The sequence below is a fragment of the Carassius carassius genome, chromosome 9, assembly GCF_963082965.1.
Source record: "Carassius carassius chromosome 9, fCarCar2.1, whole genome shotgun sequence".
NCBI classification, from domain to species: domain Eukaryota; kingdom Metazoa; phylum Chordata; class Actinopteri; order Cypriniformes; family Cyprinidae; genus Carassius; species Carassius carassius.
In genome coordinates, this window is record NC_081763.1 from 29,093,668 (window position 1) to 29,154,615 (window position 60,948).

Here is a 60,948-nt window from a genome sequence, read left to right on the forward strand (position 1 = left end):
CGAAGGAAAGTAAAGGAAATAGAGAGAAGAGCAAACAAATGGCAGTATTTCACATCAATTAACCGCAACCTAATGAGAATCATCAAAGAATCAAAAATCACCTTAAAAAGGGGCTCAGACTTAAACACGCATCTTAATAGTTGTAAATGGTTACTTGCAATCGGCTTCGTTGCTGAACAAGAGTCCTGATGCGGTAGAAAATGGAGGTTCTTGATGTGTTCTTATAGGGCTTTTGCGTCGTGATGTCATTACTTGGCTTTTACTGCTACTCGGACTACTGCGCAGTGTTTAGACATACTCCCTCTCAATATTGAACATTGAAAATAAGACATATAAGACAAAATTAGATCGACAAATAAAGAATTTTACCCAGGCTACTACTATAGTGAAACATACAGACATACATGCATATGCCAGATACATTTGTAACTGATTAATTATAGTCTAAATGAATAAATGTGTATTGTGTATTGTGAGAATATGATTTGGCTGGTCAGCCAGGCCCATTTGGTGTCTGGCATTGAGGGCCATCTAGTTATCTCGGAATGTGTTTGAAGTTGGATGGGGAGACCCAAAATAAGGTCTGTTCAGTCTTTTCCAGATAATGGGGGTAAACCTTGCCATTAAAGAACTCATATAAATGTATACTATGGGGCCAGATTCTGTAATTTATATGCAAATGTCAAAAGGCTAAAAGGAATCCCTACAACATAAAGCCCAAATGATCGTACATGATCCTAAGCAGATGCTACACCAGTGTGTTCATATGTAAGATACATTAAGAATACATTAAAATAATATGGTAAGAAACACGATTTTGCAATATCAAGCAGCAAAACGTTTTGTACCGCTGAAGCTGGAAGTGGATGAAGCGGGAAACCAGACACATTAAATTTAAAAATGGCTGTGCCCATTCTTATGTGAAAAATAAGGTGAAAGGCGAAAGCACCGACCCAACGTTTACAAAGGAAACATGCAAAGAAAGTCAAACACTCTTTACAAAAAAAAAGGTAAAATAAAAATAATAAATAAAAAATAAAATGAGGTGAAAAAAATGAAGTTTTTTGCCTCCCCTTCTGAACCAGAGTAAACAGACGAAGAGCTAACCACACTTGACCTTTCGAATGGGTTTACGGCATACGTGTAGATGAGCATGTGCAAGCAGGGCTAGTAGCCCAAATCCATTAAAAAGTATGCAGACTTGCATTCAACACGATCAGGATGCAGGATTCAGATTTCACTGATCACAGGCTGAGAGGAGAGATTGCTGGCAAAATCATGCTGAAAGATTTGCTGCTCAACAGATCCTTTACCCAGGGCACGTGTGATTGTGAAATCGGCTATATTCTGCATATTGATAGCGGCTTCCAGATGCACCAAAATTATCTGCCATAGAATGTTTCCGAGAGCGGGTGGGACTGGAGCCAAATATTGCGCAAGCGAGCTATAAAGATCAGAAATTCAGCGGAGGTGAGATTAAGAAAACAGTCCTGTGCAGGGCTGTAATACAAAACACACACAATGAATGGGGACTGCAGAAAGCAAAAGCAGAATCCCAGACATTTTGGGCAATTTAGAAATCCCAGCCGGACACATTTTTTAGAAAAGTCAGGGAAAAAGAGGATGCATGGTCACCCAATCTTAAGTAGAGTACTAGTACTTCACATTTAGGCCACGTTCACACAGCAGCAGACTACGGTTGTCAACCCTGCATTTGAGTCCTTAATACAGTTATGTTCACACACAGTATGGTTATTTAGAGTTGTGATAACCGCATTCTGTAACCAAACTCAGACCCATACATTTTTAGGACTCACAACCACATTCTGAGCTGTGTGTAATCTGAATGTTTAGATCTAGTCTCCACTGGAGGCGCTCCCATCAGTTTTGTGTTTTGAGCTCAATTTAAATGCTCCCCACCCAAATTTAAAAGCTGCTGTCAGTTAATGAAGATTTGACATATTAACTTATGGCTCGATTGGACTCTTGTCATTTCAGAAAGTGATACGTCTTTCCATTTTATGGGCTTTGCCATATTTTATATTACTTTGGTCACTGTCACTATGGTAACTAGTAAGGAATACAGGCTTGATTCCCATTGCACATTCATACAGACAGTATCCGAGAAGCTACTGAAGTCAATGTGACATCTCGAGACTGACAACTGTAAGCAAATGTGGTTGTCAGTCCCAAAAACTGACAGTGTGAACATAACAGTGTATCATTATTCTTCTGCTTGTGATTAGACTGTTGACTTTTAAGTTCCCTAAATGTTATTGCCATGACAATAAATATGGATAAATAAATAAAATAAATATGGATAGGCTCATAGATGCAGTCATCCATCAATTCTTCCGAAAATATTTTCTGTTTTCAGAGTATTACAGTCTTTTGTAGGGGTGTGACGAGACACTTATCCCATGAGACAAGACAAGAGTCTGGGTTCAAGAGAATGAGACAAGAGACTGGGTTCACGAGAATGAGACGAGACAAGATTTTTTTACTTTTTAAAAGAAATCCGCAGTGATTAAATATATAGGGAAAAATTGTATTTTATTCAACTGAAAAACACAAAATGCAAAAGAAAAAAATTATAATTTTATTCCATTCTTCTCCTTTATTTTATTTTTATTTTTTATTAAGTAGCCTTATGATTTTTGTTGTGTATTTAAACATTTCAGGTTATAAAGTAAAGGTATAAAACATACATTTTATTTTTTCAATTGTCTTTTAATTACTGAAAATTAAACAAGTTTATTTTTTTGCAAACAGTGGATTTACTATTAATATCCAAACATGGAAGAAATGTTGTGTGATTATTCCTTAAAAATAGCGTTTGTTTCATTTTAGTTGTATTATTAGCAGTAATAGGCTATGGGCCTATAACTGTTTTTCACTAGAATGCACAATGTCCTCAAATCAAACCAGACTTTTTTGTCGGGTTGCCGTGAATAACTTTACAGTTCTGTGTATGAGATATGATGCTAGTTTTACTCAAATCAAATGGTAAAATGCTCATGAAGTGACTTTCAGAGCAGTTCTGGAGATGATCATGTGTTTATGTCCTCATTTAGTGAGACAGCAGATGCTGAAACCACATGTCAGTGCCATTCATTAATAGAGACAGGCAGAACATGCAGAAATCATATTTAAATCGACTTTTATTGCTTTATATTTACAGATACTTGTCCATATTGTGGTTTGATTTAAGTCTAATGACCTACTTTTGATTAATTCATTCAAAATTTGACAAATTCTGAGACATTCCGTGTTATTCCATGTTCTGTATTTTTCTCACTGGATAAAGACTCCGCTGTGTAATTTTTCTTGTTATCATCTGGCCACTTGCATGATGTGAACATAAAATATCTTACATACCACTACTGGTGAATGAGCCAGTGTAATGCTCTCTCTCACTCCAGTTTTTCACAAGTTCATTAAACAACTATGGTAAGAATATTTCATCAAGCACGGTGAGTAATGGCTTCTCCTGCTATTGTTATTTGCACCTCTTGCCACATGTACAGTTTATCTATCTCTGTCACTGATGAAGGGTTCATCAGGGGTGATAAATGCAGGGAAATAGTTAGGCTGACAGAGAAGATTTCAGAATTAGAGACACGCATCCAAACTTTAGGACAGTAAGAATGTTAGGGCTCTAGATACGGCTTTGGATGCGTGTAGCTCAGGGATTCCTGTACATTGTTCGGTTCCGGTAACAGAGCCCCTGCAGCAGGGCAACTGGATGACAGTGAGGCAGCATAGTCGTGGGTCAAAACACCGCTCTTCTGTTCCGATCAAAACATTAAACAGGTTCTCCCCACTCAGTGATACACTCACTGAGAAACCTGATGAATGTGCTCTAGTTATTGGCAATTCTATTGTACGGAACATGAATATAGAGACACCAGCCACCACAGTCAAATGTTTACGTTAAGCTTTGTAAACATGCTAGCCGAACAAGCTACGGATACAATAACTATAGGGACATTCTCAAATCAGAAACCGTGGGTGGACAGATCAATCCATGCAGCAGTAAAAAAACGCACTGCTGCTTACAACTCCGGTCTTCTGTCGGGAAACATGAGCAAGTACAAAGCATCATGCTATGCTCTCCGACGCGCAGTAAGAGCCGCAAAACACACATACATGGAACGCATAGAGTCACATTTCCAGCTAAATGACTCCCGACACATGTGGCAAGGACTAAGCACCATTTGTGCCTTTTGAAATAAATCCTCTGCATAGGTAAGAGCAGATCCATCGCTGGCTGACGAGCTAAACACTTTCTACGCCCGCTTTGAAAACAATCTAAGCAGTGCGAGTCTGCAGCTCAGCGCGTCAGGAAGCAGCAGTCAGATCAGCGATCATCATGCGATCATCGTGTCGGAGGATGAGGTTCGGAGGGCACTAAAGCGAGTGAATGTAAGGAAAGCAGCCGGACCTGATAGGATTTCTGGCCGTGTTCTGCGGTCCTGCGCTGATCAGCTCGCTGGTTTGTTTACATCCATTTTTAATGAGTCTCTTGCTACATCGGTGGTTCCCACCTCATTCAAAAAATCTGTCATAATCCCTGTGCCTAAGAACAATAAACCCTCTTGTCTGAATGACTATCGTCTAGTTGCCCTCACATCAATAGTCATGAAGGTCTTTGAGGGACTGGTTAAAAATATCATCTGCTCCTCCATCCCGGATACTTTGGACCCTCTTCAGTTTGGCTATCGCCCAAACAGAACCACAGATGATGCCATCTCTCACATCCTGTACTCTTCTCTCACACACATTGACAGCAATAACAGGAACTACGTAAGGCTGCTATTTATTGACTGTAGCTCAGCTTTCAATTATATAGTCCCCTTAAAGCTAGCTTCTAAACTCATAGACCTCTGCCTGAATTCTTCACTCTGCAACTGGATTCTTGAGTTCCTCACCGGCAGACCTCAAGTGGTGAAACTAGGCCAGTACATCTCCAGCTCCATCACCCTGAACATAGGAGCCCCGCAGGGCTGTGTCCTGAGTCCCCTGCTCTACTCTCACTACACACATGACTGCGTGTCTTTGCACAGCTCCACATGTATAATCAAATTTGCTGATGATACTGTGGTTCTGGGCCTCATTCACAACAATAATGAGACTGCATACTTGGATGAGGTAGAGAAATTAACATCATGGTGCCAGGACAACTGTCTCTCTCTGAATGTGAGCAAAACCAAAAAAACTGATTGTGGACTTCAGGAAGAGACAGCAGCAGCCCTATACACCTCTTATGATCAGCGGGACCCCTGTGGAGAGGGTGAGCAGCTTCAAGTACCTTGGTGTAAACATCTCCGAGGACCTGACTTGGACTACTCACATTCAAACACAGGTTAATAAAGCCAGGCAAAGACTGTACCATCTGCGACAACTGAGGAAATTCAGGGTCTCACCAGCAATCCTGAAAAATTTCTATACTGGAGCTATAGAAAGTGTATTGACTCAGTGTATCTCAGTGTGGTATGGGAACAGCTCCAGTCAAGACTGCAAAGCCCTGCAGAGAGTTGTGCGCTTAGCTGAGCGCATTTCAGGGTCTGTTCTCCCCTCTCTGCAGGACATCTACCTCAAACACTGCAGAAGTAGAGCTGCTAAAATCATCAAAGACTCCACCCACCCCAGTAACCATCTTTTCCCTTTGCTGCCATCTGGTAAGCACTTCCGTAGCCTGATGGCAAAAACCGAGAGACTCAGGAGGAGTTTCTTCCCCCAGGCCATCAGGCTCCTAAACTCAAAACCAGCCTCTTAACATCCTCATGCCTCCACTTAATGTACACTTTATTAGTAAGATATTCATCATTTACTACCTCACATAGACATACTGACAGTGTCACCCTGTTTGCACATTTGCTTCTTGTACATTCCTGTGTATCTTAATATTTAAGACTACAGTTTACTTTCATGCACATTATTTTGTGTTCTATATTTAATTCTACAATATGCATCTTTTTTACATTTTATTCTTATATTTTTATTGTTTACTTTTAATTTCATTCTTACATGGCTATATTTATGTATATTTTCATCTGTGTTGTTTTCTTTAATATTTGCACTGTCCATGGAGCGGACCTGACTCACATTTCACTGCTGGTTATATATGCTATATATAATTTTGTATGTGACGAATAAAAATTTTGAATCTTGAATCCTGTGATGTTTTGTACTGGCTACTGTATACAGGCCACCAGGGTAGAGCTTAGATTCTCTGAGCCCGGGCCACCGTCCTCGGGCCAGGTCGGGCCCTTGATAAAGCACGTCACGTGTCATGCGCAGCGTCTCGTCCACTCGCAGCCTCGCATGCGTGACGCATCACACCTGCTGTGCGTGCTGTACTATTCAGTAGAATAAGTGCAACATGGAGCTTGAAGAAGCAAAGAAAAAAATTAAAACAGGAGAATTAACTTTGTATGATTACAGGGTCAGTTTGGAGGAAAATCGGAGGTATGGAAACATTTTAAACTAGTCATGGGGAGTGACAACATATGTGTTGGCTTTGTCTCGTGCATTAAATTCGGCACGCATATATATATAACTGCGCAGCTTCCCACATATTAAAAAAGTAACCTATCCTACAGAAAAGCATTAAAAACGGCTAAATCTGATACTTTTCTTCTCTTTTAGAAGAAAACAAACATAAACCCAGGTATTTATTCAATTCAGTGGTTTAATTAACGAAAAATAAAGTCTCATAAGTGTTGACATTTCCCAACATCACAGCAGTAATGACTTTATGAACTACTTCACTTCTAAAATTGATACTATTAGAGATACATTTGTAACCATTCAGCCGTCAGCTACAGTTTTGCTTCAGACAGTGCACTATAGACCCCCTGAGGAACAGTATTACTCATTCTCTCATCACTCATTCCCGTAGCCTAAATGATCTAGCACAGCAGCACCTGCGGTAAAAAAATAAATTAAAAAAATCTGGCGTCGCCTCTGGTTATAACGATTTGTTGGGCCCGATCTAAGCTCTACACCAGGGCACCAGACTTTATTAAAGAGTTTGGTGATTTTACATCCGAGTTAGTTCTGGCTGCAGATAAAGTTTTAATAGTTGGTGATTTTAATATCCATGTTGATAATGAAAAAGATGCATTGAGATCAGCATTTATAGACATTCTGAACTCTATTGGGGTTAGACAACACGTTTCAGGACCTACTCATTGTCGAAATCATACTCTAGATTTAATACGGTCACATGGAGTTGATACTGATAGTGTTGAAATTATGCAGCCAAGTGATGATATCTCAGATCATTTAGTTTTGTGCAAACTTCATATAGCCAAAATTGTAAATTCTACTTCTTTTTAAAAGTATGCTAGAACCATCACTTCTACCACAAAAGACTGCTTTTTAAGTTATCCTTCTAATGTATCCAAATTCCTTAGCATATCCAAAACCTCAGAACAACTTGATGATGTAACAAAACTATGGACTCTCTCTTTTCTAGCATTTTAGTCACTATGGACTCTTTCTTTTCTAGCATTTTAGTTGCTCCTTTACGCTTAAGGAAGGTTAAGGAAACCAGTCTGACACCATGGTATAATGAGCATACTCGCATCCTAAAGAGAGCAGCCCAAAAAATGGAGCGCAGCTGGAGGAAAACAAAACTAGAGGTATTTCACATTGCTTGGCGGGAAAGTAACCTATCCTACAGAAAAGCATTAAAAACTGCTAAATCTGATACTTTTCTTCTCTTTTAGAAGAAAACAAACATAAACCCAGGTATTTATTCAATTCAGTGGTTTAATTAATTTATTAAAAATAAAGTCTCATAAGTGTTGACATTTCCCAACATCACAGCAGTAATGACTTTATGAACTACTTCACTTCTAAAATCGATACTATTAGAGATAGATTTGTAACCATTCAGCCGTCAGCTACAGTTTTGCTTCAGACAATGCACTATAGACCCCCTGAGGAACAGTTCCACTCATTCTCTACTATAGGAGAGTAAGAATTGTATAAACTTGTTAAATCATTTAAACCAACAACATGTCAGACCCTGTACCATCTAAGCTCCTTAAAGAGGTGCTTCAAGAAGTCATAGACCCTATTCTGTTATTATTAATTCTTCATTGTCATTAGGATATGTCCCCAAAACCTTCTGGCTGTTATTAAGCCTCTCATCAAAAAACCACAACTTGACCCCAAAGAACTAGTTAATTACAGACCAATCTCGAATCTCCCTTTTCAGTCCAAGATACTAGAAAAGGTGGTATCCTCACAATTATATTCCTTCTTAGAGAAAAATGGTATCTGTGATGATTTCCAGTCAGGATTTACACTGTATCATAGTACTGACACTGCTCTCCTTAGAGTTACAAATGACCTGCTCTTATCATCTGATCGTGGTTGTATCTCTCTATTAGTTTTATTGGATCTTAGTGCTGCATTTGACACTATTGATCACAACACTCTTTTGCATAGACTAGACCACTTTGTTGGCATTAATGAAAGTGCATTAGCATGGTTTAAATCATACTTATATGACCGCCTTCAATTCGTAGCAGTGAATGAAGAGGTATCATATCGATCACAAGTGCAGTATGGAGTACCTCAAGGTTCAGTACTAAGGCCGCTACTCTTCACGTTACCCTTGGGAGATACCATTAGGAAAAATGGTGTTAGCTTTAACTGTTATATTGATGCTCTATATTTCTTCACGGCCCAGTGAAACACAACAATTTCGAAAAACTAATGGAATGCATTGTCGATATAAAAAACTGGATGACAAGTAATTTCTTACTGCTAAATTCTGAAAAAACAGAGGTGTTAATTATAGGAGCTAAAACTCTGCATGTATTAATATAGAACACTGTCTAAGACTTGATGGCTGCTCTGTCAATTCTTCGTCATCAGTTAGGAACGTAGGTGTGCTATTTGATAGCAATCTTTCCTCACAAAGCCACGTTACTAGCATTTGTAAAACTGCATTTTTCCATCTAAAAAATATATCTAAATTACGGCCTATGCTCTCAATGTCAAATGCAGAAATGTTAATCCATGCATTTATGACCTCAAGGTTAGTTTATTGTAATGCTTTATTGGGTGGTTGTTCAGCACAATTAGCAAACAAACTACAGCTAAACTAAAATGCAGCAGCAAGAGTTCTTACTAGAACCAGGAAGTAAGGCCATATTAGCCCGGTCCTGTCAACACTGCACTGGCTCCCTATCAAACATCGTATAGATTTTAATATATTGCTTATTACTTAAAAAGCCCTGAATGGTTTAGCACCTCAGTATTTGAATGAGCTCCTTTTTACATTATAATCTTCCACGTCCGCTGCGTTCTCAAAACTCAGGCAATTTGATAATACCTAGAATATAAAAATCAACTGCGGTCGGCAGATCCTTTTCCTATTTGGCACCTAAACTCTGGAATAACCTACCTAACATTGTTCTGGAGGCAGACACACTCTTGCAGTTTAAATCTAGATTAAAGAACCATCTCTTTAACCTGGTTTACACATAACGTACTAATATGCTTTTAATATCCAAATCCGTTAAAGGATTTTTAGGTTGCATTAATTAGGTAAACCAGAACAGGGAACACTTCCCATAACAACCGATGTACTTACTACATCATTAGAAGAATGGCATCTACGCTAATATTAGTCTGTTTTTCTCTTATTCCGAGGTCACCGTAGCCGCCAGATCCAGTCTGTATCCAGATCAGAGGGTCACTGCAGTCACCTGGATCCAGTACGTATCCAGACCAGATGGTGGATCGGCACCTGGAAAGGACATCTACAGCCCTGAAAAACAGCAGAGATCAGGACAACTAGAGCCCCAGATACAGATCCCTTGTACAGACCTTGTCTCAGATGACCACCAGGACAAGACCACAGGAAACAGATGATTCTTCTGCACAATCTGACTTTGCTGCATCCTGGATTTGAACTGCTGGTTTTGTCTGGTCAGAGGAGAACTGACCCCCCGATTGAGCCTGGTTTCTCCCAAGTTTTTTTTCTCCATTCTGTCACCGATGGAGTTTTAGTTCCTTGCCGCTTTCGCCTCTGGCTTGCTTAGTTGTGTCACAATGGTCAAGTCGCGAGATCAAAGTGGGAGGTAAAAATGGTTTATTGGTAATTCTGACAGTCAGCAATGAGATTGTAGGAAGACGATGGCAACCCCAGATGAATCACGTCCAGACCACTCAAGCAGCAGTAACTCAAACCCAGCGCAGGAATCCTATGAGGGTGAGGAATAAGGTCCAGATCGCTCAAGCTGCAGTAACTCAAGCCCAGCGCAGAAATCCTAGGCGGGCGAGGAATAAGGTCCAGAGAATCCCAACTGGAGGGACAGGAGCACAACTACACTAGAAAGACAGATGAGAATCAACGAACCAACAACACGAATAGGAAACCAGCCAAACTTAAAGGCAGCGCAAATAGGCTGCAGCTGTTGCTCATTAACGCAGCTGCTGCTAGTAAACAGACGCACAAAATCAGACAGAGATGCAAGATGAGCGCACTGACCCATGAACTGTGACAAGTTGGGGTCACTTCATCTACAATGATATCGTTGATTTGATTGCAAATGAATTCACAGACACTATTTATACTGAACAGAGATGACATCACTGAATTCAATGATGAACTGCCTTGAACTGTCATTTTGCATTATTCACACACTGTTTTCCTAATGAATGTTGTTCAGTTGCTTTGAAGCAATGTATTTTGTTTAAAGCGCTATATAAATAAAGGTGACGACTTGACTAAATGCAAATATATCTGAAAGGTCAGGGCCATGTTCTCGCCAAGAGATCTCGTCACACCCCTAATGTCTGGTATGTGTGCACAAATATAATTAAATTATTCAAAGTAATTAAAATGAATGGGGTCATCAGGTGATACATGTACTTTTTCCAGTAGTTTGAACTGAAACGTGTGTTGGCAGCGTGTGTACACAACCACCCTATGAATTATCAAGTTCAAGTTGAGCTTTATTTGTCATTCCACTACATGTGTGGACATACAGTGGAACGAAATGTCGTGCCTCACAGACCATGGTGCTACATAAATACAGACATAACAAAAAAAGTAAAACCGTATCAACCTATAAACAACAAACCTAATGATATGTTTTGACTATAAATATACTATATTATACTATATACTACTAAATGTTTACCTACGCACAAGCTAAAAAATACAGACTATACGAATGCTTCACATAAACACTGAATCTATACACAACTAAAGTACTGACAGATTTTGAATATGAATAAACAGGCGCATCACAATAAATTAGAATGTTCTGGAAAAGGTCATTTATTTCAGTAATTCAACTCAAATTGTGAAACTTGTCTGTTAAATAAATTGAATGTACACAGACTGAAGTAGTTTAAGTCTTTGGTTCTTTTAATTTTGATGATTTTGGCTCACATTTAACAAAAACCCACCAATTCACGATCTCAACAATTTAGAATATGGTTACATGCAAATCAGGTTTCCTGAGCCTTCAAAAGGGTCTATCAGTTTGGTTCACTATAGCCACGTTTCCACCGCAGGAACTTTACCCAGGAACTAGGGACTTTGGGCTGGTACTCAGTGTGTTTCCACCGCAGGAACCAGGAACTAAATAAAGTTCCGGGTAAAAAAAAAAATGTCCCTCAGAAAGTCCCTGCCAGCGAGGTAGTACTTTTGAAAAGTTCTGGAACTTTCAGGGTTGGGACTTGGGCGCTAAACATGCTGATTGGTTGAGTTCAAGCGGCATTATGATTTCAACCACAATTTATTCGGATCATTTTCGAAATATTACCGTTATTGTGTAATGGAATGTAATTTTAAAAGTATTTCAGGCAAGAATGTAGAAGACCTATGACGTGACATGGAGCTAAGTATGGTGACCCATACTCAGAATTCGTTCTCTGCATTTAACCCATCCAAAGTGCACATACACAGCAGTGAACGCACACACACACCATGAACAAACACCCGGAGCAGTGGGCAGCCATTTATGCTACGGCGCCAGGGGAACAGTTGGGGGTTCGGTGCCTTGCTCAAGGGCACTTCAGTCGTGGTAGGGCTGTGCAAAAAATCTAATGCAATTTTCATGCACATCTCATCAGTCAAGACGCTCCTGTAATTAGAAGTATATCCCCAGCATGTGCGGTCAGATCTGAGTTGCCAGGTTTTCAAAACAAATCCTGCCCAGTTGCTTCTCCAAACTAGTACAAAACTAGCCCAATCGCGCTTTCAGAAGGTTCCCCGACAAAACATTGCTTCCCGGGGTAAAATATACGTTTTTTAGCAGGCTTGCCTTGGTAAAATTCGCATTATAGGGGCTAAATATCATGTTATTTGTATTGGGGTCGCTTTGACCCGCTGACATGAAAAACAACCACAGACTTGGCAACACTGGTTGGCATTTACTACACCGAGCCGTAATTCACTGACAATCTACACAAACTCGATGTTAAAATCGCAGGTGATTCTTTGTCGATTTTGAAAACGATTTTGTGTTAGTTGTCGTAAGACTATGGCTCTGTGTAGTAACTGCCGCTCCACCTGAACCAGTGTTGCCAAGGCTGCGGTTGTTTTTCATGTCCGCGGTTTGAAGCAACCCCAATACCAATAATGTGATATTTAGCCCCTAAAATGCGAATTTTACCAGGGCAACCCTTACAAAAAATTTATATTTTAACCCCGGGAAGGGGTTCAATTTTTATCGGGAACCTCCCGGAAACGCGATTGGGCTAGTTTTGGACTAGTTTTAAGAAGCAACTGGGCAGTATTTGTTGTGAAAACCTGGCAACCCTGATCTAAATGCACGTGCTGGAGATATACTTCTAATTACAGGAGCATCTTTACTGATGAGATGTGCATGAAAATCGCATTCGATTTTTTGCACAGCCCTAAGTCGTGGTATTGCTGGCCCGAGACTTTATAGTCTAGGTGGGTAAGAGCCGGGTGGAGGGTGGAGGAAATTGCATTGTCAGAGTGGATTTGGATGGTATGCAAACTGGAGCGGATCGAGTGTGTTCGGGAGGCTGGTTTTGATGTGGTTTTGGTTTTGATGCATGACTAACCTCTCAAAGCACTGATTTGAGAAAAGATTTTTTTTTTTATCTACTAAAATCTTTACCCTTTTCTCAAATCGAGCCGATCTCAGAAGCCTGTCTGTGTAACTTCACAAAGAAAGGCCCTTCAAATGATACTTTGATTGACAGTAGCGTTTCAGTACAGACTGGAGCTGTCATTAGTCCGCCATTGTTTCACCGCTGGAGCAGATGTAGACAAGAATGTCTCTTTATTATATATACTTCAAGCAGTTACCAAACATGTCAGACTGGGTCAGGTTCTGGAAGTCCCAAGCACTAATGTTAAGCAATCTGGGCGAACAACACCACCATGGAACATGCTACACAGAGAACCACAATAACTAAACCATAAAAAAACTAGCGCACTGACGAGTCAGCTGCCTCCTCCCTGATTGTCACTGGCACCCCGTCCTAAATCGCCACTCTTCACCAGGCTCCCGACTGGAGTGGGTGTGTGAGAGGAGGGGCGCTGGATGAGTCAGGGCTGGCGGCGTGTGATGGGGCACACCTGAAGGAAATGGAGCCTCATCACCGCCGCTGTTTAAAAGCCCAACACGCCTCTCCTCGGGTGACCAGTGTCTTCCCCGTGCATTGAGGGACTCCCAAGCCAGCAGAGACGTGAGCTGCCGGACCTGCGATCCGGATGGGAACCGCACCAGTTTACACGGCTGATGGGCCAGGATGCCGGGCCGTCCATTCCCTGCCAGCGCCGAGGCCAACGAGAGTGATTCGGCCACTAGAGGAAGCCGCCGCCCCTCGCGCCCCGGACCGAAGAGGGGAGCGCCTGCGGCCGCCGGATTCCGCCCCTTACCTGGACCCTTCCTCCATGAACACTGCCCGACCTACACAAACTTTTCCCCTTTGGCCACCTTTATCCCCTGTTTTATTTGATTTTCTGTTAATAAAAGCCTCTCCGAGGCCTGACGCCACGCCCTCTGTGTCTGTCATGTACTCCTACCGTCACAGCACATACAATAAATAGGCAAAAGCCATGAAACACATATCACCCCCGCAGGACATTGCACACGTACACACAGCACGTGACCTTAACACCCAAGACGCCATCAGACTGCCACAAAGAGTTCAGTTCATCATAACCCTCCCACCCCATCATGAAATGGCTATCCTGCTAGATTTAAAATTGCACACACACACACACACAACAAAAAGTTAAAAACTTAACTCTGCCGGGATGCGTGACCCTCCCCCGGGGTCTAAGCTTTGGCGCTGGTTGGTAGTGTCATGTGGAGGGTTGGGATGAACTCAATCGCATACAGGATGCACAATACACAGGGTTTAATGAGGACAAAAGGGGAAAACAAAACCCACGAGGGGGAAAACAATGACTAGGGCAAAGACAAGATGATTTAACAATACTAGAAACATACAGTAAACAAAAGACTCTTAACACAGGGACTCTGACTACAGGTAAACACTCATGGGAAATACAACTACTCTTCAAGGTGAGACAATGTGTAGCAATGAAACAATGAACAGCACAAGACAGTGAACATAAGGGGATATAAATAGGGAGACTAATAATGACATAACAGGTGGCACAGGTAAATCAATAATGACAAAACTAGGGTAACAAGGGGGCGGGGCAAGGAAACGAGACAACACAAGCACATGGCCCAAAGACAAGGCCATGTGCTTGTACACTAAACACGGGCCTGTCATGATCCTGCCTCAAGACTAGAGAAAAATCAGGACATGAAGGCAGAATCATGACAGGTAGAGGGGAGAAAGCAGACACCAGTCCAGCGCTTGCGAGGCTTCCGACTATAGCGGAAAAGGAGCACCCCTTTTCTGAGAAGCCACACCGCCCAACGCACTCCTATACCTGGCCTTACAGGTAAGCCCGCTAAGCTATCTTCGCTGCCGGCAGCCCTAAACAGCATGCTAGCGGCACCCACCCCCCAACCTTGAATGCAGCTCGGCGTTTAGCAAACACACTGCTTCCCAGAGCCCCGCTCGCTTCGCTGTGCCTCTCTTTTTATCGTGATCTCTCCTTCTCTCATGCTCATCAATGGTCAGGTGCAACAATTATTTAACTCAACCCCCTCTTCCCTCAACCCCCCCCCCCCCACACACAGCAGTCATGACCATGCATTTTTCCCATGTCACTTCATTACAGTTTTCTTTTTTGTATAAAAACCTATTTATTTAAAAATATGACTATTAAAGAATGTTATTACCCAGACTGCATAGGTAAATATTTAAGAAGTCTGAGCACTTGATCCTGGGAAGTATCCGCTGTGAAAAAACATTTGATAAATGTTTTAGAAAAAGCAGATTTACATACATTCTAAATCATAAACATCTTAGAGACATTTTCTAAACATCAATTTAACATCTGTATGAAATGTCTAAGAGACCTATTGCAGATGAGCAAACAATAAATGTGCAAAATAAAAATACATCTTGCAGATGTAAAAGTATACAAATTAAATCAGGGTATATGTGCTTTCATGGTAGTCAACTATCCAGAACACAAACCATCATAAACAAATCATACTCAAAATGGTGTGCCATAATACAGATAAAAACTAAATTACATTGTGCAAACAGAGGCAACCAACACAGTTGTTTCATTATATATATTAACTCTCTCACATTTTGCAGGTATGTTGAATCTGTTGTGTTTGTGTGAGCAAGAATCATCACATACACATCAAAGCAACATAAGCAAAGTCCCTTTGACATACGTCAGTACATGAAATATGCGTGGCTAACAAGCAGTGTGGCAAAAATCATCCCATTATTTTGAGTTGTAATAAGAAAGTTAATAATAATAATAATAATTGACAAATCACATTGTAATGAGCTTTTTTGTGTGTGTGTTTTTAGTGCTGATTTCAAACATTCACTTTGGAAACACTGAGGGTGAGTGAATTTAACTATCTATCTATCTATCTATCTATCTATCTATCTATCTATCTATCTATCTATCTATCTATCTATCTATCTATCTATCTATATATATATATATACTGTATGTGATTCTACACTGTTACAATATAATAGGCTATTAGTAATCATAATAAGACTTGTTTTGCTTAAAAGAAACAAAAAAACATCTTTGTTCAAATGATTTATATATTGGCAAGCACTGTCAAATTGCATGGTCATGACGTATCTCAGCAATGCTTTTTCCTGTTAAAATAAACTCTGTTTGTTGACTGCATTCCCTTCTGGTCAGAAATCATACCACTTTATCCAGTGAGAACCTCTTCATCATTTTGAATTTTATTGTAAACTGCTGTAAACTTTGGTGAATGTTGTGTCTTTTTGACTGCTGATATAGATGTAGGTGTTGTGACACAGTACATTAAGCTCTAAACCAGTGCTTCCCAAACCTGTCCTGGAGGCCCCCCTGCCCTGCAACTTTTGTATGTCTCACTTATTTAACACACCACTGATTCCACTCATCAGCTCATTAGTAGAGACTGCAAGAATTAAATTGGATGAGTCTGATTAACGAGACATATGAAAAGTGCAGGGCTGCAGGTCCTCCAGGAGAGGTTTGGGAAGCACTGCTCTAGACTATTAACCCAGTAACACTGAAGTTAATTAAAGCTGTGTATTTTATTATTTTTACTTCTGAATTAGCACATTCTTTTCATTGTTGTGATTGTACAGAGACACCAAATGCCAAAGTGAGCATTAAACCTGCTCAACGTGTACTCAGAGGAGATACAGTCACTCTCAGATGTGATATTGATGGTGAAGGAGTCACTAGCTGGCTGTACAGCTGGTATAAAGACGGTGCATTCTACAGCTCCAGTGAACTACAGGAACACACATTCAGTCCTGTTACTGAGTCCGATGCAGGTAAATACTCCTGTTATGGAGCAGAGAGAGGAGGATCACGCTCCTCATTAATGAGTGATGGAGTTACACTGACAGTATCAGGTGAGTTTGTACATTGCTTCATACACACACACATTTAAAGGTATAATCCACCGTGTTTTCATATTAAACTATGTTTTTCCCTTACCTAAGACGAGTTGATACATACCTCTCTCGTCTCAGTGCGTGCATAGATATTACTGCGCCAAGACGAAGAGCTTACAAGCACTTGCCATGGTATTCCGCCATACAATATAGTTATCCATTTTACACGCTTAGAAAAGCGCAAAGTTTTGTTTTGTGTTACCGTCCTAGGTCGAGTTACACTATGCGAGTAACTGTATTTAAATAGGGAAAACGTGGAGGTGATTGGTAGCTTCTCTGCTTGGCCCATATTGAATGAATGGGCTAAGCTAAGTGCTTTCAAAGTGTCACCGCGCGCCAAAGCGATTGAGTGCACGCACTGAGACGAGAGAGGTATGTATTAACTCGTCTTAGTTAAGGGAAAAACATAGTTTAATATAAAAACACGGTGGAGTATCCCTTTAACATGCTTCTTTAATGTGTTGTAGGCCTCCTAGGCCAATTTATTTGAGCATACTGTAGATACCGGTTTAGTCACAGCACCACCTACTGGTCAAAAATGTAACCAATTCATTCGACACTGTCTTCCATTTTAAAAGTGTAATCTGTTGTACCTGCGCAAAATTGAATTGGTATGCAAACTGGAGTGGATCGAGTGTGTTGGGGAGGCTGGTTTTGATGTTATGCATGACTAACCTCTCAAAGCACTGATAACAATCCACCTAGTGTTTTTTTTTTTTAATCTACTAAAATCTTTACCCTTTTCTCAAATTGAGCCGATCTCAAATGACTGTCTGTGTGACATCAAAAAACATCTGATATTTTTTTTTAGAAAAAGCAGATTTACATACGTTCTAAATCCTAAACATCTTCAAGACATTTTATAAACATCAATGTAACCTCTGTATGAAATGTCTAATAGACATTTGCAGTCTAGGCAATAATACAGAAGTTGTAAGCAGCCATGCATTATAATTTTTTTCCTTCTTATTTTCTTGTTATAACGACTTAATTTTCTCATAATCTCGACATAACGAAAGTCGTTTTCTCGTTATAATGACTTAATTTTCTCGTTATCTCGACATAACGAAAGTTACTTTTCTCGTTATAAGGACATGTCAATTATACTGTTGCTATAGTAACAAACTCAACTTTGACAGGCATCTGATGGACAACCATGCAGGCGTTCATACTGTAGCATATATTTCAGCAAATTTTGCTTCGTCTATAGGTAATAACGTCTACAATACATAAATAAAGGCTGATCAATCACTGTTGATTTTTCCAGAGACAGTACACCAGACGTTTTTTTTTTTAATTAACATGTTTAAATGGAAACACCGCAAACACAGACGGAGTGCCTTCAGAAGGATGCAGAACTTTTCTAAGACCTTTTAGAGCTGCTTGATTAAACTCACTTTTAATTTTCCCTTTATTTGAAATAAAATTATATATAATTTGTGTAATTTTTAGTAGTCATTATGTGCTGTGGCAGATATTATGTGCATTACAAGCTTCTGTTTGAAAAGAGCCTTCATGTGCAGTGTATGTGTGTGTGCAGAAAAAAAAAATTACAACATTATAGAACAAAACTGATTTAAATTAGCCTATGCCCTTATATATACATCACACTTATCATCAATATGTTTAACAATATGGTTATATATATATATATATATATATATATATATATATATATATATATATATTAGCCTATGCCCTTATATATACATCACACTTATCATCAATATGTTTAACAATATGGTTATATATATATATATATATACACACATATATGATTCTACACTGTTACAATATAATAGCCTATTAGTAATCATGATAAGACTCATTTTGCTAAGAAAAAAAAACAATAACAAAAAAACATCTTGGTCAAATGAATTATATATTGGCAAGCACTGTCTAAATTGCATGGTAATGAATGCATAGTCATGACGTATCTCAGCAATGCTTTTTCCTGTTAAAATAAACTCTGTTTGGTGACTGCCTTACCTTCTGGCCAGAAATCATACCACTTTATCCAGTGAGAACCTCTTCATCATTTTGAATTTTATTGTAAACTGCTGTAAACTTTGGGGAATGTTGTGTCTCTTTCACTGCTGATATAGATGTAGGTGTTGTGACACAGTACATTAAGCTCTAAACCAGTGCTTCCCAAACCTATCCTGGAGGCCCCCCTGCCCTGCAACTTTTGTATGTCTCCCTTATTTAACACACCACTGGTTACACTCATCAGCTCATTAGTAGAGACTGCAAGAATTAAATTGGATGAGTCTGATTAACGAGACATATGAAAAGTGCAGGGCTGTAGGTCCTCCAGGAGAGGTTTGGGAAGCACTGCTCTAGACTATAAACCCAGTACCACTGAAGTTAATTAAAGCTGCGTATTTTATTATTTTTACTTCTGAATTAGCACATTCTTTTCATTGTGACTTGTTGTCATTGTACAGAGACACCAAATGCCAAAGTGAGCATTAAACCTGCTCAACGTGTATTCAGAGGAGATACAGTCATTCTCAGATGTGACATTGATGGTGAAGGAGTCACTAGCTGGCTGTACAGCTGGTATAAAGACGGAGCATTCTACAGCTCCAGTGAACTACAGGAACACAAATTCAGTCCTGTTACTGAGTCTGATGCAGCTAAATACTCCTGTTATGGAGCAGAGAGAGGAGGCTCACGCACCTCATTCATGAGTGATGGAGTTACACTGACAGTATCAGGTGAGTTTGAGCATTGCTTCACACACACACACACACATTTAACATGCTTCTTTAATGTGTTGTAGGCCTCCTAGGCCAATTTATTTGAGCATACTGTAGATACCGGGTTTAGTCACAGCACCACCTACTGGTCAAAAAAGAAACCAATTCATTCGACACTATCTTCCATTTTAAAAGTGTAATCTGATATACCTGCGCAAAATATAATTGGTATGCAAACTGCAGTGAATCGAGTGTGTCGGGGAGGCTGGTTTTGATGTTATGCATGACTAACCTCTCAAAGCACTGATAACAATCCACCTAGTGTTTTTATTTTATTTATTTTATTTTTTTATTTTAATCTAATAAAATCTTTAGCCTTTTCTCAAATTGAGCCGATCTCAAATGACTGTCTGTGTTACGTCAAAAAACATCTGATAATTTTTTTTAGAAAAAGCAGATTTACATACGTTCTAAATCCTAAACATCTTCAAGACATTTTATAAACATCAATTTAACCTCTGTATGAAATGTCTAATAGACATATGCAGTCTGGGTAATAATACGGAAGTTGTAAGCGGCCATGCATTATAATTTTTTTCCTTCTTATTTTCTCGTTAAAACGACTTAATTTTCTCATAATCTCGACATAACGAAAGTCTTTTTCTCGTTATAACGACTTACTTTTCTCGTTATCTCGACATAACGAAAGTTTGTTTTCTCGTTATAAGGACATGGCAGTTTTACTGTTGCTATAGTAACAAACTCAACTTTGACAGGCATCTGATGGACAACCATGCAGGCGTTCATACTGTAGCCTATATTTCAGCAAATTTTGCTTCGCCTATAGGTAATAACGTCTACAATACATAAATAAAGGCTGATCAATCACTGTTGATTTTTCAAGAGACAGTACACCAGACGTTTTGTTTTTGTAATTAACATGTTTAAATGGAAACACCGCAAACACAGACGGAGCGCCTTCAGAAGGATGCAGAACTGTTCTAAGACCTTTTAGAGCTACTTGGATTAAACTCACTTTTAATTTTCCCTTTATTTGAAATAAAATTATATATAATTTTTGTAATTTTTAGTAGTCATTATATGCTGTGGCAGATATTATGTGTGTTACAAGCTTCTGTTTGAAAAGAGCCTTCATGTGCAGTGTATGTGTTTGTGCAGAAAAAAACGATTACAACATTATAGAACGAATTAAATTAGCCTATGCACTTTACATATACATCACATTTATCATCAAACCAGCAAACATGCCCCTTTGGGCCCATTGCGGTCAAAAAATGTGTGTGCACAGTGGGGAGATTGTGGGTACAGTGTGGGCTGGGTGTGGGTACAGTGGGCAGAGTGTGGGTACAGTGTGGGCTGGGTGTGGGCACCGTGGGGAGAGTGTGTGTACAGTGTGGGCTGGGTGTGGGCACAGTGGGGAGAGTGTGGGTACAGTGTGGGCTGTATGTGTGCACAGTGGGGAGCCATAGCAAAGAAGCCGAGCACCGAGCACTAAACCGCCTCATGACAACACCTTTCACCACCCTTTCTTCAAATAAAATCCACCCTTCGGGGAACTTACCTTAATCCTCGAGTCGTGTCCTACTTCACCCCCCCACACTGGTGGAGAATGCGGGCAGGACAGTGAAGAGGACACCGACGACCCCTTCCCACGCGGCATTCTACAATTGGACTAGTTTATTTTTTTTAAGCTCCAGGCCTCACGTATTCTCTCTGGTTCCCCAGGTGGCGCTCCTCCCCCAACGATGGAAGAGCTGTTGGAGCACCTCACCTAGATGAGCATCCGCCAGCAGCAAATCATGGAGCATATGGCCTCCCAGCAGGGGGAAACCAAACGTGAGTTGGCTGCTCTCCGTCTCGCCACAGCCCTGCGAACTCCGCTACCTGACCCCCGTGTCCAGGCAACCGAGCTACTGCCCAGGATGACAGCACACAATGACGTGACGATGTATCTCCAGATGTTTGAGACCCAAGGAGGAATGTGCATGCATCGTTGCCCCACTGCTCACGGGAGAGGCTCAGCGAGCGTACTTCACGCTTCCCCCGGAACAAAGCACTTCCTGCGAGGAATTAACCCACTAGCCTCTCCCGTCTGGCCCAACACTGGTTGCTGGCCGGGGGTCCCACTGTACACCAGATAGCGGAGCGCGTTGTGTTCGACCGCCACCTACCTGCCCTTTCCCGCCTGCTACATCAGGCCTCCGGTATGCGGAACCCGGCCAACATGGATGAACTCGTCAAGGCCATAGAGCTGGCAGAGGTAGGGGAGAGAGCGCCGCCATTTCCCCGAAGGGTGGTCCAGGAGCGGCGCACACTGTAGGGCACCCCGCGACCGGTGAGCAGGCCGGCGGTTCCCGGCCCACAGGATGAGCCCATGCCCACGGAAGCACCCCTCTCCCCAGGATGACCTTGGCTGGCATCCTGCGCAGTGCACACCAAAAACGCGCCGCAGGCAGAAATGTTATGGGGGAGGAAAAGCCCGATGACATCCTGTGCTGCCGGCCTCCGACAGCTACATGAATGGTGAGTCACCCCGTCCTTCTCCTAAACTCTACTTTGATACTCTACCAGGGTACCCCCTTCATGTCCCAGATAATGACGGACGTCTGCAAACTGCTAAAGGTCCAACAGCTCCGCACCACGATGTACCACCCCCAGACCGACGCGCTAGTTGAGCGCTTTAATCAGACCCTCAAGCAGATGTTGCGCTGAATGGCGGCCGAAGATAAACGGGACTGGGACCAGATGCTCCCCTATGTGCTCTTCGGCGTTAGAGAAATCCCTCTGGCCTCCACCGGTTTTACACCGTTCGAACTGCGCTTCGGCTGACAGCTCTGCGGTCTGCTCGACATTGCACGAGAGGCCTGGGAACAACCGCCGGCGGTACACCGAACTACCATCGAGCATGTGCGTGAGATGAGGGAGCGGATCGACCGAGCGATGCCCATCGTCCGGAAGCACCTCGTCAAGGCGCAGCAGGCGCAGCAACGGCATTACAACCGGGCGGCCCAACCACGGGAGTTCCAGCGAGGAGACCATGTCCTGGTGCTGGTGCCCACAGCCGCCTGCAAGTCCTTGGCCACCTGGCAAGGTCCCTATACAGTCACAGAAAAGGTCGGCCCCGTTACGTACCGTGTGCGACAACCAGGTAGAAGCAGGTATCCTCACAATTATATTCCTTCTTAGAGAAAAATGGTATATGTGAGGATTTCCAGTCAGGATTTAGACCGTATCATAGTACTGAGACTGCTCTCCTTAGAGTTACAAATGATCTGCTCTTATCATCTGATCGTGGGTGTATCTCTCTATTAGTTTTATTGGATCTTAGTGCTGCGTTTGACACAATTGACCACAACATTCTTTTGCATAGACTTGAACACTTTGTTGGCATCAGTGGAAGTGCATTAGAATGGTTTAAATCGTACTTATATGACCGCCATCAGTTCGTAGCAGTGAATGAAGATGTATCCTATCGATCACAAGTGCAGTATGGAGTACCTCAAGGCTCAGTACTAGGGCCGCTACTCTTCACGCTTTATATGTTACCCTTGGGAGATATCATCAGGAAACAAGGTGTTAGCTTTCACTGTTATGCTGATGATACTCAACTCTATATTTCTTCGCAGCCCGGTGAAACACACCAATTTGAAAAACTAATGGATTGCATAGTCGATATAAAAAACTGGATGACAAGTAATTTCTTACTGCTAAATTCTGAAAAAACAGAGGTGTTAATTATAGGACCTAAAAACTCCGCTTGTAATAACCTAGAACACTGTCTAAGACTTGATGGTTGCTCTGTCAATTCTTCGCCATCCGTTAGGAACCTAGGTTTGCTATTTGATCGCAATCTTTCCTTAGAAAGCCACGTCTCTAACTGCATTTTTCCATCTCAAAAATATATCTAAATTACGGCCTATGCTCTCAATGTCAAATGCAGAAATGTTAATCCATGCTTTTATGACCTCAAGGTTAGATTATTGTAATGCTTTATTGGGTGGTTGTTCTGCACGCTTAGTAAACAAACTACAGCTAGTCCAAAATGCAGCAGCAATAGTTCTTACTAGAACCAGGAAGTATGACCATATTAGCCCGGTCCTGTCAACACTGCACTGGCTCCCTATCAAGCATCGTATAGATTTTAAAATATTGATTATTACCTATAAAGCCCTGAATGGTTTAGCACCTCAGTATTTGAATGAGCTCCTTTTACATTATAATCCTCTACGTCCGCTACGTTCTCAAAACTCAGCCAATTTGATAATACCTAGAATATCAAAATCAACTGCGGGCGGCAGATCCTTTTCCTATTTGGCGCCTAAACTCTGGAATAACCTACCTAACATTGTTCGGGAGGCAGTCACACTCTTGCAGTTTAAATCTAGATTAAAGACCCATCTCTTTAACCTGGCATACACATAACAAACCGGAACCGGAAACACTTCCCATAACACCCTATGTACTTGCTACATCATTAGAAGAATGGCATCTACGCTAATATTTGTCTGTTTCTCTCTTGTTCCGAGGTCACCGTGGCCACCAGATCCAGTCTGTATCCAGATCAGAGGGTCACTGCAGTCACCCGGATCCAGTACGTATCCAGACCAGATGCTGGATCAGCACCTAGAAAGGACCTCTACATCCCTGAAAGACATCGGAGACCAGGACAACTAGAGCCCCAGATACAGATCCCCTGTAAAGACCTTGTCTCAGAGGAGCACCAGGACAAGACCACAGGAAACAGATGATTCTTCTGCACAATCTGACTTTGCTGCAGCCTGGAATTGAACTACTGGTTTCGTCTGGTCAGAGGAGAACTGGCCCCCCAACTGAGCCTGGTTTCTCCCAAGGTTTTTTTCTCCATTCTGTCACCGATGGAGTTTCGGTTCCTTGCCGCTGTCGCCTCTGGCTTGCTTAGTTGGGGACACTTCATCTACAGCGATATCGTTGACTTAATTGCAAATAAATGCACAGACACTATTTAATTGAACAGAGATGACATAACTGAATTCAATGATGAACTGCCCTTAACTATCATTTTTGCATTATTGACACTGTTTTCCTAATGAATGTTGTTCAGTTGCTTTGACGCAATGTATTTTGTTAAAAATGCTATATAAATAAAGGTGACTTTGACTTTGACTATCGTCCGGCAGCGGTCCTACCATGTCCTGGAGGCTCGGCGACACTCCATTGAAGACGAGGTACAGGAGATGCTGAGGTTAGGGGTAATTGAACCATCGCGCAGCCCATGGTCCTTCCCTTCGGCCTACACAGGGGCCCCGGCCACCTTCCAACGGCTAATGGACGTCCTCCTCCGGCCGCATCAGGCCGACGCGGCGGCCTACCTCGACGACGTCATTATCCACTTGGAGACCTGGGAGGACCATCTGGAGCGGCTGCGGAGGGTGCTAACAGAACTCCGCTGGGCTGGCTTGACCGCCAACCCCCGGAAGTGTCATCTGGCCATCGCCGAAGCTAAGTACTTGGGATATCAGGTGGGTCGCGGCCTTATTAAACCTCAAGAGAAGAAGGTGGCAGCTATCCTCTCCATGCCGCGGCCCACCTCCAAGACACAGGTACGGGCCTTTTTGGGGCTGGCGGGGTACTACCACTGCTTTATCCCTAACTTCTCCTCCTTAGCTTCTCCCCTGACAGACCTGACCAGGAAGGGGCAGCCGGAGAAGGTCCCATGGACTCCCGAGACGGAAGCAGCGTACCACAAGATAAAAGCAGCCCTCACAACGGAACAGGTCCTCCGAGCCCCCGAATTCTACCGCCAGGTTGGGAGCCATCCTATCGCAGGGCCACGATGGTGAGGAACACCCGGTGATGTTCATAAGCCGAAAGTTGACCCCTGCGGAACAACGGTAGGCCATGGTGGAGAGGGAAGCATTGGCCATCAAGTGGGCAGTCCTGGAGCTCAGGTATTACCTCCTCGGCCGCCACTTCACCATGGTAATGGACCATGCTCCCCTGCAGTGGATGGCCCGTGCTTAGGAGACCAATGCCAGGGAGACACGGTGGTTCCTAACATTCCAGGACTTCAAATGGTTATGGTCAGCTTTCGCAGGTCTGTCAGGCTCCACTCCCCACCCTCCCCCGATCTCCCCGCTTCTCCAAAGGAACAGGACGATGCTTAGGGAGGGGTGTGTGACACGTGTCCTGAGCTCTCATCAGCATCGCCCTGGAAACGGAGCAGGCGCACTATATAAACCTAAAAAGTCAAAGTTTCCTCCTCTGGAAGTCTCCCAGGGCACTTATAGTTTTTTTGTGGAACTTTTTTTTATGTTAATAATAAATAAATGTATGCTTTACTGATAGCAGAGATACACAGAGAGTGACAGAGTGTGAATGACTAAATGAGACAATGAGAAAGCAGTGGTTGATTGAGATTGAGAGTGAGATTAAGGGAAAACTGAATGAAAGACAAATAATTAATTTACAACATTTTCATATTTCAGTTCTAAACACGTTGACTCACATTCATATCCTTATCCAATATGCGTGTGATGTGTTATCTTGGCGACAGGGATTTAAAACTTTAACAAGACTCAAATTGACACAGACAGAGTAAAAGACTGGATTTCTTTCACTCAGGTAGGGTACAAGTGATTTTAAAACATTTCAGCCCGTTAAATATATAGTATATATATTATTTATCTCGTATAAGATGCATTTGATTGAGTCGCGCTGCAGTAAAGCGATTCATGGTACGGTGAATGCAAAAATGCAGAACATTAAATAACAATAAAACATGCAGAACACTAATAACTACTGTCATATACATAACGTTATAATGAGAGCACCATTATAAAAAAAAATTGATTTCTAGTATCGACTATCGGCAAGATTAGAAAATTGCAAGACATAGGTCTGCGCGCGTTTCTCAATACGAAGTATGCGGATTTTGGACGTGCATCCTCGATAGTTCAGACTTTGCGCATTCGACTCAGGGGGTCTGATGTCCACGATGACGCAAATCCGGTAATTCTGCAAACAGCAGCGTACTTGATAACATCAGTCAGACCATGGCTACTGCAATTTTCCTCTCTGTATATTTACAATAAAATGAAATAGGATATCAAATACCACTGCCTCCTTTCGTTTTCATTTAAACACAATAACAGCTGCAGAAATGTACTTAGTTCAGGGATATGTGCGTATATATACAGCCATTACAATGACGAAAATTTATATACATTTGCCTTTTTTATTTTCATTTTAACATATAGATAAATTGAATGCAGACCAAAGATAACCTGTTAGATTTACCCAAAACAAATTATATTTTATGTTTAACCACTAAAGAGACATCAAAGCCAGCGGCGCATATCAGAAGGTCTAGCCAAGGTGAGGCTGCTTCTCGGCGGATAGATGATCACTGAGCTCTCGCCAAGCCCCGTCCCCGAAAGTTCAGGAACTTTGAAAAAGTACTACCTTGCCAACAGGGACTTTCTGAGGGGCATTTTTTTACCCGGAACTTTATTTAGTTCCTGGTTCCTGCAGTGGAAACACACCGAGTACCAGGCCAAAGTCCCTAGTTCCTGGGTAAAGTTCCTGCAGTGGAAACGCGGCATAACGTTACGTTGTTCGCTGGGTTTGAGACTTTATCCCAAGAGGATGTCTGAGTCACAGATAAAAATAGCTTATTATTGTAATACAGTAAGTAATACAGGTATAAGTAAATGACAGACCTTTCATTTTTGGAAAAAAATAGCGCTTTAAAAATTAACTAATGACTTTACCTTGATGCATGAATATGCATCTTTAAATAAATTAAAGTGTACTTACATGACAAATGATAAGGTGACCTGTTCCTAGTGACTCTGTATCTGCATCTGACACAAACTAAATGGAGAAAAAGAGGAAACATCAATGAATATCAGTGAAACAATGCATATATCAATACAATTTAAAATGTATTTTTATTTTGACACCATTGAGAAGAGACGCAGGATGACTGCTAGGTTGATCACTTACAACAGTGATGTCCTGGAGGACCAGCATCCTGCAGAGTTTATCTCCAGTCTGTCCACACACCTGTCTGAAATGTGTGGTGATCCTGAAGACCTCGATCAGCTGCTTCAGCAGTATAGGATTGAGACTGGAGCTTAACTCTGCAATCAGGACTAGATGACAATCAATACTCAAAATAGAGAAAGCAAACATTATGTTAATGGATTAAAACTAAAGTAAAAAAATAAAAAATAATAATTTATGGTATATTGTTTAAAATGTGAGAATGGAAAAGGGAGAAAAAAAATTATCACTTAAATATTACATAGGTTTGTATGAATGAATGTACATACAAATTAACTATAATGTCAAGAGAAAACATAATTACACGAATAAGTTACCTTAATATTTTCTAAGCTATATTGTTACATTCACTATAAATTTTCACAATTGATTGCTAAACTATTGATGTCTGATTACATCTGACAGTGTCATCATCTTTATGGATACATAGAGTAGGCTACGCTACGCTACTCTCTCTCTCTCTCTCTCTCTCTCTCTCTCTCTCTCTCTCGGTGCTCACGCCAGCTTGTGTGTGAGACGCGCAACTCTTCCTAAATATATTTATAATCTATTATTTTTAAGTAACATTAACATGACAGAACACTGAGTGTATCTTTGTAATAATCTTTAAGCGAATGTATATTGTTTGCGAAGCGGTCGTAATGTAACGTTACCTGTCAGGTACTGTGTGGGCATAGGCTTTGGCTGGGTGAAATCAGCGGGTCCCATGTAGATTTTGTAGTATGAGTCCCACATAGGAAGCCCATATGAGCTGATTACATGGGCCCCATAAGGGACAGGCATGGGCCAACTGGGCATGGGTTTGAACTGAGAACACATATATGGGTCCTGATTGGCATATTTATGGGCTGAGTGGGGATGGCCGGATGGGTTTGATCTGGGAACGCATATATGGGTCCTGCATGGCATATTTATATGCTAAGTTGGTTTTGAACTGGGAACACATGGGTCCTTCATGGCAGAGGCGCAAAGTAACAATGTAGGCCTATTGAGTTATTTAATTACTTACTGTACAATTTTTAGTAACTTGTAGTAACTCTACATGTAGGCTAATCAAGCATGCTGACATTGAGTAATTGTAACTCAATACATTTCTAGTCACGCTAGTCACCAAAGAACAAACATTGCATAAATGTAGATCTTTTGCCAAAACAATCCATCAGTCATTTTTGTTAGTCATGCAGAAAATGAAAAATGTAACTTCCCAAAAATTTTAAAAACATCAAAATAGGTCAAGGTTTACGCTGTGTTGAATTATGCTGATTAGTGGACTCTCAGAAAGGTTACATCGTTAAATCCCGTCCTACTGTAGATAAACAGAACATCTCCGCTTATTATTTACTTAATCATGTGCCTCAAAGACGCGTAAATAAAGATATAGGTGCAAACAGAATACAGTCAACCGTCAACCTTGGTTTATGATAAGCAGTTATTTTATGACCCAAAATGCGTTGGTGAAACTCATGCATTTAGCAAGAACTTAATACACAAAATAATCATATTGATTCAAGTATTTAACATTTATGAATTAATTAAATGTCAGTAATGAACAAGACTGCACAAATTGTAGCGATCACGAGGAAGGTCTGCGTACAGTAGAGTGGATAGTGTACTGCACCCCATCAGTTATATTCAGGTCTATAGTGTTACCTGCTGGCGTAGTTTTGTAACTTCTTAGAGAAAATTAAGTTGTTATAACGAGAAAAAAGACTTTCGTTATGTCGAGATAACGAGAAAATGAAGTCATTATAACGAGAAAACGACTTTCGTTATATCGAGATAACGAGAAAATTCTGTCGTTATAACGAGCAAACGAGAAGGAAAAAAATTATAATGCATGGCCGCTTAGAACTTCTGTATTATTGTCCAGACTGCATAGGTAAATATTTAAGAAGTCTGCAACAGAGCACTTGATCCTGGGAAGCATCCGCTGTGGAAAAAACATTTGATAAATGTTTTAGAAAAAGCAGATTTACATACATTCTAAATCATTAACATCTTACAGACATTTTCTAAACATCAATTTAACATCTGTATGAAATGTCTAAGAGACCTATTGCAAATGAGCAAACACTAAATATCCAAAAACAAAAATACATCTTGCAGATGTAAATGTAGACAGTAAATCAGGATATATGTGCTCTCAGGGTAGTGAACTATCCAAAACACAAACCATCATAAACAAATCATACTCAAAATGTTGTGCCATATTACAGATAAAAACTAAATTACATTGTGCAAACAGAAGCAGCCAACACAGTTAAATCTGTTGTGCTTGTGTGAGCAAAAATCATCACATACATATCAAAGCAACATAAGCAAAGTCCCTTTGACATACGTCAGTACATGAAATATGCGTGGCTAACAAGCAGTTATTTTGAGTTGTATTAAGTAAGTTAATAATAATAATAATAATTGAAAAAACACACTGTAATGTTGTAAAGTTTTTCTCTATGTGTTTTAGTGCTGATTTCAAAAATCCACTGTGGAAACACTGAGGGTGAGTGAATCTGAGATGAAAACATCTTGGTTCAGATGAATTATATATTGGCAAGCACTGTCAAATTGCATGGTAATGAATGCATAATCATGACGTATCTCAGCAATGCTTTTCCTGTTAAAATAAACTCTGTTTGGTGACTGCATTACCTTCTGGCCAGAAATCATACCACTTTATCCAGTGAGAACCTCTTCATCATTTTGAATTTTATTGTAAACTGCTGTAAACTTTGGTGAATGTTGTGTCTCTTTGACTGCTGATATAGATGTAGGTGTTGTGACACAGTACATTAAGCTCTAAACCAGTGCTTCCCAAACCTGTCCTGGAGGGCCCCCTGCCCTGCAACTTTTGTATGTCTCCCTTATTTAACACACCACTGGTTACACTCATCAGCTCATTAGTAGAGACTGCAAGAATTAAATTGGATGAGTCTGATTAACGAGACATATGAAAAGTGCAGGGCTGCAGGTCCTCCAGGAGAGGTTTGGGAAGCACTGCTCTAGACTATTAACCCAGTACCACTGAAGTTAATTAAAGCTGTGTATTCTTTTTATTTCTGAATTAGCACATTACTTTCATTGTGACTTGTTGTCATTGTACAGAAACACCGAAACCCAAAGTGAGCATTAAACCTGCTCAACGTGTATTCAGAGGAGATACAGTCACTCTCAGATGTGATATTGATGGTGAAGGAGTCACTAGCTGGCTGTACAGCTGGTATAAAGACGGAGCATTCTACAGCTCCAGTGAACTACAGGAACACAAATTCAGTCCTGTTACTGAGTCTGATGCAGCTAAATACTCCTGTTATGGAGCAGAGAGAGGAGGATCACGCTCCTCATTAATGAGTGATGGAGTTACACTGACAGTATCAGGTGAGTTTGAACATCGCTTCATATACACACACACACACACACACACACACACACACACACACACACACACACACATTTAACATTCTTCTCTAATGTGTTATAGGCCTCCTAGGCCAATTTATTTGAGCATACTGTAGATACCGAGTTTAGTCACAGCACCACCTACTGGTCAAAAATGATACCAATTCAATCGACACTGTCTTCCATTTTAAAAGTGTAATCTGTTGTACCTGCGCAAATGTTTTTTTGGTATGCAAACTGCAATGGATCGAGTGTGTTGGGGAGGCTGGTTTTAATGTTATGCATGACTAACCTCTCAAAGCACTGATAACAATCCACCTAGGTTTTTTTTATTTTTAATTTTTTTTATTTTAATCTATAAAAATCTTTACCCTTTTCTCAAATCAAGCCGATATCAAATGACTGTCTGTGTGACGTCAAAAAACATCTGATAATTTTTTCTAGAAAAAGCAGATTTACATACGTTCTAAATCCTAAACATCTTTAAGACATTTTATAAACCTCAATTTAACCTCTGTATGAAATAGACTAATAGTCTATAGACTAATAGACATATTGCAGATGAGCAAACACTAAAAGTGCAGAAACTAAAATACAAACCCGATTCCAAAAAAGTTGGGACACTGTACAAATTGTGAATAAAAACAGAATGCAAAATGTGGAAGTTTCAAATATCAGTATTTTGTTCAGAATTCAACATAGATGACATATCAAAGGTTTAAACTGAGAAAAGTTATAATTTTAAGGGAAAAATAAGTTGATTTTAAATTGCATGTAAATTTTAGATGCGTTTATGACATAAACGCATCTAAAAAAAAGTAGGGACAAGGCCATGTTTACCGCTTGTGATGCATCCCCTCTTCTTTTTTTATTTATTTTTTATTATGCAAACAGACAATTACAATATTTACAGAAAACAAATTAAATGCAAAACACAAATTCAGAGACCAACAAAACATACATATCAGTACGATTTGTGTGTGTGTGTGTGTACGTGTGTGTGTGTGTGTGTGTGTGTGTTAGTGTAACTGGGTGAGGGAGTGGAAATATATGAATAAAGGGGCATGTAGGGAAGTACATAATGAGTTGTCTTGGGGGGCGATTTTTTTTTTATATAGCCACCTTAGGCAAAATGTCAAGAGGGCTTAAGTTTTGCAGAATAAAAAAATTTACATGGACTCCGTGGCCGGCACCGTCTTTGAATCAATACAAGGACACGTTGGATCGCTGCCATAGTTGGTCGCTTACTGGACACCACCATGCTTACCAATTTATAGATCTTATCCATTTAGAGCCAAATTGTTTGCCAGATTTTAATTATCAAAAGTGATTGCCAATTTAAAAGCTTTAATGACATTACGAAATAGCCTAGGCTAATTACTACCACATTAGTTCTGATACCACATAAAGTCAACTTCATAAATAGGCCTGTATCCATTGCAAACATATTTTATTATTAGTCCATAACATAAATTTCCATAACATAAAATCATTGTTGTCATACCATGGTTTGACTTGTAATGCTCTGCGCTGATTTCTAAAGACTGCTGCACAGCATCTTGAGCTCAAACAATGCTAAGAGAGAGCTTACGAATGGTCCAGACCAACCTTACGAAAGTGTGACTTACAGAAGTGTGACTTACTTAGCGTACGAACGTATCGGGAATCGTGCCATAACGTTAAGAGAGATATTAAGGTATAGGTTAAGAAATACATAGCGATAAGAACATTTTGGGAAACCGGGCCCTGGACTGCAGGCTGGCCATTTCAGTTCCCGGATCCTTCTTCTATGCAGCCATGATGTTGTAATGGATACAGTATGTGGTCTGGCATTGTCATGTTGAAAAATGCAAGGTCTTCCCTGAAAGAGATGACGTCTGGATGGGAGCATATGTTGTTCTAGAACTTGGATATACCTTTCAGCAATGATGGTGCCTTTCCAGATGTCTAAGCTGACCATGCCACACGCACTAATGCAACCCCATACCATCAGAGATGCAGGCTTCTGAACTGAGCGCTGATAACAACTTGGGTTGTCCTTGTCCTCTTTAGCACGGATGACATGGCGTCCCAGTTTTCCAAAAAGAACTTCAAATTTTGATTCGTCTGACCACAGAACAGTTTTCCACTTTGCCACGGTCCATTTTAAAGGAGCCTTGGCCCAGAGAAAACGCCTGCGCTTCTGGATCATGTTTAGATATGGCTTCTTTTTTGACCTATATAATTTTAGCTGGCAATGGCGAATGGCATGGTGGATTGTGTTCAACGACAATGTATTCTGGAAGTATTCCTGAGCCCATGTTATGATTTCCATTACAGTAGCATTCCTGTATGTGATGCAGTGCCGTCTAAGGGTCCGAAGTTCACAGGCATCCAGTATGGTTTTCCGGTCTTGACCCTTACGCACAGAGATTGTTCCAGATTCTCTGAATCTTTGGATGATATTATGCACTGTAGATGATGATAACTTCAAACTCAATTTTTCTCTGAGAAACTCCTTTCTGATATTTCTCTAATATTTTTTTGCCGCAGCATTGGTGGAATTGGTGATCCTCTGCCCATCTTGACTTCTTAGGCCCAATCCCAATTCTACCCCTTAGCCCTTCCCCTTTCCCCTACCCCTCCATTTTGCGCATTCACGTGAAGGGGTAGGGGTGTCTCGATTCTCTTTTGGCTGGAGGGGTAGGGGTAAGGGGAAGGGCCAATTCATACCCCTTCAGACGAAGGGGTATGAGTTATCTCTGCAACATGGCTGCTACAGCGAACAAAAAGACACATAAATGTAAGCTTTTTTGCCATAAATAAAGATTTTAAAGAAAAGTAAACGTTTGTTTTAGGTTACATTCAATTGTGAGTTCATATTAACGGTCATGTTACTCAAAAAAATGTTTGCAAAAAATCACTAATATTTGCTAATGTCATATCATTACAGACTGAATGATAGTGCCACAGGATATGTCTGATCAGGGCGATAACTGCCGTAGATTAATCCCCCCAATAATTAGAAATCGCTAAACCATTTTATGAAATATTACCTATTCGAGAGAGAGAGAGGGAGAGAGAGAGAGAGAGAAATGAAAGTTGCGTGTATGCACGTCTGTGCGTTTATCTTTTTAGAGTGAGTTTACTTAAAAACAGCGATTGTATCCTCTCGTCGCTGGAAATTTAATGTAGCGATTCAGTTTTTAAACTGTATTTAATAAAAGTCGTGGGGCAGCGTTGACAAGTTTATTATCTCCTGGATGTGTGAGCTGCGCAATTTCCGATATGCGCGTGTGTGTGTGTGTGTCAGTAGGCAGCTCATTAATACAGAACGATAATTAAAGGCTCTAATGCACACCAGCACACCAGTATATGCATGCATTGTAAGAGCTAGACGATGAATGATGACGTGTGACAGCATAGTAGTGGTGTCCAAATCCTTAGGGGAATATTTTCTCCCCTACCCCTTGATACTGTTTTAAGGGACAGTGGTAGCGGAAGGGGCAGGGGTATAAAATAGAATTGGGATCGGGCCTTAGAGACACTGCCACTCTGAGAGGCTCTTTTTATACCCAATCATGTTGCCAATTGACCTAGCAAATTGCAAATTGGTCCTCCAGCTGTTCCTTATACTGTATGTACAGTACATTTAACTTTTCCGGCCTCTTATTGCTACCTGTCCCAACTTTTTTTTTTTTTTTGGAATGTGTAGCTTTCATGAAATCCAAAATTATCCCATATTTGGCATGACATTTCAAAATGTCTTACTTTTAACATTTTATGTTATCTATATTCTATTGTGAATAAAATATGTTTATGAGATTTGTAAATTATTCCATTCCTTTTTTACTCACAATTTTTTATTGCACAACTTTTTTGGAATCGGCTTTGTACATCTTGCAGATGTAAATGTAAACATTAAACAGATGTGATGTATCATGGTATATGTGCTCTCAGGTTAGTGAACTATTCAAAACACAAACTATCATAAATAAATCATACTCAAAATGTTATGCCATATAACAGATAAAAACTAAATTACAGTGTGCAAAACAGAAGCATCCAACACAGTTGTATCATTATACATATTAACACTGTCACATTGCGCAGATATGTTAAATCTGTTGGGTTTGTGTGAGCAAGAATCATCTCATACATATCAAAGCAACCTAAGCAAAGTCCCTTTGACATACGTCAGTACATGGAATGAACTTGGCCAACAAGCAGTGTGGCAAAAATCATCCCATTATTTTGAGTTGTATTAAGAAAGTTAATAATAATAAAAATTGACAAATTACACTGTAATGAGTTTTTCTCTTTGTGTTTTTAGTGCTGATTTCAAACATCCACTCTGGAAACACTGAAGGTGAGTGAATTTGATTTATATCCTGATTATCATCAGCACCCCGTCCTAAATCGCCACCCTTCACCAGGCTCCCGACAGGAGTGGGTGTGTGAGAGAGGAGGGGTGCCTGATGAGCCAGAGCAGGCGGCGTGTGATGGGGCACACCTGATGTGAATGGAGCCTCATCACCGCCGCTGTTTAAAAGCCCAACCCGCCGAGAGACCGGTCTCTTCCCCTTGAATGTGCACTGGTGTCCTCATGGGTCCAGGAAGGGTGCGTTGAGGGATTCCCTCGCCACCAGAGACGTGAGCTGCCGGACCCATGATCCGGACGAGAACCGCACCCGTTTACACAGCCGACGGGCCAGGATGCCGGGCCATCCATCCCCTGTAAGCTCCGCGGGCAATGAGCAGGATGCGGCCGCTAGAAGAAGTCGCCGGCCCTCGTGCCCCTGGCCGAAGAGGGGAGTGCGTACAGCCGCCGGACTCTGCCCCTTACCTGGACCCTTCCTCGACAAACACTGCCCGACCCACACGAACCCCACAGCATGACGAGGACACCAGAGCCCCTGTTTATTTTGGACACTCTCCCCCTTTGGCCATGTTTATTCCCTCCTTTGTTTTATCATCTGTTAATAAAAGCCTGACGCCATGCCCACTGTGTCTGTCGTGTGCTCCTCCCATGACTATATATATATATATATATATTAGTGGTGGGCCGTTATCTGCGTTAACGTGCTGAGTTAATGGGAGACTCTTATCGGGCGATAAAAAAAAATATCGCAGTTAATCTATTCTCAAAGTTGGGTCGAGAGCTGGGTCTATACTAGGCGAGCTATGATGACTTTTTACCTTGATATTTTAGCGCGGATGTATACCTAACCGAATTGCACTGTAGGGGGTGAGAACAAGTCTTTAAACCTGTATGTAAGCCCAGTGTTGGGAGTAATGGTGTTTAAGTATAACGGCGTTACTAACGGAGTTTAATTTTTAGTAACGGAGTAATCTAATCGAATTAATTACATTTCCCATCATTGCAACGCCGTTACCTTTACTGAGAAGGTAAAGTGACGCGTTACTACAATTTGGTTAAATAAAGCGCGAGGTGTCATGCTTTGGCTATCAGCTGTCTGACACCATTGCAAATCCGATGATGATTGGCTGGGTGGGCGGTGCCCTGCTCATGCTGTCTCACTGCACGTTTTGACATCCACTAAACACAAGACGGCGTCAGCGATAACGCCATTCTTGAACTGGAAGTACCGGAAATTAAAGGCAATAATTGTTTCTGTAACATGCACGCTATGCCCAGGAAAAAAAGACTTTATCCACGTCTGCCTCAAGCAACTCAAATCTTATGAAACACCTCACATCAACACATGCTAAAATGTTACTGTACTGAATATTTAATGCTGTGTTCACCCCAGATGCGACTTGCACGAAAAAAATCGCGCTATTCCCGCGTAGTTGCACGCTTGAACATTTTGAGTTTGCGCGTGAAAATCGCTTCATTCGCACGTGAAATTAACTTTGCAACAGACTTTATATTTTAGGAGAAGTAATTTGTAACTGTAACTAATTACTTTTTTTTTAAGTAAGATGACCAACACTGTGTATGCCTACTGTAAAATTACCACATAAAACGTGACGTGCTAACATGGATGCAGCAGAGGCCGCCAGGTTTGCTTCAGGGAATTTTTTTTTAAGGGTGGTTTCACATCTCTAGTTTGGGTCATTTGGTCCGAACCAAGGGCAAACAATTATACATTGTAGCATTTTTCAGCTTTTTCGGTTCCTTTTCACACCACACTGATTGCTTTGGTCTGAACCAGTTGAAACGAACCAAAATGCAGCCACATGACAACATCCGTATCACTCATTGGCCATGACATATTTCCTAAACTGCTTTTCGATTGGTCAGAATTTACATGCGGGAAAATTCCAACATAAGAGGAAAAGCCAACAAACAACACGGAGACAACACAACTATGGAGAGACGACTGCGCGGGCTGGTTTTGTCCCTGCAAACAATACATATATTGCAAACAATACATTTCTATAATGAAGCGCGGATGCGGCTTGAAAACAACGTTCTAATGCACTGCAAATGGCGAGCAGGCATCGCTCGTAACTTCAAGCGGAGGCGTGCATTAATTCTTCTTAACTCTGACATGCTCATGGTCATCAGACCAAATTTCTATGAGACTCCTCACCTCCTCACTACTCCAAGTTTGTTCACGAGCTGCCATGCTTAAGTGTAAACTGTCAACAAACACTTCCTCATCCCATAATGCACAGCGAAGCTGACTACAGCGCAGCTGAGTATAGCAGCTGGTTTAGTCCAAAAATGACTGTTTCACACATAATGATGATGTGGTGAAGAAGCAGCACGGACTCATACTCATTGTGCTTTCACACAGGACGCGTTTGCAGTCCGCTACTCGGTACGTAAACGATCGCTGCACTGCTGTAGACCAACCTGTCCTCCAACTAATACGCTCGTATAGGTCGTTTGTCCAAATCCTTGAAATACGACCCATCAGAGCGTATACTACAATTGCACCCCTATCGGCCAAAGGTCGTTTTCATATTAATGTTTTGTACTCTTTTATTTGCGCTCTGATTTGCGTTTCGTGTAACTCAGTTGGTAGATTATTGCGTTATACTTTGATATGTAATCATGCTATCAAGGCTCCTGCAGACGCAACGCTCCTGGAACGCAACCGCGTGAACGCTAGAATTATTCTGTAGAACAGAAAAAAAATTGCCATCAGGTTGGGACAATTTAAGACATTTCAGTTTCTAATCCCAGAGCTATTATTATTTTAAACTTAAAATTGTCTTCTCTATTGTTTTTTTTTTCAAAGCATGTGCTGCTGTATCAATACATAACCATCCATATCGATACGTGAATCAGCAAGGAATGCATCACAATATATTGCTGTATTGATATTTTGAACAGCGCTATTTAAAGTCTTGTTCCATGTGCCCCTTTTATACTTGAGCACCTGCTCCTCCAAAGGTCTCTGCACGGCCCTGCTCAGAGGGAGTGTCAGCCACGTTAAAAAAGTTAACCGCTTAAGTCATTTGTGGATTAATGCTTATTGGATACGTGAACCATAATTCAGTTCGATTTGGTGAACTGGTTCAAGAAGATCCGGTTACATCAAATGATTTGTTCGTGAACCGGGTATCACTACACTTCAGTGTTTGGAAATCTCACACGACAGACATGGAAGAGAAGACAATGCTGAATAAAGTCAATGTTTTTGATATTTTTTTACCAAAATGTACTTTCGATGCAGTAAAATGCAGTTATTAGCCGTGCCCACTGTATTTTTGGTTGGATTTCATGAGACCCCCCTTGAAATTACCAGGACCCCCCATTGCCCCCCCAATAAAAATTGTCTGGATCCGCCACTGCTTGGCTGGTCCCTGAAGCACACGATCACACCGGTGTGATTAGAACTTTCAGTGTGTCACATCATCAACTGCTAAATTTAAGTCCACTTTCGCGCTTTGACTGGTGCTGAGACAGATCGGATGTGCTGAGCGCTTGTCATAATATAACAAATATTCAGTGTTTTCAACCATATAATGCTTATTTCAGGTTTCAGACATTTAAATACACATAAGTTCTAGCAAAACCATACATTTACAGTTTGTAAAATACTCGCTGATGTCTATGGAAACAGCAATAATGTTACTTACAAATATAATCTGACTTCAGGTTTTTGTTGATATCATATACAGATTGTACAGTTAACTATAAAGTTTACTCTGCCCCTCTCAGAGTTTACCGGAGACCTACTTCAACGTGTTTCGTGAGGAGATGATGAATTTGCGTGTTGTTAATCCCAAAGTTCGGATTCAGAGTGAACTATCATGGTGGCGCCCCTCAACCGGTATAGATCAATTAACACGGTCGATATAAAAGTGTTTTAAACTACTAAATATATTTACTTGCACATATTTTAGAATCGGAATATCAGATATTTCCTAATGTAGTGAGTATGTTTGCAAATATTTTGAATAAAACAGGAAAAATGAAATGAAATCGATCCATGTGTCATACAGATCTATTGTGGCTGTGTTGCGTCAAATGACAAGCATGATGCGTCAACATGGAAACAGTAAGGAGATACATTCTAAAATAATGGTCGCCTAAAGAAACTCACGCTGGGGGCTCAGCTAGAATATTTGAAACTCACGTGCGAAAGGGTTAAAAGAAAATATATATGTGAAAATGCATATTATATATATATATCGTATAATACATGTGTGTGTATATTTATATATATATAAATAAAAATTTAAAATAAAATTTATGCATTTAGCAGATGCTTTTATCCAAAGTGACTTACAGTGCATTCAGGCTATCAATTTTTACCTATCATGTGTTAAAAATACATACACATACAGCATATATATTGAAAATATTTAAATGTATATGCATTTATATATTTATATTCTTATATATAAATATTAGTAATATATAAACATTACATATTTTTTCTTAAATATATGCATGCACGTGTTAGTATTTATATATGCAATTTATATTATTCAAACAAAAACTTCTGTTTTGGATGTGATTAATTGCGATTAATTGTTTGACAGCACTATAATTTACTTATTCTGTTTATTCAACTGGGCTTATAGCAATTCTAATTTGTTCAGTGTAGCAGTAGCAGTATAGATATTCTTAGAAATTCAAACTGAGTTGTTAGCTAACTAGTAAAAGCAACATGCATAGCAAAATCAAATAATAAGGTTTGCAAATAAATTTAGTAGAGGCAGCAGTGGGTAGATTGCAGCTGCTGAAATTGTGACTAAGCATGGATGGCATGTGGATGGCATATAAACCCTTTAAAGCTAAATATAGGCTTTTGATTGTGTTTTGCTTATTCAAAAAGGGGTCTTATAGCAGTTCTATATACTTTTTGTGCAGGATAATGATATGGATAGATATGCTTAGCAAATTCATATTATGTACTTGAAAATTGTAACAGCATGCACAGTAAATTCATACTGCAACTTTGCGAATATCATTAACAGGGTAGGGTACAGTGAAAAGCATTGCTGTTAGTGAACTAGTTCCACGGTGTCTGTATTTGGGATGCTACGCTGTAACAGGCTGTACATGTGGAAATGTCAAATCGATACTACAAATTAATTTGTCTTTCATATCAGAATTTGTGTGAGTTCTTAAAGTAGGCCTATGTCAGAAATAGAACGGGGTTTTTGTTTTTTAACATTGGTTTACAATCGTGAATTTGTCTTTGCTGGTTGTATCACACCGCATTCAGTGTAAAAAGCTTCACCTATTTTAATGGGTTCTATTGATTTTATTGAGTTGTGCTGCTTATGTCCTGCATAGACACTGTGTTAAATGGAAATAGGCATTTGTCTAGCTACTGATTAGAATATTTAATGGGGCTTAAAACAATTATTTTCATTCGTGCAGTAGCAACAGCTTGCATAGGTATTCAGTTATCCGCGAATATTAATTTCAGCAGCACGCATGTTATTACGCAAATATTATTTTGGTCACAATTAATATAAACCGCAGCAGTATGAACAGTAAAAATCAGATAGCGATGTAGTAAATTTAACATCATAGTAGCATGCAAAGCAGACATCACAGTGAAACAAAGTCACTGTAGTGTCTTGCTAAAAGGGTAAGTTCATTATAATATTTCGTTTTGTCTGTTGAATTTGACTGTTTCATGCATGCTTATGATAGAACCACTCATTTATGTAATCTTACCTATATGTAATCTTACCATCATGTATCTATGAATTGGTCATCTGATTATCTAAAGGAGAGTGTATTGTGATGGGAGGAGCACAGGACAAACATTAAATGGTTCATCCATAAAATGCATTGCTGTTCTGTTTCTTTAAGATTCCTAAATGCATCTACTTCTGGAAGGCTAAATAAAGTGCAAGATACACACAGGTGCTATAAGGCCTCAAAATAGACCTTTAATAAAATATAAAAGTAAATACATACATTTTTATTAAATTGTATAATTTATAAATTACAACTGTAACTCCCATGAAATAAAATTACACAGCTTTACTATGATAAAACCATGGTTAATTTTGCTAATTTAACTTTGGGTTGTGATGTCCACATTTTTTTTTTGAAGATATTAAAGTGGCTATTGCATTTCTATCGCAAAAAGGTGGCTAAAAATAGAAAAAGTGGATATTTGAATTAAATGTTTGGTCAATATTAAGGATTTGATCATCATGTAAGTGAAACAACAGCAATTACCAGGCTATTGGTGCTTTTTGCAGACATTTGTAATAATGCACATTGTTAATTTTGTTTTAGCCTACATTATATTTTAACAGTGTTATTAAATAAAACCATATGATTATTAATTAACAAATCATTATTGCCTCATTGTTTTTATTTAATACAGTTTAAGTCATGAAAACTAGAATATAAAGTTAGATGTGTCGTTGGTGGTGGTGAAATTATTACCCAGATTAAAACACGTTACTAACGTCAACAGTCAAAACAGTTTCACAGGATTAGGAACGTATCTACCTAAAAGTTATGCACGGGCTTCATCTTGGGCTTTTATATCTTTCTTTCTCTGCGCCGGACTGCGCTGATGTCTTTTCCCAGATATAGCCTAGTCGTCCTAGCTGACCAGGATTGCCACCATACCACACACAGATGATTATTTGTATACAGCTGCAAACAGGAGGTGAAAGCAAGAGCGGGCGCTTGTGGGAATGGCGCATCACGTGTGCTTATACAGCAAACTGCTTTCGTCATAAAATTGATTTATATATATTTATATAGTATATATATATATTCAACTGGGATGGTGCCCCCCTGGGAGTTGGTGCCCTACACAAACTGCATACTCTGCGTATAGGGATTGGCGGTACTGCACACAACATTTCCCTGACATGGCTGCTTCAACACCAACTGTGGTTACTGAAACCACGCATTCTTTCTTTGCATTAACATTTGGGCGGCATTACGCAAATATTTCCACATAGAGATGTAGACATGGGGGCATGTTTGAATGAGTCGTTTTTAGGTGGACATGGCAGAGTCTTAAATTTGATAAAGACTATCTCTTTGGATTTGAGACTTTATTCTTTGAAACTTTACAGATCTTCTTCATGCACAAAAAGCTTGAAACGCTTCAAAGATAAAGGAAAAATTGAAATCGAATCATATGACTCCTTTAATAATAAAAGTAACCTAATATTAATAACAGACCTAATAATAAGAAGAATGTAACAGGCCTACATTAATTAGAAATGCCAAATCCTCTTAATGATGCCATAGGGAAGTCATGGCCTAATGGTTAGAGAGTTTGACTCCTAACCCTAAGGTTGTAGGTTTGAGTCTTATTCTGGCAATACCACTACTGAGGTATCCTTGAACAAGGCATCGAACCCCCAACTGCTCCCCGGGCGCCACAGCATAAATGGCTGTCCACTGCTCCGGGTGTGTGTTCAATGCTGTGTGTGTGCACTTTGGATGGGCTAAATGCAGAGCACAAATTTTGAGCATGGGTCACCATACTTGGCTGTATGTCACTTCACTTTCAATATTTGATGCCTTTGAAAATATCTCTGGCTATCGATATCGACGCAGCCCAACATTTCCTGCGTGCCTGTACGCTACACTACTGAACACGTGGCCTCATGGCTCTCTGGATCAGTAGATATGTCTTGGTAACAGATCTGCTTGTTTTGGGGGACTTCATCATTTCATCTCTATTTTGCCTTGTGGGATGATTTCAAATATATTATTGAATAGCAGCACTATGTTTTCATGTTCACAGCAGCATGCACATTTTGGCTTTTTTGTTTATCTTCTCATTCCAGCTTTGTTAGGGGGTAATTATATACGCTATTTGTGCAACAGCAGTATATCTTAAATAAGAGTGTGTTGTATGATACACTGATTGATGCATGTTGTCATACAGTGTCAGGCAGTATCAAATTTTGCTGGGTGTTTTCAGAGCTCGATGTACTGTGAAAACAGTGTGTAAGTTTTGAAACTTAAAAGTTCCTCTCCATTTCAAAATGTGTTTCTTCCCTAAAGTACAAAAGCTTGACTATTTATTATAACACACAAATGTTATTTATATTATAAGTGTACATTGTTAGGTAAAAATGTTAGTCTGAATGCACTGTAAGTCACTTTGGATAGAAGCGTCTGCTAAATGCATTAATTTAATTTAATTTAATTTAATTTAATTTAATTTAATTTAATTTAATTTAATTTAATTTAATTTAATTTAATTTAATTTAATTTAATTTAATTGATGGAAAACAATTGAATAAGACTCAAAATGTTCAACCTCTTTAAAAAGGGAAATTTTATGCTAAAATGTATTTTGATACATTTCTCAGATGTTTCTCCTCGAGTCTCTCTGATCATCAGTCCCAGCAGAACTCAACACTTCACATCTGTCTCTCTCTCTCTGAGCTGTGAGGACCAGAGTAACTCTGATAGATGGAGAGTGAGAAGATACACAGAGAGTGAACAGCTGGAAGATTGTTCATCATCAGTGTGGGGATCACAAACAGGATCTACATGTACAATCAACTCCACCAACACATCAGACACTGGAGTGTACTGGTGTCAGGCTGAATCTGGAGAGAACTACCATCCTGTTAATATCACTGTACACTGTGAGTCTGTGTGAATTTATTAATTTCACTGGCAGTTTACATATCAAGGGAAGTGTTAAATACATTTCAATTAAATTAACTAGTTCACACTTTTACTTAGTGTTAGGGGATTGTTCTACATTATAGGAGGATCCCCCATATTTAGGGACCAAGATAACGAATTGGTCTGTATTTGACTTGGGCCGGTAAGCAACTACCTTGTCATGCCCTAGCAACCACCCAGAATACCATAACAACCATATAAAAACACACTAAATACCACCTGTACACCAATGGGCAATGTATAAAAATGTAGTTCTGTCAGGAAAAAATAATTAACTTGTTTTCATTGTAGTCACAGCACTGTTGAAGTATTCTTACTATTTACAATCAGCACTTTCTTCTGTTTCTGTAGCTGGTGTGATTCTGGAGAGTCCTGTTCATCCTGTGACTGAAGGAGATACTCTGACTCTACGCTGTTTATATCAACATTCAACTCCACCAAACCTCAGAGCTGATTTCTATAAAGATGGATCACTCATCCAGAATCAAACTACAGAGATGATCATCTCTACTGTCTCAAAGTCACATGAGGGTTTCTACTACTGCAAACACTCAGAGAGAGGAGAGTCACCCAAGAGCTGGATCTCAGTCAGAGGTCAGAGTCAGTAGAAACTGTGAGCTGATTTATCTCTTCTTATGCTCTCGTTCATATATAGTACATGATAAAGTGCTTGTGTGTCTGTTTTTCAGTGTTTCATTCAGAATCTCAGATCTCGGTCCTCCACACAGTCAGTTCTGTTCTGGTAGTTTGTTCATATCTGCTAGTGACAGTCGTGCTGATTTTCAAATGCTGCAGAATGAGAGGTGAAACATCTGACTGATTTACTAGAAGTCATATTTAATTGACCTACTGAAAACATGCGTACCCATTAAGTAAATACTGAGAAGATTGACTTTTTTTTGTGTGAATGTGTTTATTTAACAGTTACTTCTGCCGAAGAGGAATTAACTTCAATGTGATAATCTTCTGCAGGGCCACTGCTGGCCAAATGGGTGCCCTTAGCAGGACTGAACTGTTGTGCCCCCCTTCCTCAAATAAATATAAATATATAAATACATTATATTATATTATTTAAAAATTGCAGTTGTTGCTCTCGACAGTTACCTATGGTTATGACTTTATTAATACAGTTTTCTAATTTATGTTGTAGTCTTAAGTATTCAGAAATCATGCAAAATAAAATCAAGCAGTTTTACTATGATAAAACCATGGTTTATTTTTTAAGGGTTGTGATGTCCAGAGGTTTTTTGTTGAAGAAATTATAGGAGCTGTGTCATCTATAGCAAAAAGGTGGCCAAAAATGAAAGATTACGTGAATATTTAAACAAAATTTTTGGCCAAAAGCCTAAACAAGGATTTGATCGTCCTGTAAGTGTAGTAGCAGCAATTACCCTTTGGCTTCCTTTGCAGGCATTTGTAATAGCATGTTATGTAGGTAAATTGTTAAAAAAAAATTTATTAGCCTACATTATGTATTTTAACAGTGTTTTTAACCAATCATTATTACCTCATTGTTTTTATACAATGCATCTTAAGTCGTTGTAAAGGCTATTGATGGCTTAGGTCTGTTTTATAACCAAAATAAATTATTATCTTAATACTTCTTTGTAAATTATTATTTGGACAAATTTGCAGTTACCATGGCTACCATAATTATGATATTTGGTGTTATCCTTGTTAAAACCATGGCTAATTTTCGTAAGGGAACATAACAAGTATGAGAGCATATTAGATGCGTTGGTGGTGGTGAAATTATTTCAGAGATTAAAACATGTTATTAACGTCAACATACAAAAAAGTTTCATAGGAATGTGCCTGGAAGTGATGCACGGGCTTAGTTTTTAGATTTAACAAATGATTTACAATTTATTTTAATACATATAAAAAATGTAAAAGCTATGCATTATAGTTGACACCTAGATGTACAGTTTACAGCTGTTTTTATGACTCTAAGTCATTCTCCTCAAATGCTATTGCAGTTAGAAAAGAATTGTATACTAATATTGCACGTAACTTTACGGTCCTTAAATTTGCGAATATCGAATGTCCAGCGTAAAGCCAACTTTATGCCAGTGTTTTTCCTTTTCTTTTCTCTGCACCGGATTGCTGATGTTGTCACGAATGTACACACAATTGGAGAGATCCAACTGCAGTGTTTAATAGGGAGAATCCAAAAATCGTAGGTCAATATTAACAAAAGCAGTCCAAAAACAAGATACACGAAAAACACTAGGGAACACGAGAAAGCAGGTTGACATAAACCAAGGACTCCATGAAACAGATAGAAACAGACCGGGTATATATGGACAGGTGAAAATGATGAAAGTGGGGACAGCTGAGTACAATTAACAGGTGTGCAATTAACAGTGATAAATCGAAGAAAGGCTTGTGGGAAATGTAGTGCCTGCAGTGGGGTGACTCTATGGGGAAGTGGATGGCTCAATGGTACATTATTTATTCGTTGTATAAAAATCCTAAATGCATTGGTTTAGACCGAGTAAAGTAATTGATGAGGGTCAAACCAGATGCTCTTGTTTTACAGAAATCAACAGTCATTATCAGCTGCTCTCAGACAGCAGTAGAGGAGCTGGAGGAAACTACACTGTCAGTTCTGCTGCTCTAAAACACACAGGAGTACCAAAACATGGAGCAAACAGGTTCATGGGTCAAAGGTGAGTTCACAGAATCAGTGTGCATGAGACAATGATAGATGCATCTGGTGTCACATACAGAATAAAATTTTCCTTGGTGTTTTGAGAGCATGATGTACTATGAAAATACAATGTAAGATTCAAAATTCCTCTCTATTTCACAATATATGAAACTGCAGCATGACTGTCATGAAACACGATTGTTATTAATATTATACGTTAACCTGAAGGAATGCAATAATGAAATAAACCTAATTAAAATATTTGTATGCTTTTTATTATTTGTATATTATTTATTATAATTGAAAAATGTCAGATGTTTCTTCTCCAGTCTCTTTGAGTATCAGTCCCAGCAGAACTCAACACTTCACATCTGTCTCTCTCTCTCTCTCTGAGCTGTGAGGACCAGAGTAACTCTGATAGATGGAGAGTGAGAAGATACACAGATAGTGGACAGTGGGAAGATTGTTCATCATCAGTGTGGGGATCAAAAACAGGATCTACATGTACAATCAGCTCCACCATCACATCAGACACTGGAGTGTACTGGTGTCAGTCTCAATCTGGAGAGAAATATCATCCTGTTAATATCACTGTACACCGTGAGTCTGTGCATCTGTGCAACATGTAAACATTTTATAATTTATTGGTATTTAAAGTTTATTCCAACTGTAGTAAAGTAGAGGGACATCACTTGCCACCGCAATTGAAGAATGACCTAGCGTTTTTCACGTTAAGCGTTTTAGAATGTGCCTCATTATAACCTTCTGTTTGGAGAGATAATGTGCATCAAGCTACAGCTAAATATGTTTATCATATGAATTCTTGCTAAATTTGCAGTTATATAATGTGTTGTAGACATGAATTGTATTCGTGATGGAGTGTTGGTGGAGCCTCTTGGAGTGAGTAGCCGCATTTCCACTGTTGGGCCAGTGCGAGCCAGTGCTTAAAACGGGCCAGGCGGGGCTAATAGCCTCGGGCCAGTAGCACCAAGGCCAGAATAGCGTAGGGTTTCCACCGTCAGGGCCTGAAGCTCCGCTGCGCGTCACTAAACAGTTATCAGAAAACTAAGAAATAAATCACTGGAATTAGCTTGATCACAAAACGAACATGATAAAAGTGGCCGTTTGTTGCATGCTTTTTTAAATATTCAATTTCAAAAGCTTCAATTTTTTACTATAGAATAAGTGATACATTGATCATAATGAATTAATTTATCAGGACTCAAAATTAAATCACACAGAAATAAATGTATCTATATTTTATTTATTTAAACGCTTATGAAAATAGCCTGCTTTTTCAGTCGTGTCTGTTTCTGTTTATTTGTAGCCATGCCTATATGTCACATTTAGAATGAATGATAATATCTCTATTTTTATAAAAGCTCCAGGAAAAATATAAAAATAAAAAATAAATAACATTATTATATTTTCATGACACAGGCTACGTGGAGCTAAACTCTCAAGACGAGACTTTATGACAGACAATATACGTTACTAAATAAATACACGATTGTGATAGAGAATAAGAAGCTGACGTCTGATTTCTTCAAGCTGTCATATTTACCATGTTTTTGAACTCAACATTTTGAACTCAACTTATTTTAAAAAAGTTTTTAATGCTGGTGTTATATCTGTTATCTTTCTGAAATGATCCGCGGTGACGCTCTCCAGTCTCAGAGAAACTCCTTTTTGTTCAGAACCACTCCTCTAGCCCCAGCTGACCTGCTTTGGCCCAAGGTTTTCGTCGGGCCAAAAAACCCTGGACATTTGCCCCGAGGCAGCCCCGACGAGGCACGATCAAGCCCCGGAAGTGACAGTGGAAACGCACTAGCGCGCCCGGTTTAAGCTCGACAGTGGAAACGCTGCTAGTGAAAACCACGATGCTCCAACTTAAAAAAAAATCCACCCCTCGCTCCAGTCAGAATAATAGTGCTCCGCTCATACTCTGCTCGGCAGCATGCCTTAAACGCGCAGGGGGGAGGGTTGAGTTAGTAAATCGTGCACATGATTTAGCCTAATATTTTTTCCTGCATGTCTTGTGCGGGGCTCCGTATATTCATAAACAATATATTGTACCATATCTTTAAGTTTTTCTAAATCCCAAACAGAGTCCTTACATCAGTAAAGTATCTGTCTATGAACATGTTTTATAGGTTTTTTTAGATTTGGGAATACACATGTGTTAAAGACGTGACAAAAAACAAGAATGTTAGAAGACATTTTGTAGACTTAATGTGATTTAAAATGCACAAACCAGAAGCACAATATCTGCAGAGAAGGGATGGCCATTCTCAAAACATAAAATATCAATTTTATTTAAATTTTCATTTTTGTGTTTCAGAGGAAAAATCTGTGTTAAGACATCTCTCCATTATGGACCGTTCTGAAAGAAGAATTTATGCAAACGCATATAAAATGCTTTAAAAACTTTAACAGAGATGTCTAGAGGGTATTTAATAGGTCTGCCTCCCACGTAAGATTTTTCTAGTTACTAGTCAATCATTTGTCATTATTTGTTGCATTATTCAACTAATTCCAGGTTAATATTAAATTTACATAATAATCCATAATGAGCCTTAATATATTCTGCGCTCAAGCACATGCATTAAGTTTGCCACAAAGCACAGGCAGAAGTAGCCCAATAATTGTGAAAAAGGAGACATTTAAATTATTTATTAATAAACAAATGTTTTCTTGTTGGATGCAAGATGAAATTCACAGTGCTGACTCTTTCTACATGGACGGACCTTTAGAGATAAATGCAACCTTCACAGATTACATAATGCTTTCATTTTTAATTTGATTCGTAAAAAAAATCAAGCTTTCTGTAGATATATTTCTCATGTATGTGAAATACTCCAATTTTCAATTATTTCATTATCAGGAAAAAAAATCACGTGATCGAGAGAGCGCCTACCTGTCATGCAGGCGCATTAATAATTTTCACACAAAAACTTGAATAGTAATAATAATTCACATTTTGCATATGCATTGAAAAGAATTCTTTTTTACATGTAATTATCCAAAATAAAACCAAAGAAAATTTGTAATGACGATAAAATATGTAGACAAATAAGAATAAATGCTGCGCGAGCACTCAGCATCATGCGCACCGAGCAAATCTTGCACTGATATTTTAAGGAATATTATACAAACCTGCATTTAAAAAAGGGGCTGCAATTAATTTTTTTATGTTTTATTTATTTAAAATCTTTCTTTACTTTACTTAAATTATATGAAAGCAAGTAAAGAAGACTCATTTAAAATCACCGAAGTTGTCAATTAATGAAGCTCTTTTTTACATCGTGTGCATTTTGATTATAATGAGAGAACGTCTCAAGGTTACGTATGTAACCCTAGTTCCTTGAAGGAACAAGACGCTGCGTCGAGCGCTTTGGGGAACGTCCCTGACGAGACCGACTCTGAATATTGTGTGCAATCTGTCCATCGGAAAGGCGTGACGTCACGGGCGGGTTGACATAGCGACCAGGAAGCTATAAAAGCACGTGCCGTGCAGCTGGCTTCAGCTTCGAGTAGGGAAGCAAGAGCCGGCAGGGGTGCCGGGAGTATGGCTCTGCGAGGCAGCGTCTCGTTCCTTCAAGGAACTAGGGTTACATACGTAACCTTGAGACATTCCTTTTCAGGAACTCGAGCTGCGTCGAGCGCTTTGGGGAACGATGTGCCCACGCTGCCAGTCTTCCAAATCCCTGCCTAGTGTGTATCCGAAGAGCACAGCTAAGGCGAGAGAACAGACGAGCCCGGAGTGGCTCGCATATCAAGGTTGTAGAATCTGACAAATGTAGAGGGCGTGGACCACCCCGCAGCGTTGCAGATGTCCAAGAGGGACACACCTGCTGAGAAGGCCTTAGAGCCAGCCATACCTCGAGTAGAGTGAGCCTTGGCCCCCAAAGTAGGGGGAAGACCAGAGGACTCATAGGAGACGTTGATAGCCTCGACTATCCAACGACTTAGGGTCTCCTTGGTGGCAGGAGAACCCTTTTTAGGAGGACCGTAGCAAACAAGCAATTGGTTGGATTTTCTCCACAGGGCAGCTCTGTGGACGTATGAGTCTAGTGCTCGCACTGGACACATACAATTTAGCTTTTCCTGGTAACAGGGCAGTTTTAAATGTCAGATGTCTGTCTGAGATATCTTGTATTGGCTCGAATGGAGCTTTACAAAGAGCCTCTAGAACCACAACCAAATCCCAGGGGGGAACATGGGATCGTACTGGAGGTTTCAACCTCAGCGCACCGCGGAGGAAACGTGTAACTAGGGGGTGTCTACCCACTGACTGATCATTGAAAGGGACATGGAAAGCAGCTATGGCTGCCACGTACACCTTTGAGGTGGAGTGGGTTAACCCCGCAGAAAGCCTGGCTTGTAGAAACTCCAGAACTGTACCAACTGGGCAGTTAACAGGGTCAAGCTGGCGGTCTCTGCACCATGAAGTGAAGAGTTTCCACTTCAGGGCGTACATTTTCCTCGTAGAGGATGCTCTGGATTGGAGGAGGGTCTCAACAACCTCGGTTGAGAGACCAGCTGCTAACAGTTGTGCCCCCTCAGGGGCCACACCCACAGCTTCCACAACTCCGGGCGAGTGTGAATAATCGTGCCCTGCGCCTGTGAGAGTAGGTCTGTCCTGATCGGTATCTCCCACGGAGAGCCGTCGAGGAGCGAGACTAGATCTGCGAACCATACTCGGCCCGGCCAGAACGGGGCTACTAATAACAGACGGACCCCCTCCCGGCGTACTCTCGCCAGAACTCCCGGGAGCAGAGCGATAGGGGGAAAAGCGTACAGACGAAGCCTCGGCCAGGTCTGTACTATAGCGTCCAGTCCCAGAGGAGCTGGATGAACTAGAGAGAACAAGAGGGGACATTGCGATGTCTCCTGAGTCGCAAAGAGGTCCACCTGGGCTGTGCCAAATACTCTCCATACCTGCTACACCACCTCGGGGTGAAGCATCCATTCCCCGGGCCTCGGCCCCTGCCTCGACAGTATGTCTGCTCCCACGTTCAATCTCCCAGGAATATACACTACTCTGAGCGAGAGGAGTTTGCCCTGGGACCACAGAAGGATCTGGTGTGCCAGCTTGTACAAGGGGCGTGAATGCAGACCCCCCTGGTGATTGATATAAGAGACCGCTGATGTGTTGTCGGTGTTGTTGTTTGACCTCTCAGGTCTGGGAGGAAATATTTCAATGCTCGATAGACTGCTAGCATCTCTAGGCAATTGATGTGCCATGTCAGATGGCGACCACTCCACAGACCGCGGGCAGGTTGGCCACTCATGACCGCACCCCAACCGGTGAGGGACGCGTCTGTTGCTAGCGTTACACGGCGACAAGGAGCTCCCAGCACCGGGCCCTGATTCAAGAACCAAGGTTTCTTCCACATGTCTAAGGCACGAAGGCATCTCCGCGTGACCTTGACAACTCGAAGTGGATTTCCCCTCGGGGAAAAGCCCTTGGACTTGAGCCACCACTGTAGGGGTCTCATGTGCAGCAGGCCAAAAGGTATCACGTTGGACGCAGCTGCCATCAGCCCTAACAATCTCTGGAATTGTTTGACAGTGAGTGACTGGCCTTCTTTGACTCTCTCGACTGATGTGAGGATCGACTCGATCCGAGCAGGAGACAAACGTGCCTGCATCGTGGTCGAATTCCACACTACGCCTAGATAGGTGGTTCTCTGAACTGAGAACTGGGTCTCAAACCCAGCTCCCCCATGTGTGCGAGAACGACATCTCGATGTTGAACCGCCATCTGCTCTGATTGAGCTAGGATCAACCAATCGTCGATATAATTTAGAATGCGGATGCCCTGCATACGGAGGGATACCAGAGCCGCATCTACACATTTCGTGAACGTGCGGGATGAGAGTGCAAGGCCGAAGGGAAGTACTCAATATTGGTAGGCTTTGCCCCCAAAAGCGAACCTCAGAAACTTCCTGTGTTGTGGAAGGATGGATATGGAAGTATGCGTCTTTGAGATCTATTGTGACAAACCAGTCCTCGGATCTGATTTGAGCAACAACCTGTTTGACAGTGAGCATTTTGAACTTCAGTTACATTACTGAGAGGTTTAGATGACATAAGTCTAAGATCGGACGCAACTCCCCATCCTTCTTTGGAACTATGAAATACCGGCTATAAAACCCGGACTCCCTGTCTAGAGGAGGGACCACCTCGATGGCCTCCTTCCTTAAAAGGGTATTCACTTTTTGTTCCATAACCAGAGCCTGCAGGGGGCCGACTATTGTCGGTGTAACCCCGTTGAATGTCGGCAGTGTATGGCCGAACTGAATGCGATAGCCTCTTTCTACTGTGTGCAGGACCCATTGAGATACATTGGCAGTAGTTTCCACGCTGCTAAGTAATGTACTAAGGGAATCAGTCTCTCAAGACTGATCTCTGGTGTAAGCATCTCAGCTCCGCTACGCTCACGGGCGGAAATAACTGAGAGTAGTGCTCGCTGGAGGCCGCTGCACCCTGAAACTCTGGCAGGGTTGGCAGACCCACCTCCCGAGGGCACTGAGGTGAGACAGGCACCGTGTAATGAGGTGGACACCACTCTACCTCAGTAGGGGCCGCCCTCTGTAGTCGTGACCGAAATGCGTCATGACTTCTTGTCCGTAGACCTCCCAGCCTGAAGTACTCCAATTCGGATTCGGATTAGGCTGAGAAGTCACTGGCCCAGAGCGTTGCTTCAGCCTCTGTCCCGTTCCTTAAGAAGGGAACACGGGCGGCAACGCTCTGTTTGTACGCGGAGTGGGCTGCTCCCGCCCAGCAGTCCCTCCAGTACATCTAACTTCATGAGTCAAATAACTGTCATTATATTCCTCAGAATTTAATGAAATTAAACAATCAGACAAGTAAATACAGTCTGGATTGTGATACAATACACATTGAAGTGATATATTGAACTTCTCGAAGTTAGATAACAGTCATTAGATTCCTCAGAATCCAATGCAATCCAACAATCAGACAAGTAAACACGGTCTAGATTGTGATAAAGTACACATTGTAGTGATATATTGACTTCTCAAAGTCATATTCCTCAGAATTTAAAATAATCAAACAATCAGACAAGTAAACACGGTCTAGATTGCGATAAAGTACACATTGAAGTGATAGAACTAACTCCTGCTTATTAAACGGAGTTTAAATAACCAGACACGCGGTTGGGTATGGAAAAATTCACATCAAAACTGAAAATGATGTAATACACGCGTTGCCTCGACAGCGTGCGAATAGCTTAGTCACACAAACAATATTAATCCCCTCGGAGATTAAATAGCTTCTCATTAATGCTGCCCGTATAATGTTAGGCATAACACTGTTTGTTTTATGCTGTGCTTATGCAACTTTATGTTTGTGCAACTAAAAGCTCGCCGACACCCTCCGTGTCAATCTCCTTGGAGAAAGAAAGGCAGAGCGTCAAGCCCGATGCTCGGGGGGGAAGAACCGAAGCTCGGGCTTGCGAACCCCGGAATCAGGCAGATCTGGTGGGTAAGGTAGGAGATAAGGATGTGCCCGTCTCCATTCCTTCCAGCAGATTGATCTGCGAACCCAACGAATGCCGGCGCGGCTCCGCCTCGGCGAAAGCGGAACCGGCATCGCGAGGAACGCTGGCGAAGGCTCACTTCTCGAAGAGAGCCCTCCGGGATCGAAGCGTCCGCATTGGCAATCGTTCACAATGCAGGCAGTCGGCCCCCTCGAGAGCCGACTCAGCGTGCTTCGATCCCAGGCAAGCCACGCACAAACTGTGTGTATCCCCACTCGTAATGTAGCAAGGGCAGGGAGGAACACACAATCTATAACGTGGCTTGGACTCGCCCTTAATATGTTGGTCCCTTAATAAGGGACAGACAACAATAAATAGGACCAACGGGACAGACTTTGACATGCACACAAAGCGCGCTTGCTGACAGACGCGTAGCTGAAGCCAGCTGCATGGCACGTGCTTTTATAGCTTCCTGGTCGCTACGTCACCCCGCCCGTGACGTCACGCCTTTCCGATGGACAGATTGCACACGATATTCAGAGTCGGTCTCGTCAGGGACGTTCCCCAGAGCGCTTGATGCAGCTCGAGTTCCTGAAAAGGAACTTGAGTTTATAGCTACGAGAAGACGTTTTGTTAATCAGCCAAGGCCCGGTTGCCCAAAATGTTCTTATCGCTAAGTAGTTCTTAAGTAACACACTGTAAGTCACACTTTCGTAAGGTTGGTCTGGGCCCGGTTCCCCGATAACGCTCACTCTTAGCGCGCTAAGAAGACCTCGAAAGATATATCTTACCAAAGTTATGTTCATAAGTGTGTTCCCCGAAGTGTCCCTTAGGAAGCTTCTTAGCACGCTGCCTCTTACGTCTGACGTATCAAAAGAGCGATGTCCCGAGAGAAGATGCTGAATTAGTTGGCATCGATTGCTCAGGAATCGATTTTCCACTTCACGCGAAGGCGCATTTTGGCTTTAAGAAAGATACATCGTTCTATGCAAATGAAACATTCCTCAATTTATTCCAGTAACATTTATTTTAACATAGTTTAAGTTATCAGTAGAATATATACTATAAATTAAATTATCAAATGGTCAGTAATATGTTCACATGATATGTTGTGATGGTTAGACGAACCGGGTATCCCTTGCTAATCGTCCACTGTTGTGCCACTTGTGCCGCTTCTTGACATGGGTTAAACGACTTCTAAAAATTATGTAATACACTTTTATATTAATGGTAAGGTACTTTTGTCACGGTTCATAGATCTGTGTGTTCATTCTGCATGTCTGTTTTCTCGTTTCTGTCTGATTGTTCATTCAGCATTGCTCCGGCAATCATTGGGCTGATGAGCTAATCAGCATGGCTGCACCTGATGCTGGTTCTGTCCTGTCTTTATCTGTCTTGTGGTTGTTACTGCATGTTGTCAGATCGTTGTTTGTGTTTGTCGATGCTGGTCTTGCTCTCTGTCCTCAGATCACTCTTCTTGCGCTCTGCCAAGGAGATAGCTCAGTGTGCTTCCACGCCTGTTCCTAGGAGGATTCTCTGGGTTGGTTCGGGTCAGTGCCTCATAGTCTCCATGTTACAGAGACAGCTCTCCAGCTCACCGATTTACCAGCTCACCTGTTCACCAGCTCACCTGCTCTAGTTTCTTGTTCCCTGCTGTTTGCGTTGTGGCAAATAAACTGTTTTACTTGCAATTGGATTTTGTGTTCTTTTACGTGACAGAACGATCTGACAAAGATGGATCCAGCAAGTATGGCAGAGCTGAGAGACATTCTTACCAGTAGCAATAGTCGTTTTGCACAGCAAGAGGAGCAAATCATGGCTACTGGTCGTGCAGTGCAGGCACTCGTCACGCAGGTCTCTGATCTCACCACTCAGGTCAGACAGTTAAAACCTGAATCTGCCCAACAACCCACTGCGCTTAATCCTCCGACGTTTCCACCTGTGGATATCACCAACCGACGCATTGAGCCTCGTCTACCGCCTCCAACTGTTTATTCCGGTGAGCCCCTGTTATGTCGTTCATTTTTGACCACTTGCTCTCTTCACATTGCTCTCCAGCCTTCGTCTTTTCCTACAGAGGAGTCCAAAGTGGCTTTTATCATAACTCTGCTTTCTGGACGAGCGGCTCTCTGGGGAACAACGGTGTGGGAACAAGGACACACTTGTTTTTCTTCATTCCAATTGTTTTCTGAGGAGCTCAGGAAGGTTTTTGATCGGGCTGCATCTGGTAGGGAGACGGCAAGGGAATTGGCGGAGTTATGCCAAGGAGATCGGTCGGTTACGGATTATTCTATTGAGTTTCGAACATTGGCGGCAGAATGCAACTGGAACCAAGAAGCGCAGTGGGACATGTTTAGGCATGGATTGGCCGACCGGATCATTAAGGAGATTTACACCCTGGAATTACCCATTTCACTCGACGGATTGATCGATCTGGCCATCCAAGTGGAACCAGACTACATCAGCGTGACCAGTTTGCAGCCATGGCGGAGAAGACAACTGATCACCGCTTTGATCCAGAACCCATGCAGGTGGGCAGGGCTCACCTTTCTCGAGACGAGAAGGACAGGCGTAGGAACCTGGGGCTGTGCCTATACTGTGGTGCCGCAGGTCACATCGCTGCACAGTGCCCGGTAAAAACCAGAGCTCGTCAGTAAGGAGGCTACTGACGGGCGGAGTCACCACTCAGAAGTCCTCCTCCACGGTAACTCTGCTCTCGGTTCAAATACGGAGGGGCCGGGACATTTTCTCTTGTAAAGCACTGGTGGATTCTGGCGCAGAGGGTAATTTTTTGGATTGTGGGACAGCGTCTAAGCTGGGTATTCGTGCAGTTCCACTTAGTCCACCTATCTCAGTCAGTGCCCTCTGTGGTCAGTCGCTTCCACCCATCACTCATGCCACTGAGTCGGTGAGTCTTATCACTTCGGGCAATCACACTGAGACCATTTCTTTTTATCTGACTGATTCCCCTTTGGCTCCTGTGGTTTTGGGTCACCCCTGGCTAGTGTTACACAACCCCAATATAAACTGGCAACTAAGCACAGTCTCATCCTGGAGTGAATATTGTCATGCATCATGTTTGTTTTCCGCTTGCTCTTCTGTGTCTTGTTCTGTGTTGCAGGATGAACATGTGGATCTGTTAAACGTGCCCGCGGAGTATCTTGACCTGAAGGGAGTGTTCAGTAAGTCCCGGGCTGCTTCTCTTCCTCTGCATTGTCCTTATGATTGTGCAATAGATTTATTGTCAGGTACTTCTCCGCCTAAAGGCAGGTTATACTCACTTTCCGTACCGGAGAGGGAGGCCATGGAGAAATATATTTCTGATTTTCTTGCAGCCAAGATAATCCGTCCTTCTTCTTCTCCTGCAGGTGCGGGATTTTTTTTTGTGGAAAAGAAAGATGCTTCCCTGCGTCCTTGTATCGACTATCGAGGGTTGAATAGTATCACGGTAAAGAATACCTACCCTTTGCCGTTGATGTCCTCAGCCTTCGAGAGTCTGCAGGGTGCTTCCTTTTTCACAAAATTGGATCTTCGCAATGCCTATCATTTGGTTCGCATAAGAAATGGGGATGAATGGAAGACCGCTTTTAATACCTCCAGGGGGCATTTTGAGTATCTTGTTATGCCATTTGGGCTCTCTAATGCTCCCGCGGTCTTCCAGGCACTAGTCAATGATGTGCTGAGAGACATGGTTGATCAGTTCATATATGTCTACCTGGATGACATTTTGATATTTTCTCATTCTCTCCAGGAACATGTTCAGCACGTCAGGGTAGTGCTTCAGAGGCTGCTAGAGAATGGGCTTTTTGTCAAGGCGGAGAAATGCATTTTTCACGCACAATCTGTTTCTTTTCTAGGGTACATCATATCATCCGAGGGATTACGTATGGATCCCAACAAAGTTCAGGCTGTGGTAGATTGGCCAACCCCAGATTCCCGCAAGGCCCTGCAGAGGTTTCTGGGCTTTGCCAATTTTTACCGGCGTTTTATTCGCAATTACAGCCAGCTAGCCGCCCCTTTGACTGCCTTGACCTCCGCCAAGATAACGTTCAGGTGGTCTAGCATGGCGGAAGCTACGTTCTGCAAATTAAAGAGTTGCTTTGTTTCAGCTCCCATTCTGGTGGCCCCTGACCCCTTCCGTCAGTTCGTGGTGGAGGTCGATGCGTCAGAGGTCGGGGCTGGTGCGGTTCTTTCCCAGCGTTCTTCCACGGATGGTAAGGTTCACCCTTGCACATATTATTCTCATCGTTTTTCTCCTGCCGAATGTAATTATGACATTGGTAATAGAGAGTTGCTGGCAGTTAAGCTCGCTTTGGAAGAATGGCGACATTGGTTGGAGGGTTCGGAGGAACCCTTTATAGTCTGGACTGACCATAAGAACCTTGAATACATCAGTTCTGCTAAAAGGTTAAATTCTAGGCAAGCTCGGTGGGTCTTATTTTTCAGTCATTTTCGTTTTTCAATTTCTTATCGTCCAGGTTCTAAGAACGTTAAACCTGATGCCTTGTCCCGTATTTTTGATAAATCTGAACGCCCGTTGTCTCCCGAGTCTATAGTGCCACATGACATCGTGGTATTTGGTATGACTTGGGAGATCGAGTCGAAGGTCCGTAAGGTCTTAGAAGGGGTAACGCCTCCGCCTGGATGCCCACCGAGTAGTTTATTTGTGCCAGAAGAATTACGGTCCGAGGTCATCCGTTGGGGCCATTGTTCCAAAGTAGCTTGTCATCCAGGGGTAAATCGTACACTATTTCTTGTCAAACAGCGGTTCTGGTGGCACTCTATGGCCCGGGATATACGTCATTTTGTTTTGGCTTGCTCTGTCTGTGCCACTTCTAAGGTTTCCAATTAACCCCCTGCTGGACTCCTTCAGCCGCTGTCGGTTCCTTCGAGACCCTGGTCCCACATTTCGCTAGATTTTGTTTCGGGACTCCCGCCATCGCAGGGTAACATGGTAGTTTTGACCGTGGTGGACCGGTTCTCGAAGGCAACTCATTTTGTTCCTCTGCCCAAATTACCCTCAGCCAGAGAAACAGCGGTTGCTGTCATTGATCACGACTTTCGTATTCATGGCCTCCCGGCAGACGTGGTCTCTGACAGGGGGCCTCAGTTTGTTTCCAAATTTTGGAAAGAATTTTGTCGTTTGTTAGGGGCGACTGTTAGTCTGTCTTCTGGGTTTCATCCCCAGAGTAATGGTCAGACGGAAAGGGCCAACCAAGATTTGGAACGGATATTGCGGTGTTTGGTGTCTCAAAACCCATCCTCTTGGAGTCAGCAACTCTCATGGGTGGAGTACGCACACAATTCTTTACCAGTGTCATCCACGGGCCTATCTCCGTTTCAGTGTAGCATAGGTTACCAGCCACCTATCGTTCAGAGTATGGAATCCGAAGTTGCAGTCCCCTCTGCTCACGCCTTTGTCCAGAGGTGCCACCGCACCTGGAGGAGGGCTAGAGAAGCCATCCTCCAGGTGGGGGCGCGCACCAAGGCCCAGGCCGTTCGCCACCGGTCTGAGCCACCCGTCCACATTGTTGGTCAAAAAGTGTGGCTTTCATCTAAAGATATTCCTCTCCGTTCCGTCTGTAAGAAGCTTGCTCCCAAATTTATCGGCCCGTTTACTGTCACCAAGATTATTAGTCCAGTGGCAGTCCACCTCAAACTTCCTCCTGCGTACAGGAGAATTCATCCCGTCTTCCATGTCTCCAAATTAAAGCCCATTTTTCGTGTCCCCATTAATCTGCCTGTCCCAGTTCCCCCACCGCCGCGACTCGTAGATGGGGAACTCACTTATTTGGTAAAACGTATTCTGGACTCGAGGCGGAGGGGACGTGGATTTCAGTACTTGGTGGACTGGGAGGGTTACGGTCCGGAGGAGAGGAGTTGGGTTCCCGCTAGGGACATATTGGATCATTCGCTTATCGATGATTACAATCGCCAGGTAGGTTCCTCTGGAAGCGCCAGGAGGCGCTCCTAGGAGGAGGGGTACTGTCACGGTTCATAGATCTGTGTGTTCATTCTGCATGTCTGTTTTCTCGTTTCTGTCTGATTGTTCATTCAGCATTGCTCCGGCAATCATTAGGCTGATGAGCTAAGCATGGCTCAGCATGGCTGCACCTGATGCTGGTTCTGTCCTGTCTTTATCTGTCTTGTGGTTGTTACTGCATGTTGTAAGATCGTTGTTTGTGTTTGTCGATGCTGGTCTTGCTCTCTGTCCTCAGATCACTCTTCTTGCGCTCTGCCAAGGAGATAGCTCAGTGTGCTTCCACGCCTGTTCCTAGGAGAATTCTCTGGGTTGGTTCGGGTCAGTGCCTCATAGTCTCCGTGTTACAGAGACAGCTCTCCAGCTCACCGATTCACCAGCTCACCTGTTCACCAGCTCACCTGCTCTAGTTTCTTGTTCCCTGCTGTTTGCGTTGTGGCAAATAAACTGTTTTACTTGCAATTGGATTTTGTGTTCTTTTACGTGACAACTTTACAATCAGAATTGATTGGCAAGCAGCTGCAGTTACTTCTGTTTAATGCGAATATTGATTGCCAT

General features: G+C 41.5%; 1 protein-coding gene across 1 annotated transcript; it reads left to right on the plus strand.

Annotated features, from left to right (window-relative positions):
- The first annotated feature begins 10,161 nt into the window (after positions 1 to 10,161).
- On the plus strand, positions 10,162 to 45,070 carry LOC132149742 (uncharacterized). Its single transcript, XM_059559148.1, has 11 exons — positions 10,162 to 10,237; positions 16,726 to 16,917; positions 19,488 to 19,760; positions 22,335 to 22,408; positions 22,596 to 22,877; positions 24,920 to 25,342; positions 25,638 to 25,755; positions 30,909 to 31,181; positions 43,926 to 44,207; positions 44,602 to 44,844; positions 44,940 to 45,070. The coding sequence occupies exons 1-11, from the start codon at positions 10,162 to 10,164 to the stop codon at positions 45,068 to 45,070; spliced, it is 2,367 nt and encodes a 788-aa protein (XP_059415131.1).
- The last annotated feature ends 15,878 nt before the right edge of the window (positions 45,071 to 60,948 follow it).

Bases quoted from the DNA above. Each gene is read 5' to 3' on its own strand.
- LOC132149742 (XM_059559148.1), top strand. From the start codon at position 10,162: ATGGCAACCCCAGATGAATCACGTCCAGACCACTCAAGCAGCAGTAAC. The intron at 19,761-22,334 runs GTGAGTTTGAGC...ATACTCTACCAG, and splicing joins AGTTACACTGACAGTATCAG to GGTACCCCCTTCATGTCCCA. The intron at 44,845-44,939 runs GTCAGAGTCAGT...TCTGTTTTTCAG, and splicing joins GAGCTGGATCTCAGTCAGAG to TGTTTCATTCAGAATCTCAG.